The following is a 72,089-nucleotide window of genomic DNA, read 5'->3' on the forward strand; positions in this document are numbered from 1 at the left end:
TTGCATAGAGGAAGTTGTACAGGAGAATTCTACAAGACTTAATTGCCAAAATATGTTTTTATTTAAAAGCTATTCGTTATTGTTTATGAGAAAAGCATGTATTTTGTTATATGTCAACTGTGTTGTGGAATCATTTTTTTAATATTGGAGTTAGAAAAGTTTATAAGTAAAGATAAAAACCAGAGTGATGATTAATAGTTTTCCCACACAAATTATTTATATACTGTTCCAATGCTTAGTTATGTTTTAAAGATCATGCCTAGGTTTGAAAATTTGTAGGAAAAATCTCCAGTCACCTCTTACATCAGTCATTAATTTCTAGTTGCCACCCACACCTCACTATGTCGTGATTTCTCCACAAGTTCTGAGTTGTTTTTAAAAGAAAATCCTCAAAGGTTACCTTCAAGAAGTATGTTAGCATGAAACATAATAGCCGCCTGGAAGAAGTGGGAAAACGTTAAGTCAGATGTGTTATCAATTTTGATAGCAATAGAAATGGTTCATTTTTCTTGAATGCGATAGACCCATTGCCCACTGATTTGGATATTTTCTTTTAAATCTGAGGCTTCTGTTCCTAACATTGTGGCTATGAAAACCTGAGCTACTTTCAAATCCTAGCAGCCATAATAGCATGGTTAAGTCCTTAAGGCTGTCATTTAGTAAAGTTGGAATAAACTTAAATTTTGTATCAACTATTTGTTTCCTTTTAAAATAATTGTAGGCTAAAGAAACCTCTAAGGTGTATCCACAAGGAAAGAAAACAATATACTCCACATTTTCCTTATCTAGCTTTGATTTCACACCAGCTAGTTATAATTGTGTGCTTCATGTGTTGACGTCTGGTTTGATTTAGAGAACAAGTCCAGAATTGGTAAGTTGCTATTGTAGGATGACATTGTGTGAAAATAGATGTGTAATGTCTTTTGTTTGCAAGGAATAGATTTAACTAAGTTTAATTGGAGTGAGTAAAACTTGTTTAAATTGCTTGCCATGTTAAAAATTAGCAGGAGATCAGACTATTAATCTTGATTTAAAAATCAGTGTTGTAGTATTTATTTTCCACTTTTTGGTGAAACTTTTTCAAAACAGTAGGAAATAAAGTATAAGTTTTTATCTTTTATGTTTAAGTGATAAAAGTTAAGTGAAATTTTAATTTTGTATGCTTTCAAATAGTTTGGAAATTTTTAGTAAATATAACATTTGGAATTAGATGTCACTGTTGATTTAAAAATATTGTTTTGTTCTGATTTATTCTTGCTAAGTATTTATCTTCACGAGCATACTTGTATATAGATGATTTTCTCATAAATTACATACAGTACAAGAGTGAACAAAGAATGGGTGTTGAATGTGGATTTTAAAAGAGGAGGGTAGAAGTTGTTCATTCTAAAAATTTCTTGTTTTTTCTTCTCATTTTCTACCTGCCAGTCTTTTACATTATGCTGGTTTATGATGCTTGGCCAAGCTCAGTAAAAAATTTATGCATATGATTGAAATGCATTGGTTATTTTACATTGTTTTCCCTTTTCCACATTTGTGTGTATGTTTTTACTAGACATATGCATAATTATAAAGATCACATGGTTGCACCAGATACTTCTGGTCCAATTGTGTTGAGTTGTTAGCCTTCTCGTGCTAGGGTGGGGTAGTTCTTTTTAACTGGAGAACCTTGGGGAGCTAACCACTCCATGGTTGGGCGGTAAAAGCACCTGGACCACTCTTCCGTCTCATGATAGCAAATCAACAACATTCTGATGGCTTGGAGATAGGACTACATGCAGATGGGCTCTTAGGTTTGATGACATGTTAATTTTTGGTGTTTAAATTATCATACTTTTATATCATATGACGTACTCATAATTTTATGATCGATGTGCAGGTTGACATACTTTGATAGCTGTTATATGTAAACTTGTTAACTATTGTTAGCTTATGACATCAACATGTGGTCGACAATGTATTTCCAGATGTATTTAAAGATTATAGAGTTTACGTAACGATGACTTGGGATGACAATTTCTTTTCGACTAAATGTCATTATGTACAATTTTTCCTCTGTAATGTGGAAATGAATCAAGTAGTTATGTGAATAAAGTCGATATTTGAATTTTCAACTTAGACCTTCCACATTCTTTGGTTGTTATGCTTATTTGTCATCGTTAGTGGTTTTGGTTCTTACATTAGATCTATATAGATTTGATTGCACTTCTCACAAGGTATAGATCACTTCTAACATGGTGGAACCTCATAAAGGGTTATTGTAGCTCCTAACAAGACCAACTCATTTACTTCAATAGTAAGCTTGTGGGTATCATCCCTCATGGTTTTCACCCTCTAAAAAGGGTTCACATAATACCAAAATATTTGTGTTGTGTATGATGGTTTTGTGGTTGTTTGATATTGTTCTCTTTTATTTACTTACGTCTGACCTATATGCTTTGTAGTTTGAAATTTAATATTTAGTTAAGCAGACCAATGTTTGAATTTATACATTATTGTGAGAATTTGCCTAAGGGCAAAATTCACCCAAGAACTAAGAACTCAAACACAAGCAAAACTGTAGACCAAAAATGGAGAGAGTATGATTAGAATAACAATGTATTCAATAATTGGTTCATGAGTACACTAGGAGTGCCTGAATATAAAAGTCTCAAGAGAGCTTCTAGAATGCATAGAAGTTAGCACCATGAAGTGTCATACAACCAAGCACGTGTCCACCAGATATGGGTTATCCTCCATTAAGCACAGAAGTAAGTGCGGTGATGAGAGGATAAGTCTACAAGGGTGGGACACACAAAACAATGTTGTAGACACCATGTGCTCAAATAAAGTTGCATACTCCTATGTTGTCAACATGACAACTCAAAAGGTGTGCAAACTCCTAGGTGTCTCACAAATAAAAATAATAAAATAATGCAATATTTAATTAAATAATACATTAACCTAAGTAAACTTAAGTAAGTGTAAATAGTAAAGTACTTATTTACACCAACACCCCCCCTTAAGTGCAAGTTAGGGGAATTCTCTTAAGCTTACGAACTAGGATGAAGATGCATAATGGGTCCCGGCTACTAGGCCATGTAAGGTACCCAAGTACATAATGAAATGAAATCTCCCATAAAGCAGGGAAAGAGGGAAAACCTCATGGGAAAAACCCTCCCCCAAAAAGAGAGATAAGGAAGGATGCATCGATGGATGGAGTAATCAAGACCCCCCCATTACGACATACATCCAGTATATACATAAGAGAATAAAAGAAGGAAGAGAGACAGAATAGGCTCCCCCCCCCAAAAGAAGAATGCCAACAAGTGAAAGCTGCTCCGATGAAGAAGCTGGTCCAAGAATGCAAAATAGTGTTCCTCCCCTTAGGAAGAAACAAAGGCAAAGGTACAATCCTGAAGATGTATGGTGGCCCTAAAACCTGCTCAAGTATCCCTGTACTGGTGCTGAAGTTCACCCCTTCCAAATGTTTTGAAAAGAATGAGTGCAAATCTGTCAAAGATGTCTGTTGAACCTGTTCCATTGAACCATCTGTCTCCTCTACTGACAAAGAGACCTCCACAAATTGCTGCTCATAAGGATCCACAATCACACCAACCTGTTCAGATTGATCATGTAGAGAATGGACATGAGGGTCAGAGTGATCCCTCGCAACAACTGTAGAAGAATCATCATCAATGAGAAGATGGAAGTCCTCAAGTTTGTCTCCCAAGTTAACTGAAGCTGGAGCTGGAAGACGAGATGTACCATGTTGTGTTGGACCTTTCACTGTGGCAATATAAGCAGGTGGATTGGACTGATGTGACCTCTCACTGCAACTGTCGATAGAACCCCACGTGTCTGAACCTGTTGCAGCACTATTGCTGGTGTCACTATCAGTTTCCACTGTGTATGAAGTGTGGAGAGGAGTAGAGGACAAGCTAGGTGAACTTTCCTCAAAATGAACATCCTTCTCCACAAAAATCTCATGAGTCTCTGGATCCATAATGCTGTAAGCCTTTGCATTGTCTTCATAACCAATAAAGGTACAAGGCCTAGGTGTCGGTGCCTTGCAACTCCTAGAAGATAGGTTAGCCCATGCTGGACAACCGAAGACTCTAAGGTGACTCACAACCGATTTTTTGAGTCTTGCCATCTAAGGCTAGATGAGGAGATCTGTTAAGTATGTGAGTAGCACTGCTAATGGCTTCAACTTCTAATGTAGGATCGAGAGACTTGGCCTTTATCGTGCAACTTGCCATGGTCTTGAGAGTCCTAATCCTCATAGCTGCAACATCTGTCTTGTGCGGAGTGAATGCTGGTGAGTTCTGAAGATCAATCCCCTCAATTCTGCAAAAGTTCTTGAGCCTTCTGTCAACATATCTGTTCTCATTGTCCACCCTTAATACTTTGATGGCTTTCCTTGACTTGTGTTCAGCATGAGCCTTGAAGTCTTGAAGCTTACTAACTACATCATTCTTATGATGAAGGAAAAAGACCCAAGTGAATCTGGAAAAGTCATCAACAAATGTGAGTATGTAGCGGCCTTGGCTGACTAAAGTCACTGCAAACGGTCCTGCTAACACCATGTGAACTAGCTGAAGAGCAACTGGAGCTCGAGAAGACTTCTTGTTATCATACTTCTCCTTGAGATTTATATCCACTAAACAAAATGAACATTCTCCCTTAGAAAAACTGATATTAGGTAGACCTTTGACCATTTGTTTTGAGCAAAGTTGCTGAAGAGAGCGAAAGTCAAGGTGACCAAACCACTCATGCCATAAGTTGTTTGAAGTAGAATGAGTTAACAAGGCTTGAGAAGGACTCTTAGGCACAACGTGGGAGAAGGAGTATAACCTCTTGTCATCATTGACTTTCCCTACTGCTACCAATGAATCATCTTTGAGACTTCGCACCATTACTGAATCAGGAAGGAACTCAACTTTATGACCATCTCCAAGGTGAGTGATTTGGTAAACTGATAGTAGATTGGAGCTTAGATTTGGAACATAGAGAACATCTTTGAATTCCCCATCTTCCATTTCAACATGTCCTTTCCCTTCAACTTCCATTTTAGCATCATCTCCCACAAAGATGTGTGGTACCTTGGACTGCTTCAATGAAGAAAAGTCTTGCTTTGAAGAACCCATGTGGTAAGAGGCACCTAAGTCAAGTATCCATTCCAAAGAAGAACTTGTGTTGGCCATAAGTGCTTGACCTTTACCCTTTGAAGAGTTAGGAGTAGAATCCTTGGAAGTACCTGACACTTGAATCTTGTTCTTCTTGAGTAGATTTTCTAACTCATTGATTCTTTTTGTTTTGCAATGATGCTCATCATGATTTGGCTTTTTGCAGTATGCACAAAAGAGTTTTTCCTTCTTTTCATTACTTCCTTTCTTGTTTGAAGAACCGCCTTGTTGAGAGGAGTCATGTTGTGTCTCAGATTGTGTTTTTTGCTTCCACTACTTCTTCTTGTTGTTGCTTTTTCCCCCTTGACCAGATTTCTGAGCATCACGAGCTACTAAGGCTTTGGTCTTAGATGACTTGAGAAGGCCAAAATCCACCAAGTGAGATTGTTCAACAATCAACATGTCTGCAAATCCATCAAAGGAAGGTTTCTGGTAAGCAGATCCCATGGTCAACTTGTGAGTATTAAAACTCGAAACAAAGTTAGCGTACTCAGAAGGTAGCTTCTTCAGGATGTGATGTATCAACCTATCATCCTTCATGGAATTTCCACAATCTTTTAGAAGTGCCCTATACTCATTGACTTTAATGATATAATCCTAAATTGTGTCATAGTTCTTAGGATCCAAGAGAAGTAGATCATCCTCAATCTGAAATCCCTTTTCTTCATCCACTTTACCATACAACTGTTCAAGTTTGTCCCAAGCTTCCTTAGATTCTAAACAATTTTTAATGTGGAAGAGAAGATTGCTATGTACACAACTTCTTATAACACCTAAAGCCTATCAGTCTTGATTTGTCCAATCAATGAGTTCTTTAACATCAGAAGGTTTAGTAATAGTACCATCAACATATAAACTATATCCTTTTTCCATTAATCTACTCCATGCAATATCTTTCCAAGTAGAATAGTTGCGTGAAGTTAGAGGAGGACATTTAAAACCCATGATGTAGAAATAAAAGAGCACAAAATAGAGACACCAGAACACAATGCACCCCCCCCTTTTCACTCAATTAAAAGACCCCCCCAAAAAAGATGCTTTGACACTTTATAAGTAGTGCGTTTACAATGGGCCACTTGTCAAAATGAACTAAGTGGACTTTCTGATTTTGCTTTTACAACTGCCTTATAAGGCTTAAATCTGTCACTTAAGCACTGTAGCTCAGATTTACAACAATTTTGAAAAAGAACCAAAGCTATACAATGCCAAAGAAGGCCTAATTCTGAAAGTGAGAAATTTGTCCACACAACCCTAGAATCTGACTTCAGATCTGGAAAATAGACAAAAAAATACATACTTTCAAAAAAAATAAAACCTGAAAAAGTGACCAGATGTGCCCGTACAAAGCTTCTGAAGTTGCAAAACATAGGATTATGCAGGTACAGTCACCAAAAATTGCAATTTTTGCAAAATCTGTGCACCAAAACTAGAAAACAACACCACCATTGGAAAATTCAAGAAATTTTACCGGATGTCAAAAAAAATTGCACCTGAATCAGAGTCTGAATGTCCAAGATACGAGCTCGCAAAGTCAGGCTGCCAAACTGAAAAGCAAGTTGGAGAGGGGTCTGAGAGGAAAATTGAGTCTAAATTTGACAGGCGTCAAATTTAACCCATTAAAATGATGACAACAGCAGAAAAAGAACGCCATGGGCTGACATGGTTGTTGACTGTAAATTCTGTACTATATGGACAGACTGATGTGTCAGTCCGTACGATGACGTGGCAGATAATTATCCGGCTGTCCACGAGTGACGTGGCAATTTCAGAGTTGCTTGTCTATCCTGCGTGGCAGAGAGGTTTGAGTGGGCATCCATGTGTCCACGTGGCGGATGTTTATTAGATCCGCGTTGAAGTGGGCAGGAGTTTGGAAGCCACGCCAGAATTCTTAAAACCCTTTTCGAAATTCGCTGAGCCCATGCCGGGAAAGCTGTCGTCCGCTGGAAATAGGAGGCTTGGGAGGTTTAAAAAATGCTCGTCGAAATCATAGCAGCGAGCGTGCGCAGTGCCGAGAAGTCGGAGCTCGACTGCTGGAAAATTCACTATGCCAGAAAGCTACAAACAACCGAAAAATGAGCAAATGCTATCGAAAATGTTGAAAACCATTACGCGGGTGCCGAAGAAACAGTGGGCCGAAAAGTTTGTCGCTTGCCGGGATCAGTTGGATTGCTACCGAAAGGTTTAACAGGTGCCGAGAATATTTTAGCGGCGGGCGAGAACGCTGAAAACTCTTGCTGATCGCTGATACCGGAAGAGACTATAGTCGCCGTCGGGAGGCTTTCAACTGTGGGCGACAAATGACGTCGAAGATTCACCAAATAAACCAGAATGCCACCGAAAATCGCAGTGAGGGTGCGGGAGTTGGGATTTAATAATCCCACATTCACAGTGTGTTAGCGCTCTGCGCTATTTAAAAAGAGAAAGCCGCAAGATTTAAAACTGAATAAGGATGGCCGCCGGTTTGTGTAAAATCTTGGCGGTGGATGGGGTGGTGGTTGGTCGGAAATAATATATTGCCCCTTGTGCGAAATAAATATACTATTCTGCAGTAGGGCTCGATTTATGTGAAACCCTGCGTAAATATTAAATAAATCCACCAAATGACAGATCTGGGGTGTCGCTGCCCGGGTCTGTCATATAAAATTTTCTTTGCTGGTGCCTGTAGGGCCAAAAAAAAAAATCCGTGACTGACATGATGAAAATTAACGAAAATTATAGAGAGATGAAATGCAGATTTGAAATTAATCAAATAAATCTGCGAAAATGACCATATCCATACCGCAAATTGGGGCCTCCGGGTTTCGATTTGTAAATTTTTTTTTGCTTCACAGTCGACTTTGGGCCAAGGTAGGCTTGCTTATAGTCGATTTTCACCGTTCAACATTCCAGATGCAATGGAGAGGTTAGATCTAGTGCTAGACGCTCCCAATTTCTGCAGCACTTCAGATTCAGGCTGAGGTGATGAAGCAAGCAAGAGGTCTCGAACGACTTGTGATGAGAAAATCTCCAAGTTGCTCTGATACCATGTAAGAATTTGCCTAAGGGCAAAATTCACCCAAGAACTAAGAACTCAAACACAAGCACAACTGTAGACAAAAAATGGAGAGAGTATGATCAGAATAACAATGTATTCAATAATTGGTTCATGAGTATACTAAGAGTGCCTGAATATAAAGGCCTCAAGAGAGCTTCTAGAATGCATAGAAGTTAGCACCATGAAGTGTCATACAACCAAGCACATGTCCACCAGATATGGGTTATCCTCCATTAAGCACGAAAGTAAGTGCGGTGATGAGAGGATAACCCTACAAGGGCGGAACACGCAAAACAGTGTTGTAGACACCATGTGCTCAAATAAAGTTGTGTACTCCTGTGTTGTCAACATGACAACTCAAAAGGTGTGCAAACTCCTAAGTGTCTCACAAATAAAAATAATAAAATAATGCATTAACCTAAGTAAACTTAAGTAAGTGTAAATAGTAAAATACTTATTTACACCAACAATTATCTATTTGCATTATTAGTTCACCCCCCGCTCTCAAAGGAAGGGGAGTCCAAATCATCTGAGTGGCTTACATGAATAGAAAGCAAAGAAGAGCCTATTCGATATATAACCATTAAAAGATAAAAGGGAGTTCATCTTATTTACACTACTATGATGAAGTGGTCCTCATCATCCAATTTTTCCCATGCATCTACAAATTACGAAAAAAGGTATCCTCTCCATCTTTCCAACAATAACTCAAACTACGTGTGCTTTAAGAATATTGTGGGGCTTGGAGTGACATTACTCAACAAACCTTTCATTATATCTCGATCTTATTCTTGTTCCATGTTAGAATCCCTTTTCCTAATTCGACCATTTCCAACCCAAAAAAATATTTAAATAATAATAATAAAAAGGTGTTTTCGATTAATTCGACAATTTATTTCAAAAAATATAAACGCCAAGAACGTCGCTTTCCTCAATTTCGTCATTTCTGTTAATATGATAGAAGCAATGTATCTCGAAAGTTTGGTACAGGGATAAGAAATTCCCAAGAACATGCATTTATATAAATTTCCCACGTTCGCCTTTTTATGATTTTCCACGGTCCCCAGTGTTCTTTCTTTTCGCTGAGCGGCAATTACTTCATTCCATACCCAAACGCAACAGAACAAAATCCCAACAGTAAATTCTTCACCTTTGCCTGACTGCCGTTTGCTTGTAACTTCATTGTTGGTGGATCTCTTTCTGGATTACCTAATTTCTCGCAAAACCAATTTCCGTTATGTATTCGAAAGTGGTTTTCTGTCTGCAACACAAATTTTCTTCGGAAATCGAAACATAAGCACGCATTGACAATTCAAACATAAACATGTAAGAGCAGAAATTGCTCGTTTAACAAGGGTTGCATATTTGCTGCGGTTGCAGCTTAAAGGTGAGGGTTTTACTGGAAAACTTACAGTAATGAGGGATTTTCTGTTTTGGGGGGATTAGGGTTTTGAAATTGGGTTGGATTATGAGTACAGCGAATCATGTACAAGAACCAGCTGCAGGAACTTGCTCAGAGGAGCTGTTTCAATCTCCCGTCGTATTTTTGCATGCGAGAAGGCCCCGATCATGCCCCTCGATTTAAGGCTGTTGTCACTTTTAATGGTGAGACCTTCGAGAGCCCCAAATTTTACACTACATTACGACAGGCCGAGCATGCCGCTGCAGAAGTCGCTCTTAGTACGCTTTCTCGAAGAGGCCCTTCACAGTCTCTTGCCGCAAGAATCCTAGTAAGTAGACAAACCATTTCTTTCTTTTTCTAATTATTATGCGCGCTAGATTGAAATCGGGTGTCCAGCCCTTAAAACCCCAAATCTTTACTTCTAGTGGGAAACAAAATATTTCTGTAGGTGTTGTTTTTTGAAAATTCTAAAATCTTGTGTCATGGGATAAGCTTGTGGAATACCATTGAGGCTTTCATACTGGAGATCATTGTTCAAATCATCCGAGAGGTATCATGTACTAATTTAGACAAATGTTTGGAGTGCTGAAATCGTGTAGTCGACCACTTCCGAATTCGGGTGTGTGGACTCACTGGAGGAGGCCACCAATCTGATGGACCTCCAATTTGAGGTTATGCTTTGGATGTAGCCTATCCCAATCAACGAGGCCATGGATTTGATGGATAACCCAAGAATGGATAAGGCCATCAATTTGATAGACATGCCAAGAATGAACGAGGACTTGAATTTTACGGATATCCAATTCTGTGTTTATGTTTTGGATGTAGAGAACCTTAGTCAACGGGGCCATGAATTTGGTACACATCCAGTTCTCTGTGTGGTGTAGCTCCAGTGGACGAGGCTATCAATTTAATAATAGAGGTTCCCCTGGGTGGTTACATCTAAGCCGGAAAGCCTATGTTGAGAAAAAAAAAACTTACCAATTAAAGAACAAGAAGATTAAAAAACATATCCACTGATCAACATTGTCATAAAGAAAGCAGAAATTTAACATTTTCTGATTAGATATTAATGTCAAGTTCTTTGTTTGGAAGAGCCACCAATGATGTGGCAAGATTTGCTGCATAATGGAAAACTTGTGACTGTTATCCGTGCAGATAATTTAAATGCTGTATTAAATTTAATTAATAGAAAAAGTTGTATTGGAAGCATAAAGAAGACAATTGGATGTGAATCAAATTATAAGATTAGAGCAAATTTTAGTTTATTTAAAGAGAGAGGTTTGTTTGAAATCAACTAAGAAACAGAGCTGGTCAATGGGACTGGAAAGGTACGACTATCTTAGAACAGACAGCAAGTGTTTTCTTGTCATCTGTATAAAATGGTCTAATCTTCTCCAAAGAGTGATTGAATTGTCTCCAAAAAAAAATGAAGGAAAAGTTAAATTTAAACTTTTGCCCATAGCATGTGAGAAAAGCTAGCTGAAATTAAACATTGTATGTTCTCTTGCTTATCCTGATGATGGAGTGATCCGAAACATTGATGAAAAAATTTATACACAATCTAATCCAGAAACTATCAGAACAAATTCTTATGGATTGTGGAGATATAATAGATCTGAAATGTTGTATTTACAAAAAAAGGCATTTATTGATCTTTCAATTTGAAAGATGTCTCTAAGACAGAAGATTGGGGTGAGGTTTAAGTTTATTTGAAAAGCTAACAGTGGCATGGCCAGAGTTTGCACAATTTTGACTTGATGCACCAGGTGCTACAAGTTGAGTATTCGAGTCTTCATCTGGTTAAGCTATTTTCAAATGTGATGGAACATCAAATGAAAGTTAAATCAGTATTGGTATTTAAGTTTTTAACTTTTATGCTCTTCTCTTTAATAATTAGGAAAAATCAATTAAGCATAAGGCTTAGGCTCAAACTTAGTTTTGTTTGCCATATCCAGTCTTGTCATGGAGGAAAAGCAGGCACCTAGCATTTTAAGTGAGGCTTATGTTGCTTTGTAATTGACATAACTGTGTGATTTGGCATTTACCTGTATTGTATTTATTTGAGTTGGTGCTAGGGATTTGAAATTAGTCTGATGTTGCACGCAGAAGTGGAATCAGTGCACGAGAGTTGAATTAATGGACTTCTTTTAAACAGAAAATATGCTTGGATAGACATAACCCACCGCATCATGCATCTAAATTAGAAGTGTAGCTCTATTGGAAAAGCTACTGATGCAATGGCCAGAAATTGCCGTTTTCTCTGTAGAGCTCCATGGCCACAATTTGTAATGAATGTCAAAGTACGTGATAGCCAATCTGTACAGAACCATTGTAAGCAATATGAAATGTGGTGGAAATAGAAGTTTTGAAGTTGGGTTTTAACCTTTAACTGTTGTAGTTACATATGCAATCACCAGGGCACCTAATATCTCCAGTATTTTTTCTGGCATGGAGGTGAGGTGATGTTATGGCATTTGGGCTTGGGCATATGTTGCATCTGAAAGCATGATAGCTGCGCAGGAGTTGTTATTTGTCCTGCCTTTCAAGTGCTGGTGACTTGACACGAAAGAATTTGAAATTTTAAAGAGTTCTTAAGTTGAATGCACAATGGAATAACTGCAGCAGACTCAAGTTGGTGTTCAAGCTAGATTTTGTATAGGGATGAATTATCAATTGTACAATGCAGGCAGCCAATGAATTTGGAATTATTGCCTATGTTACCACTCGGGGGAAGTTGACAAGAACCAAAAGATAGAAAGTGGGGCAAAATGAAGCATGGAAAGGTTTCTTTGTGAGAAATAATTTGGGTTCTTTTTACCATAAAAATATAAATGATGTATAAAGGAAAAAACTGTTTCAAACTTTCATTACTTAATTGGTCATGGCCAATTGAAGACTAATATGTGTATAATGCATAAACTGCCTGAATAATTATAATATACAAATACATTATTGGTTTAGAATGGCATTGATCCCTAGTTTGTTGCTGATGATTGCAGCATACAATCTAGTATGAAGTTTGAGAAACTTCTGGTGTCCAATTGAGAAAGTTAATGTTTTAAAATAGATACAAATCACGATTGGGATCATAATAAATATAATCTGTGATGAAAAAGAAATTTGGTTTGTGTGTATTGACTCTTTTAATATCAGACTGATGCCATCATCATCCTCTAGAAGAAGTCCTCATGTTTCAGAGCAGGTGTGGAGTAAGATATGCGAAAAACAGCAGCACTGAGATCTCCAGTTGTGCTCCTGTTCAAGATTATGACCAAGGCTTAGTGACTTTTAATATTACTTACCATAGATTAAGCTAAGTTTGGTTAAGCTAGAGACATCTATCCCATGGTGATGAATGTAAAAATAAAGTAACTCTTTGATTCCTGTCATAGAATAAGGATGAAAATAGTTTTTGAGTATGATCACTTTCCTTGCATGTCTGCCCTTTTGTATTGTCGGAGCTGGGAAGAACTTCATATCTGATATAAAATTTAATTGAAATAAGACTTTGCAAATGGAGTTCAAGGAATCATTTCTGATGATCCTTATTTGACCAACAGGATGAAACTGGTGTTTGCAAGAATCTGTTACAGGAGATGGCTCAAAGGGCTGGGGTTCCTTTACCTGTATATACAACAACGAGGTCAGGACCAGGACATCTGCCAGTCTTTACATGTTCAGTGGAAGTAGCTGGAATGACCTTTTCAGGTGAAGCTGCAAAATCAAAAAAACAGGCTGAAAAAAATGCTGCTATGGTTGCTTGGTCTTCACTTAAACAGCGTAAGTTTCTATGTACAAGTGATTTCTGATTTCTACTGTCAAGTGATAGAGTTGACGTGTCTCACATCATTGCATATATTTTGGCCGGTTGTATTTGGTTTGCATGTAATTGTCTTTTCAGATTTGTTGGGCTGTTGATGCCATTTATAAACTTTTTCTGAATATTTTAGTACCATTCAATATCCTTGGGTTTGTATTGAAGCCTAAAATAAATCTGAAAGCTGCTTGCAATGTAGGGAACATCTTAGTGGGCAAATTTCCTCTTGTTTTTTGGTGGCCAGGGAAAGAAGAGCAATTTAACTTATGGAGGCTGCTAGTATCTTTGTTAGTTAGATTAGCTTAAGTCTCATCATTGGAGGAAATGGTATGCTAAGTGCCACTGCTTGAGCTTATCTTGTTGTACAAGTTTGTTCTTGGGTTTTGACGTCATGCAATTTAAATGCCTGAAGGATGATAGAGGGATGCATAAGGTTCCAAGGTAGATTGACTTGTAAAAGAAGTATTTGGTTTACATATGATAAATAATAGCATGTTCTTCTCTTAACAAAACATTTATTGGAGTGGAACATGGCTGTTCATCATGCCTGCATTCCTCATTAATGTAATAATTTGTGCTAATCCTATTTGGAAAGCTGATTACAACTTCCCTTCTTTTTAAAATGTTTTCCCTTAAAGCATGAGAGAATGGCATTTGATAATCTTTCTGCATAAATTATTTAAATAGAACAAATTTAAGAATAGGACATATCTGTATCAGTACCCAATTCAGTATTAGAGCTTTATATGGAGACATCTAAAATTGAGCATTGTCTAGTGCTTCAAGAGCAGAATTCTGTATAAGGAAGCCCTCCAGTCTATTTATCAAAACTAATTAAGGAACATTCTATGTCAACCTGTAATTGTAAAATTTAGATGTTTACAGACTTCTTTAATGTATTAGACTGACAACCCTGCATCTTGTTGCACCCATTTGGCATGAAATGTGAATATTTAGTCAGCTGAAACATCACAATAAATATGCAATGTATCCCCCATGATTTTTGCAACCTTCTGATCACCCTGTGGTATTCATGGGGACATAGAAAGCCGGGAATTTCAGTATTTTCCCTTTATCCTTTTGGCATTAAAACATCCTACTATGCCCTTCATGTGATCCTTACAAAAAGCTTTTATTTAGATCTTGAGGAAATGCTACTTTCTTTACAGATAGGAACTCAATGAGTACTTTGCTTTGAATGTGGGGTGCATGGCAAGCACATTCATTCCTTTTTACCAGAAAACTCAATTTTTCCATATGTACCACATGAATGTATACTTCTTCAAGTTTTTAAATTAATACCTCAAATCCTAATCATATATAATGTAGTTTTATGCCATATTTTAATTTCTCCATTTTCAAGTATGTGCAACCATCAGTATCAACTACTATATCTCTGACAGTGTCAAGCACTAAATTGCAGATTTTCTTTCTTACAAGAAATATAACCATTTTCCCTGATGATTCCCTTTATGAGGCAAACCTAAAGCATTTGACACTTGGAAGCCCCTTTCCAAATTTAATATGGGATGTATTTTATGGGGACAATCATTTTCTTTTATCTTCTTATAGGGAGAGTTGTCTGCAAGATGAAAAGATTGTTGTAATTGATCCTTGACTGCAAAGTTTGATTTTTGATGATATTAATTTAGATTTCAGTTTTTTGAGGACCGTATCTTTAAAGAGATAGAGATAATGTGTATTATGCATAGTTCCAAGAATCATGACGATTCACGCGATTTAGTGATTCGATTCAAGCCAAACGATTTTTTGTGAATCAGTGAATTGAATCAGTGATAAAGGGTTTATGAAATAAGTTTCTCACTAAATTTCAAAGGTTTTCTAAATTTGCTGATTCGTGGCTGATTCGATTTCGATTCATGGCCGATTCATGATTCGATTCGGCCTTGCCGATTCCGATCTGATTCCGATTCTTGTTACTTTGGTATTATGTGATCCTGTGTAATCATGCCAAACCAGTGCAATGTAAGGGGAGAAGGGCTGGCTTGAATGAACGACCCCTAAGGGGCAGCATAGGAGTTCTTAGCAGGAGAAGCAAGTACTTTGGGCATGTAGTAGGTGATTCTTAAGGACAGCCAAGTCAGTGGCAACCAGTTCGACTTCTTTTAATTGAATCTCTTGCATTCAGCTAACTGGTTATTTATAAAAGAGCAATCCAAGCCTGTTTGAGTGACGGTCATGGCAGTTTTATATACAAGAGTGCTTGGTTATAGTGTCTTAGGATCAGGAGGAATGGAAATGGGAACTTGGGGAGTTTTAGGAACAACTGGACAATTGGATTTTTATCTAAAGCTTAAAACTTCTATACCTGTAAGAACTTTGTTGTTTGAGGCAGAGATATAGATTGTGTCATGCTTATTAGGTACCTATCCATTGAGATCTTTGTGAGGGTTGAGATGAAACTTATTGTTACTAAAACAAGATTGCTTGGATAAGGCTTCATAGCCTTAGCTTCTCTATTTATGGAGGTCATGTAGGTTTTGAAGATTTTTTGATTGGCATAGGAGAAAATGAGGAGGCAGATCTAAAACGACAAAGAAAATTCCTGAGAGAAAGATGGAAACTTAAGAAAATTGTGGAAAAGACAAAGAAAATAGAGCTTTGAAGACCAACGTAAAACTACGTTGAAACAGGAGAAGATCCTAAGCATGTAACAAGAACTACTCTTATTTTGTCTATGCGCCATGCTAGAAAAAGAAAGTTTCTTCTACATCAACAGCCAAGAATTTTGATGGCCCTGTTTGAGCTCTAGGTGAGAGGAGGGCATTGTTTACCATAATGAAATTTCTTGAAAACTTGAGGGCTAGTGAAACACCTCCACTTTGTGAATCCGCAACACAACGAGAGTTTTTATTTAAAAAAGAAAAAGAAAAAAAAAAAGGTCAGCCCATTTACAATTTTTGGTTTTTTTGGGTCTAAACCCTAAAAACACCCCTTTTATTCATTATGCAAGTTCATTTGCCCTCTATTTTGCTCTCTGATTGTTGCTAGTTTGAAGTAAAGTGCTTGGATTCGAAGGGGATCGGTTGTGGAGTTGCAAATACCATGGAAGAAGTGTTCAAGGTATGCATTTCAACCATTTTATTTAGTTCTTTCATAGATTATTGATTTATTTCTAGTTTTTCAAATTAACAAGTTTTTGTATACGTGTTGAAGCATGGTTTTCTTTCATTTTTTTCTAGATTGCAAGAATAGAACAATAAGTAGTCAAGGTTTAGTGGATGGGGCTAGATCACCAAAATTCAAAATTGATAAGGGTTCTCCTTTATGGAGCCACACAACAAGAATCACACAATGTCCTGGGGGTGCATTATACATATGGAAATGTAATTATTATAATGTACAATATAGAAGCTCCTATTCCCGAGTGAAACTACATTTTTTGGGCCTTGCGGAGGAAGGTATTAACATGTGTGAGGGTAGTGGGGGAGATAAGAAGGGATTACTAGCTGCACAAATATCAATGTTAGCAAAAGAGCAAGAAGATCCTGATAGAGCAATTGCAAAAGGAAAACATAGTGCTTCCAAAAGAACAAATACAACAATACCACCATCCAATCAAACAGGCACAAGAACACATCCTTTTTTGCCTTTTCCATCTATAAAGGATGAAGCTATAGACCCATTTTCACTCATTCGCAAGCTAGGCCCACTAGATAGGGCATTCCAAAATGAATTGAGAGGCATTGCTGATCACAAAGTTGGACGTTGTTTAATCGCAAATGGTGTTTCATTCAATTTAGTGAAATCACCTTATTGAAGGGAGATGGTGCAAGCAATAAATAAAGCACCTTGTGGTTACAAAGCACCTAGTTATGAAAAGTCGCACACTAAGGAATGTAGAGGTTGAATTTAACCAATAAGAGATTGTTGGGTTCAATCGGGTGTGTCTACTATTTCAGATGGGTGGAAAGATTGTAGAAATTGTCCATTGATCAATGTTATTGCTGTATGCCCTAAGGGGGCAATGTTCTTGAAGGTAATTGATTGTGAAGGGCAAGTGAACGATTCAAAATTTATTTTTTGCATTCTCATTGATGCCATAGAGTTAGTGGAACTTGATAATGTTGTTCAAGTGGTCACGAACAATGCAAAAGTTTGCAAGGCTACAGGGATAATTATAGAGCCTAGATATGATCATATCTTTTGGACACCATGCACCATCCACTCTCTCAATTTGGTGATGAAATGAATTGGCACCCAAATAGATTGGATGGAAAAGATATATGAGGAGGTTGGAGAGATTCAAATGTTTGTGACAAATCACCACTTCTCACAAGCAATTTTTAGGAGTTTATCGGACTTGGAATTATTGAAGGTAAATTTGTCAATTTGTAAATTTAATTTATATATTATTGGATTGCATAATTTTTTTCTGGTTGTTTACATTCACATGTTTGAAATGTATTACTAACTTGAGTTTAACATGTTCTTAGGTTGCTGAAAACCACTTTGCCTCTCACGCAATCGTCTTGAGACGACTTGTGAAGGTAAAGGAAGCATTGAAACAAATGGTCATTAGCCCCCAATGGGGCATTTGGAATGAATGAATGCTTTTTAATGACGTCCACAAGATAAGAGCAGTCTAAGGGACTGAATAGCAACCACATTAGATAATTTCCGAATTCCTTTCCATTTCTAATCTTTTGATATGTATCTTATCCCCTTCAAATAAACTAGAAAGAATTCCAATACAACAAGGGCCATAAATGTGAGAAGAATGATACTAGATGAGGATTGGTGGGGATTTGTGACTTACGTGTTGGAATTCATTGATCCAATCATGGCAAGGCTTCGCTTTGCAGAAAATGATGAACCATGCCTGGGGGTATATTTACGATTCCATGGACATTATGTTGGAAAAGATTAAAATGGTAAGTTCTACATTCTTTTACAATTGTTTATTTGAGAGATATCTAGATTCTTAAGTTTAAATTGACATAATAACTAATTATAATTATTATTCATATATCATATCTTAGGTCATATAGAGGAGGGAGAATGATCCTCATTTTACCTTTTACAAAAAGGTAGAAGCAATTGTTCATCATCGATGGAACAAGATGACCACAACTTTGCACCTCCTCACATATGCTCTATCCCTGAGGCACTATAGTGCGTATCAAATGTTTGTGCTATTGATATTTGATAACGTTCAATTGTATTATGTTAGCCCTAGGCACTATAGTGCATATGTATTTTACCTTCTAGGTAGAGCGACACCATTTAAAGAAGCAGAGGTTGCAAATGGGTATAAGAGGGTACTAGCTAAAATATTCCAAGATCCAAAAATTGGGGCAATTGTGAGGAATGAATTTGATGCCTTCATTTCAGGAAATGATTTCCACCCTCTTGCTATAGCTTACCAGAGCAAGATGGATGACATTAAATGGTGGTACCTTTATGGTCAAGACTTCACGTACCTCCAACCTCTTGCCATAAAGATCCTACTCTGAGTAAGTTTGTAAAATTTAACACCTAAATTTAATTTCTTAAACTTAACACTCTTAATTCCTTGAATTTATCTTGATTGTTGTATTGATATTCTTTTAGTTTCTCTCTAGGTTGCCAACTCTTCTGCATTTGAGTGGAATTGGAGTACTTACTCCTTAATCCACTTGGTCAAATGCAACCGGTTGGCTGCAAAAAAAGCTGAAGACCTTGTGTTCATTCATATCAATTTGCGCTTGTTGTCATAGAAGGATCCTAAGTACAAGAAGGGGCCCAAAAAGCTCTCAATATAGCACCCAAGACTCCTGACTTAGATATGATCATCCAAGATCTTGCTAGATCCACTTTGGCTGATGTAGATGATGAGGAGGACGATTATGAGTTTACAATCCCCTCTAGTACTAGTGGAGCTGATTCTATGGCAGTTGTAACTCATTAATACCCCTCTAATGCGGATTTTCTTGAAATTTTTTTTGATAATTAAAATAAAAAACTTTAGTCTTGACTCTTGACTCTTTAATGAGTGAATCATGTAATAAACTTTAAGTTTAATGATCTAGATTTTGAATGTTACAAACTTTTAGTAATTCAATGTTGAATGTGTTGAGTTTCTTTATAATTGTGAAAATAGATCAATTTTCAAGTATACTAGATTCATAGATGCATACTAGAATCATAGATTCATACTATGAAATGATTTAGTTTTAGAATTATGTATATATAATGCATATATACATACATATATATACACACACACGAATCCTCCACGAATCATAATTTGGAAAAAAAATCCCGAATCCATGGATTCGATTCATGTGCCCAAATTAGACTTTTTTCACGAATCGACAACTAAGCTTGTTAACGTTAAGAACAATTTCTTTCTCTTTACAATTCAGATAAAGACGACACTAAGCCGATTATGATAGAGGTCACTTGAATTTCCAAATTTTTAGCATTTTGATTTGTCTAATTGGGACAAAGCCAAAATGGACTACTTGTGACATAGGACCTCTCTTCAAATTGGTATGGGAAACTTTCGTATTCAAAAACAAATTAAATTATCTACTCAATTTAATAGCTGTCTATTTTTTATTTGGGATTTTTGATAAACTGTGAAAAGTTTTTGAAGGCAAAAACAAGTTTTGAAGGGACCCAAAACCCTTTAACTTATGACATAGAGCATGAAAGAGCATAACAACTAGACACTACGTTGTTTAAAAAACAAACAGGGGCACCAGCAGCAAAAAGCCGTTGGAACACTAGAAACCGGAGAAAATCAATAAAACTAGGTTATATTCTTCAACATCTTAGCAACCTCTATCTCCAATTGTTTTGTATTTCGTGCTGCCTTCTTCAGATCTTGAATATCCTAGGAAGACACTTGACCTTCCTCTTCAAATTGGCTCGAGTTCTCTTACTAGGCCTTGTAGGATCTTCAAGTCCCTTATCGTTCTCTAAATCTAGCTCAACAACCATCCTTTCCTTATGCACATTCTCCAACTTGGTTACCATGGTGTATATGCTATCAGTTGTGGACTTGATTACCTTATGGCTCAGAGGCATAATGTTAATGAGAGACTCCTTAATGCTCTGTAGTTTGTCCGTAAATTACAAAACTTTCTTCTCATAGTCTTTCTTCAATTTTTCGATGGCATCAATAGTTTTAGTAAGGTAATCAGCAACAAAATTATTCTCTTCCTCAATCCATAGCTCTTTGACTTTGGCACCCTTGACATTAGGAAACTACAACTTACCTTATGATGGATTGTGGAAAATTGATGACTTTAAATTAGGAGCAATTCACACCTAAAAAGATCCTAAAAAATAAGAGCTTAATGAGCCCAAAAAAATTCATTGCCCTATGCCTAGCAGTTTCCAAAACACCTTTAGGGAGCCCTTGATCAGGAGTAAATTCATCAATACTAGGGTTTGTCCTTAGTGTCCCTGGGGGGCTGAGAAGAAAGGAAATCACCCGAGGATGAGGGGGAAATGGGAGTATCTTCCACAAGCCCTCTAGGGGAATCAACTGATACCACTTCCTTTCCCTTACTCTTGGGATTCACTTGGTACATCTTTTCCAACAATGTTTATTTACTAGGAACAAGGGAATGGGAAGCTAACTTTATCGGACTCTTCAATTTGCACTTCCCAATAGTTGAGGGTTTAATAGGCTATTTAGAAACCGTTTTAACCAAATTTGAAGGAACGAAATCCTCTTCTGTATCCATTCTCCAACCCTCATCATTAGAATTAGTAGTCCTTATATCATCATCATTTGAGACAAAGATGGGTGGGGGACTTGGGAACATGGGTCATGGAAGCAAAATGCTCATAAATTAAAGGGAGCTTCGTTTAACATAGGGTTTTTATGAGTATTCTCTCTATGTCCCAAAATATTGGTATTAAGGGAAGACAAGATAAAAGGGAGTGACACTCACACCTTATGTAGGAAATTATTAACCATGACAAAGTGATGCCTGAAGGCCCTTTGAAGTGGCCATCCATTGTGATATACTCTATTATCACCTTCAACAATTCTCGCCACACCAACTTAATACACTTCGTACCATGACAACTTTTATCACCCTTAACCAGCTCTTCCTTTCCTTATAAAATTTTGGATTTTTTTTTAAATTGTCGCGCTTCAAAATATTTCTTGTCTCTATAAAATTTGATGCCCTCATTGGATTAACCATTCACCTCAGCAATGAGATTCTTGGTGACCATGATTTATTTCCCAAATAGGTTCATCTTGCTCGCCTTCCATTGCGAAAATTTTGGTGACCTTAAGGTCCCAGCCATGTAGTCTCTCAATATATGGGGTGTTTTCCCTCTCCCTAGGAGTCTCCAAATAGTAGCATTCACTCTCAAATCATCACAATGAATAGGTTCAACATGGTGTCTATCGCCTCCCATCTCAACTCTAGTAGAGCCCTTCAACATAAAATTGTTCTTTAGAGTAAAAACCCTCGTAGAATGAACAGGCCAAAAAATTCCCCAAACCGTAGAAAAAGCTTGGGAGCAATAATGAGAGGCTCTTTCCCAAAAACCACTAGGGTGGAAACCATAAAAGATAATAATGACACATCTCATCATTGAAATCATTAAAGTGATGGGAAGCATACACATTTACCTTAAGCACAACTCTAACGTCATCGTCTAGGTTGTCTTCCTTTAGCCAAGTCATCATCCTTTTAGCAATAATCCTCTTATTGGCAAAATAATTTGCCACCCTATTAGTTTACCTATAGGAGTGACCTATGAAACAATTTTCAAAGCATTGAATTATTTCATTTGATTTCATTTGATAAACTTATCCATCCTTCTATAGTCCAAGAGGCATTGTTTATTCCTTTGAGACATTGAATAATGTTATTAGAGACTCCCTCAATTCATAATTTTTCGTAATTGCATTGATGGACTAAGGATAAGGCTCGATAGGCACCAATGGATTTACCAAGGTGGCTGGACTGAATATACCCATGGGGAGAGCCATTATCGCAATGAATTTTTCCACTTTCACCATTTATCACTCTCCCACACATAGTCACCGTGGATTTCCTCTGGCTGCCTCGTTAAAGTTGATTTTCACCCAACCCTTTGGAAGAAAGCTCTAACACACTCTGTCCCTGGGTTTCTTAACTGACCTTATAGCCTTAAAGACGACAATTTTGACTTTCCAATCCTTAGACACTGTGAAGTCATAGGCCCGACAAGATTGCTTTTGCCCATTCTTGAGATGAAAATCAAGAATATTGATATTCTTTACTATGGCTGGAAATATTTTACCAAAGACCTTCTTTGCCGAGAGAGTAGTTTTATGAAAAGTTCCTTTATTTTCCTCTTTCCAAATGCTCGTGCAACATGAGAAAAAATATATGATCACAACAATTTTACAATCTGGTTAGCAGAAGGAACTTTCCTTTGGTAGTAGAGATCCAAAATAGATTCATGAAAAACTCAACAAAGGTTCCATTGCTGCAAAACCTGATCTCAAATATCGGGAGCAAAGGAACAATGAAGGAAAAGATAAGAGCTTAGCCATTGCCAAACAAATATAGCACCTAGTATGTTACAACCCTATTTTTGCTTAAAAATAAAATGTTCTTTATAGTCGTTGAGGAGTTCATGTGAAGTGAGTTGATTTGGTTAAGTTAGTTAATCATTATGGTTCATGTAAAATGGAACTGTTGGCTGTTCATTATAAATTCATGGGATTTGGAATAATGGTTGATTGCTATGATGTTATATGAATTGGAAATGGATAGCTAATTTGAACACTTGTTATAGTAATTTTGATTTGATTAAATGATGAGAAATATGTTTTTACCATGGTAAATTTCTTTTGCAGGAACGCGACGAAGGGGGGGAAGCATTGCCAAAAAGGAAAGGCGCGAGGCACTACCTACTGTTGAGCTAATAGGTATGGGTCCTAAACCACCTTGGTCAAGGGAAAAACTGGACTAGGCAACAAGGGGATACCAAGCGATCACCATGAGCTAAATTGGTCTATGTATTTAGTAAGATGATAAAATAATTAAATGGAACAAAATTGTCACCTTTATATGTTGGTATGAACTTCAGAGCTTCCTGTGATAGCTAACATGTCTTAATATAACGATACCATGGTACCTATATATACTTGTACATGTATGTACACACGCGCGTAGACATACACATAAATATGTATATATGCATAAACTGAAATGAGACATACATGAGTGTATACACCCACTTAAATAAGACGTATACCTAAGATATGTAGGCTTAGAATATCACGTATATATATATACATATACTTGTGTACACAAATATACGAGTCAAGGCAGATATAGGATGGTAGCCTTATATTAACACTTGAGAGTGGAATTATTATTTCCAACCTTTGGCTATGTTTTAATAAAATTTCATGTCATCAACCCTCTTAATTATCTAGCGGCGTATTTAATATTTTCTTTAATTTTGAAATAGCCACATGTGTTATCAACCTTTTTCGGGGCTCTTGAATGTTACTCATGATGCTGCCACCTTTTTGCAAGGAAACTTGCAACAAAAAATATAACCGTGTTTACATAACCCATAATAGATATGAAATAAATATGCAATTGAAATCCACGTGCAAGAGACTAGACAACATACCCAAAAAAATGCGATACAAGATGTACCCTGGGAAACCCTTATTGAGGGAAAAAAAACGTAGCCTCCAAAAGCATCCATCACCATGTATTATTCAACAAAAACACCATTGCAATACAACCATGGAAGCTTTCAAAGCCATAGCCACAACTAAATAATCCATATGAACAAGCATGAATTCACACATCCCATGCCATACTTCCAACCTTCACAAATGCTTTCTTGGCTAACTTGTCAAGCCTTGTCCCGCTCAACTCTTCCCTTTTTCCGTTTATCCCTTGCCTCTACAACTACCCTTGTGGCTGCTTATATAGTAGCAAATTCCAACATAAACCATGTGCTACCTAACCCATTGACCCCACATTTAATATTGGATATTTAATTTTTCTCCAATATTTAATAATTACATCAAATATTATCACAATGCTACAATACAATTCATCAAGAATATTCTATGGGAATCTCTCCATGTTGCATATCCATCTAGGTGCAACATTACATAATAAAATAAAATACTAAAATATAACAATATTATGTGATGTGTTCACCACACATAATCTCAACACTTTCCTATCTTGCTCATAACCAAGCATGTTCGTGAGAGCAAGAAGACAATCTCTCTTTTATGGGATTTGTTATATATTAGTGGGGCGTTTGCATATGCTAGCCTTTATGCGATTTCTTTTATCTCAGAATTCATTTGTAGTTCCATGCTCCATATCTGCAATAGCATTTCATATTATTCTGTTGCGAAATTATACATGCAATGTCATGCACTATAATTGCAATAGCATTTTCATACTACTTAGCTCTACTGTGAATTGCACATTCAATGCCATGATTCTCATTGTTATTAGCATTCATTATTCATTTGCCTTTTTTGAGATTGCACGTACAGTGCCATGGGTTTGCACATGTGATTTCTTACATAATCAACATGCTCCTTAACTATGAAGCATTTGTACCGATGTTGCTAGAAGCTACAGGCAAGAAGTCATACCGGGTGATCCAATATTCATTTGTACTTGAGGGTGATAATGCCTCTATTAGGTCATGCTTTCTTTCTAAGTTTTTCTTACCATTTTGTTATATTAAAAGGCTCTGAAGGTTCTAGCTTGGAAGTTTGAAAGAAACATTGATATGTATTAGATAGAGCTAGATGGACTAGCTTTGAATTGAATGCCTTGTTTGCATAAGTTTATTGCATAAAGCATGCATAAGGATCACAGTTAATTATTGCATACTGTTATGTTCTTTCAGAACTTAAATCAGAACTGGAAGGATCTCTAACCTTGTGCAATACTTATACGTGGGCATCTTCAATATGCCTCTGGGATAAGAGGAAGCACTCTCAGTGAGTTAAGGAACCTGATAATAAATAACATGGAATCATTATGTAAATATCTAACATAAGTCTAGGCTAAGTCCAGGCTGGGCAGAAAGTAATTGATTGTGATAAACAATGATTGTTCAAGGATATAGATAGTCATACTGAGATTCATCAAGGATGACTAGCAAGGTCGAGATGAAGAGTGTGGGCTGCTAGTATATGAGCAATGAGTTATACCTGCAAGATAAAAGGAAGAAAGCTAAAATAAACAATTAATGAACTTAACAAGTATTGTAGACTAAGTTAGCTCATGGTGATCAAGGGGTACTAGTCTTGTTGTCAAGTGGAGTGGTGGGTGATCGAGCACATAGTGTTCGTTTAAAACACTGGCCAATGTAGGTTTAGCGGCATGCTTGTTGTTGTGATGACTAGAGGTCAGGATTGCTAGCTGTTGGATAGATGGATTGATGGGAAGGACTCCATAGCCTAGTTGGTTGCTTAGCGAACACTCTAACACCAAGATGCTTAGTTGTAGGACAAGGGTGTCCCATGCCTTATTTTGGGTAGGGAGGGTCTTTCTTAGTTGAGATTGTGTGGGGATACTGGAGGGTCTGCGGTTGAGAGGTTAAGCCCCTGACAATGCTTCTCCTCTCCACTAGAATCAAGACTTGCACAAGACAGAGATATGATCTACATTGTAGTTATCTTCTTTTAACGGGTACTTTACTTTTTTGTATTGCATTTGCAGTTGATATCATGGTTAATATTGTTGAATCAGTTACTCTTTTTCCATGGACTAGGATTTAGTTATTATGTTATAGCCGTTGATCCCTTTCATTTGATTGCGTAGAGTAGTTATTATAACTGTTTTCATGTGAATATGAAAGATATTGTTTATTTTGTTTATAATTAATTGTTTATATAAAAGTGCAAAAAATTAGTGTGGTACATAGTAGGTAACAAAAATCTGCTTTGCATAAATTATTAGTGGTTAAATTTATCTTGGAGAAGGATCCATAGAAAAATATTAACTTTAGGAACGAGATTCTTCACCTAGGCCTTAGCCCAAAGAGGTGAAGGAGAAGGGGACTAAGACAACAGAGACACCATAGAAGAATTTGAAAAGATCCCCGAGGGGGAGACCCTCCATTTTACACTAGGCTGAATGATAAAAGAGTATAAGGAGAGGGAAGGGGCAATAACTCCTCATGGACTTGGTTGAGGTCAACCCATCGATCCTCCTGCCAGTAGTCACTTACAAACTTGCCAAATCTGATCTTGCTTTCCTCCATAAAATTAACAAAAGCTGCATTGTTGCACACAAGCTCCTGGAAAAGCCAAACATCTCCCCAAAAAACAAAATCTTGTTACCATCACTAATTCACCATCTAGCACACATCACAGCTACCTCCTTAGCTTTACTAACATTGTTCCATTAGGTGGAGCCTTAGGGAAGTATTTGGGAATGAAGAAAATCCTTAAGGGTCTGTTTGGTTTGTGGATTTTAAAAAACCGGGATTTCTACAAACCTTGGTTTAGCCAAATCAAGGTTTTGCAAATCTTCATTCCGATTTTTGGGATTTTACTTGAACCATTTGTTTCACTTGGAAGATGCATGTTAAGACACATTTTTATGCGTAAGCTTGGAGTTGAAGGCAAATTTCAAAAAGTAGTCCAATCTATTGTTTTTACAGTCCTTAAAAAACATAACCAGGTTTTGAGTTTCAATTCCTACTCGCTAGTAGGAAGTTGGAAAACCTGGTTTTGAGGCAAAATTGGAAGTTTGGTATGTTAATTCCATTTTGTCAATTTTGAAACAAATGCAAAAATTTTCAAATCTAGATTTTGAAAAAGCCAATTCCTATCATCTTCCAGGAACCAAACAGACCCTAAAGGTACTAACACTATGCAAGTATTTAGTTTGACATTGAATTCCATTCTCTCTTTTCAGACAGTTCTCAACACTTGCTAAGCAAGAACGACATAATTGAATGTCTTGGTACTCCTAAGACTAAGGCCATCCAATTACTTTGGTCCACAAATTGAGTCCCGAGCATTAAGTGGGATCCTTTTCCTCTCTTGAACCCCAAACCATAAGAATTATTTTGAATCTTTTCAATGATATTTTCCCGCTCGTCTCAAAAGGGCAACTTTCCACTAGAAAGAATTTGGGGGTTTAGAAGGAGGAGTAAGGCCAAGATAAACAAAGGGAAGAACTCCAATCAAATGACCCAGAACGACACAAATTTCTTTTGACGATTGTTTGAGGTGTTGAAAAAAAAGAGAGAGCTCTTCCTCCAGTTCACATGTTTCCGGAAGCCTCTTCATATAGAACCAATATCTTTATGAAAGCCCTCGCTTCTCCAATAGTTGAACTTCCCATCATAATCATACCGTCAAAAAAATGTCGATGAGAACACACCACAGTCGACGAGGAAGGTCTAAGACCTTTCGAATTTTCATCTTGAACCATTTTGTGCATGAATCTGCCCAGACATCAGTCATAATTGTGAAGATGGTTGGTGAAATGGGGTCACCCTGTCTAAGGCCCTTGGTCACCTTAAAGAAGTGGGAGGGGGAACCATTGACAATAACAACAGTACTAGAGGTGGAAATAAGCTGCCTAATGAGCTTAGAGATCTCTCCTTGAACCCAAAAATCTCCAACACGTCCAATAAAACAATCTAGTCCAGTCTGTCATAGGCTTTTGTCATATTCAATTTCATCATGAACCCTTGCTTTTTGGAAACCTCTAAGGAATGGATCTTCTCATGTACTGTTATTAACTTATTATGGAGTCAAGTACAAAACCAATTTGCTGCTGAGAAATTAATGAAGGGAGATCTACTTATTATGGATCTTCTCATGTACTGTTATTAATGAAGGTATCAGCCCCAAATAATTTAGAGATGAGAACAATAAACGTGAAATTCAGCTCCATCAAGAGATTCCTTGACCCAAAGAATTCCTTAATCGCATTCACAACATCCTCAGCAACAATTTCCCAGAATACTTGAAAAAAGAACATGGAAAAACCATCTAGACCTGGGGCTTTACTGCCTTCAAAAGAAAACAATGTTTTCCTAACTTATGTCACCAAAGGGATCACCACTAGACAAAAGTTTTACTCTTCATTTAGGATGTTAGCAATGGAATTAATGAGTGTTTGTTGTGCTGAATCATTCAAGCTGACATTCACAAAGAGGAGGCTGCTAAAAAATTGGACAGATTCATATCTTATTTCCTCCTTATCAATCTTGACTCCATCTTAAAAGATCTGTGATATCCTGTTATCCTGTTCACCACCTTATGTTTAAGAGCCGTCACATGAAGGAATTTGCTGTTCTTATCTAAAGAAGACAGCTATAAGTATATAGACATATTGTTGAAAAGTTAACATGCAACACAAAATTTTGATTTTTGAATCCTTGATTGCACTAATGTTACAACAAAATCTAAAGTCAATTCAAAGGATTTTCTAATTTTTTGCAAATTCAAGCAAGCATACTCTAATATCTCAGTAGAATGCAAATAACAGAAATTATATACTCATAAACTATATAATGATTGTTAAAACAAAACTTGCTTTACCACATTTTATAAGTAAAAAAATACATATGGCAAAGCAGGAGCAAATGCCATGTAATAAGTGATAAATCTAGTCTGAAGTCTAAGGTGACCACTTATTTTTAAAGTTGAAAAACCTTGCACACAAGATACCAAACAAGGTCGAACAATGAAACTCATACCATAAAACATCCAGGGATGGATTGTTTTAGCTTTAGATTGTCTGTAAATTTTTTTGAGAAGAGTAATCATGCCCCTTAGATCTCTTTGAATTTGTCTAATCTCCTATTTGTAAGGAGTTTTCTCCCTTGCCTTTTCTTTGTGAGTCAATTTGCCGAAATCCACTTCTGACATGACTCCAAATCATTATCTCGATGCTTCTACTGGTCTCTCAGGGCAATTTGTTCTACAATTTCAAAATTTTGGATTCTGTGGAATTCTTCAGTGGCTTCTCATTGCTCAATGTTGCAAATAGTTTACTAACGAACTCACATCCCATGTTTCTTGATAAAAAGAGCTACAGGTAAGTAATAGTTCAAAACTTTGAGCAGATCAATCAAAGAAACTTTTTGTAGTAATTTGAACTTACAGAAGTTTTGGGCCACTGCCTTTAGATGTTATGATGCTTAGCAATGTTTAAATTTCAGTTTTTGCTAGGGAAAAGTGTCTTTTGTTTCCTATTTGCTTCTTCGGTATGCTCATATTACATATTTACCAAATGAACAGTAGCAGATAGTGCATCTTTTCATATGCTAAGTGTTGTATGTTATGGATTGGGAATGAATGAAAAATGAAGTTTTGTGAAGATTTTCTTTACCTATCTATTAGTTTTGCTTCTAGGGGAGTACTACTACACTATTACCAGAGATTATAATGATCAGCAATGGGCGTTCTCGCACGAGAGTACATTCCATGCAATGCTTGGAAGCTTCAAGCTTTGCAGTAGGTTTTATGTTATGTCTCCAATGTCCTTTAACTCTTTTCAACCAGCATTAAACATTCCTTATGCTTTAGGCTGGGGCCCCATGGAGAGGTTTCCTAAAATTTTCAGTGGGTATCACTGAGATTTTCTTGGATTATTTTACAGTTGATGATCCCATGTGAATTTTGTAGTATAGTTTAAGCTTGATTATTTAAGTTCTGAAATTTATGGAAGCTGGTTGTCTATTGAATTTTATATTTGATATTTTTCAGATCTTCAATTCATCAGACTAATAAATATAAAATAATAAATAAATTAGTTGGTTAAGTTTGGAAAACTTGAGATGATTGACAAGTGCTTTTTAAGTTACTGAGGTAATTTCAAGTCCTCCATTTTTTCCACCCGCTCAAATCTGCAGTCCTAAAACGTAGGCGCTGATATTTTTTAGGAAAAGATTCCAATTAGTTTTTTAGTAAATTTCTTTTTGCTTCATGGGACTTTCTATTCCTTAAAAGTAGATTTTAAAATATCCCCATGGGACCCCACCCTTAATACCTATAGAGCATGGAATCGTTTTCTAGCCATTTCTACCTGAAAATTGTTTGTTTTTTAAATGCCAAAAACATAAGATAACTTATTTTTATTATTAATTTATAGTGTAAAGGGACTGGCACAGATTTAATTTAGGACCCTCATTCATCATTAGTGTTGCTCAAGGGAAAGATGTTGTAGGAAGAAGGCAGTGGGGAAATGTTGATTTGAGTTTTGTTCCTCTATAACTTACAAATTTGAAGACTTAATATTGCAAGATGAAATACCAAATTTCCAACTCTCCCTAATGTGTCTGAATTGTGTGATCAAATGAGACAACCTCTATTACGATAATAGATAGTTTCTATCATCTCTATTTAGCATCTAATGGTTATCTATTGTAATCTTCTGTAAATATTAGAATGTTTTTAATAATTAGTTTCTTGTTTCTAGTTTAGAATGTTTCTATTCTTCAATTAGCTATAGATATCTGTTAGTTTTCTCTTAGCTAGAATAGAAAGTTTCTGTTTTTTACGATTGTTTCCTAAAGAAACATCGTTCAGTCTCTTGTATAAATTGATCTCTTGGTCACTATTAATAACAATCAAATATTTTCCAATTACTTCTTAATATGGTTCCTAAGGAAACACCGTTCAGTCTCTTGTATAAATTGATCTCTTGATCACCATTAATAACAATCGAATATTTTCCAATTACATCGTCATATGGTTCCTAAGGAAACATCGTTCAGTCCCTTGTATAAATTGATCTCTTGATCACTATTGATAACAATCAAATATTGTCCAATTACTTCGTAATATGGTGTCAAAGCCAACACTCTAAATTTTTTTGAAAATAATTATAATTTCATGGTTGAAATTATCTGCTTTTTATTTTTGAAATTATTTACATACATATTTGCTTCCAACTCTCTATAATCCGACTAGGGTTTCTGTTCTGAGAGATCTAAATCTGCCGACTTCTAGTTTGGTTCTGCAACCCATTCTGTCTAGATCCGTCTGTTTTGTTTTTGCACATTTCTGTCATTTTTTGTGGTTTTTCTGTAGTAGGGCCGTTTTTGTTCAAAACCCTAGTTTTCGGGTTCAAATTTTTTTCTAAGTCTAGATTCTTGGTGGGTTTTTCAAGAGCTCAATTGGGTTGTTGTTAGATTTTTTGGGGTGCCTCAATTTTCATGCCTCAATTTTTGAGCCAGCCGCCCCAAAAACTGACAACATATTCGTTTTGGGTTTTTTGAGCTCTCTTCTGGGTCACCTTTCAAATTTTCTGGGTCTCTACTCTTTAAGGGTTGCATGCGCTGCTTTACCATGCAAAGTCTCGTGTTTTGCCTCCCTTAAAGATTCTTGTGGGTTTTCATAATTTTTTCCCTAAAAAAAAAATTTCTAATGGGTTTTCAGATTTTTTCCCTATATATTTTTTATGGGTTTCTATAAATTTTCCCTTAAAAATTTCTGATTCGAAGTTGTGGGATTCCTTTGTGGGTTTGTAATTTTTCTTCAAAAATTATCTGTTGGGTTTTATAGTTTTTGCTAAAAAACAAAGCTTTGATTGTTAGATTTTGATTGATTTTTTACCTCAAAAATCATGTTGGGTTTTGATTGATTTTTCACCTGAAAATTCATGTTGGGTTTTGATTGATTTTCACCTTTAAAATCATGTTAAGTTTTCATTGATTTTTCACCTCAAAAATCATGTTGGGTTTTTTCTATTTTCTCCTAAAAATTATGACTTTTTGCGGTTTGTTTTGGAGCATTATGCTCATTTGCAAAGTGCTGGGCATTATCCTAAGTACCATCAATAGTCTTCTCAGTAGACATCCTCTATCCAGATTCAGAAGGCTTCTGAGAAGAAAAAACATTCATTGCAACTATTGCCACAAGTTTGGGCACATGAAGGTTGAATGTCGGAAGCGCTTAGTTGCCATATCTAAGAAATCTGGTTTGCCGCTCACAGCGAATAGTGTGGAGCACCTCGAGCAGACATAATTTGCCTTTTATGCTTTTTGACAGCTTCGTGCTCTAGATAGATTAATCATTAAGGGAGGGTATTATGATAATAGATAGTTTCTATTATCTTTGTTTAGTATTTAATGGTTATCAATTGTAATCTTCTGTAAATATTAGAATGTTTCTAATATTTAAGTTTTTGTTTCTAGAATAGAATTTTTCTAATATTTAGGTTTTTGTTTCTAGAATAGAATGTTTCTATTCTTTAGTTAGTTGTAGATATTTATTAGTTTTCTCTTAGCTAGAATAGAAATTTTCTATTCTTTACGATCATTTCCTAAGGAAACATCGTTTAGTCTCTTGTATAAATTGATCTCTTGATCACTATTAATAACAAGCAAATATTTTCGAATTACTTTATAATAACCTCAAGGTTCCTTCTTATTGTCGACTTGCACTCAGTTATAATGATGTGTCAGTTGTTACAAAGGGATTTATGCTATTCATTCAATGGATATCAACTTGACTTTAGCTCCTTTAGATCAATAAACTTCCAACGAAATAGCTTGCAAGGGATATAAAATCTATCTAACTCTAATTTTAAGAATGCGAGACAATGTTGATGATGGGGTGAGCATCTAACCAATCCTTGCTTGATCGTATCAAATAGGATAGAAGGGTGCTAGCCTTTAAAGATGCAAGAATGATTTTCACATTGTCAATATTTATCCAAATACCCTATGAAGGCACATTCTAAATGAATATCTCCAATATAAGTTAAAGACTTGCAATTTAGGCCCAGACTAACCTTGCATTATTACTTACAATCAACAAGTACCAAAAGGTATGAAAACTAGCTCCACCACTAATCACCATTCAACAATATCTTCCCTCCATCTACTTCTATTTAACATGAAATGAAATCCTAATCTAAGTGAGTGATGCAAAGAACCATGCAATGTTCCAAAATGATCATGTATATCCACCATGTAAGCACAACAATGAATAGAGAACAATCTTGGTAGTACTTTGGCAACAATCTCTAACATAACTCCCTTACAAATTATGTGACCAAGCCTTTATATAGGGGTTCAATTACAATGAATGACCAAGATCAATTTGAAATTAATGGCCAAGATTAAACCACAACGCCCAAATTAGGATTTCTATAAGCATAGCTATAAATACTAAATGCCCACCCAATTACAACTAATCACCACCATGTGGCCAATTAGAATATTCCCTTGCCTTAATGGGCCAATAAGAAAATAGATAAGGTTTAGCCACCAGATAAGATGCACCAACAAAGGGCAAATAAAAAATTCCCAATGTTTTGTAGGCCAATAGGGACAAAGGTTTGGTAGAAGCTTGTCAAAGAAGAAACTTTTAGACAAACCCAACAGTTTACATGGTTATGGGAGACTCGTCTCCCCCGAAAAATCGCGTCTTGGAGACCGAGATGCATCCGAGAGGCTTTTCATGTCTCTGGAGACCTCAAAAAAGGTAGGAGACTTCATGACGAAGTCTCCTGAAGTCTTCCAATCTCCTAATCCAAAAATTGAAGTCTCTCCGAAGTCTCCTGATTAAATATAAATGTAAAATATAATATTAAATAATTTTATATATTTTAGCCCTAATTTTAATGTTTTTAATGCAAAAATTAAGACCAATGAGATACAATATTGTGATTATGTGAGTTTTGAAATATTTGACTCTATATTAATGTGACATTACTATTATTATTTACTTTAGTCTTTTAGTTTTACAATATTACTATTTTCAGATTTTGTATTTAGTATTAGACTCTTTAAACTACAAATTTTTTTTTTGCCGTCTCCAAGTCCTTGTCTCCTATTTTTGAAAAATTGTTGTACCGGTACTAGTACCAGTACTAGGGACCTCTCTCGATGACCTTGCCATTTAATGAACCAATAAGATGAGACCACTTGTATTTACACCAAGCCATCTCTATGTGTTACATTCCAATTTTTAACCTAATTTGAAATATAGCCGTTGAGGTTCGCATGAAGCCAGTTCGCAGTGTAATTTGTTATAATCTGGCGAAATGGTAAGATAGTTAGTCATTATGATTTAAAGTGAAGATGACATGTTAGTTGATTGTTAATCACGAATTCATGGAATTGAGATGAAGGTTAACTGTAATGATTATTTATGATTAAATAATTTATAATTTAATTACAGAGAAATTCCTTGCAGGAAGCATGTCGAAGGGGTGGAAGCATTGTCAGAAAAGAATTAGGTAGGAGCATCACCATCATTGGGCAGATGGGTAGAAGATCTAGCGACTTGAAACAGGATACATCTCTGGAACTGCATGAGTTATTAATAATTAATTTAATTAAAATAATTGAGTTAAAATATAAACATATCTCAAAGGATTTTAATATATCTTTCATCATATTATTTTAATTAATATTTATAAACATTCATATTTATAAATAATTTGGCACCATTATAATTTAATAATTAATAAAGTAATGTTGCTTGTACATATAAGATTTTAATAACGTTCAAATTATAATAACATTTCAATTATTATAATTCTCGAATTATAACTTTCCAACTATATTCTTTCCAATTTAATATTCTTTGCTTTTTAACAATAACACTTGGCATGGAGATCGATTTGAATTGTATAATTATTTTCAACTTTATTTTTCTTTTTAAAAATTCAATTTGTTTTGCATTCGAAGTTTTCTTGTAACGGATGGAAGCCATAGAGTCGGCTCTTTATTATTTATTAGACCCCTGTAATCGTTTGGAAGGGGCAATCATTTTCTTTCAGTTATTCAAACCATTGCCGCGGGTAATCCTATAAACAGAGCTCAAGAACTCGAGATTATATTTGTCGAAAACATTCTTATCATTTGCCGCGGATCACAGATATGAAAGCAAGGATTTGCTCAAGATGCAAGCCTTCCATAATCACTAAAGGAGTCACGTAAGGCTGATGTCATGCCCTGTTTCACTTCCTTTATTTGCCAAGTCAAACCAAGATTCTTTAAAAGCTCTAAGTCCGCTGGTCCAGTTTAACTCTTTTCTATTTTATTTTTATTGCAACAGCAGTAAGAAAATTGTGAAACCGTTTCCATAAGTTTCATTTAAGTGCAAAGAATGTTAGGTAGGGAATATATGCATATACATAGTTGTATTTTGCTTCATATATTGGAAACCATGCTATGTAATCAGACAAATAAGTTTGAATCCAAATACTTCCAATTATATAACATAATCTTATTCATTTTGCTATGTTGATTGTAAGCTTGTTGATTTATATGTAACCGAATATGTGAAATGATAAAATAGAAATTCTTTAAATAAATATGCAACTCAAGGCATAGATGTTATCATTCCAAATGGAATCAATCTCATCCTGATACATATAAATATATTTCACTGAGAATGAGATATTGAAACTAGAACACCAAGGAATTCACCAGGCGAAGACACCAGTATGTGAAGAAGAAGGTGTAAAGTATCATTGTGATCTTTAATTTGATAACACCTAGGAATCACCGGCTTGGAGGCCTGAATAAGGTGAGAAGGTGAAGAGAACCGGCAAAATGAGATTGACATCAGTATTCATAAAAATAATACATAAAACATTGTTGTAGCTCATGCATGTTTCACTCATGAAGAATGTTGTCAATTTTGAGATCTTTAATGAAACATAATCATGTAGCCACAGAGGGAGAAAATGTTGGATGCATGTAATCTTCTTGTATAATGGACAAAACCAGTTGTTTTGAGGATTCCAAACACCTGGGACTTGCTTGGTTGTGTAGCCAAGAAAATGGGTGATGAGGTGAGAGAAAGGAAATTTGCAGCAACATGAAACATTAATCAGTTATGACATTTCATTGTTATCAATTTAATATGAATTAATTAATAGTTCATGCATAATCCTGTGACTGTAATCTCCTGCTGCCAAGTCGTATGGTGAGTTAATTACCAGGAAGCCCAGTGGATGGCAAGATGTCCCCTGTCTGTTTCGGGTAGGGAGGGCCTTTCTCATTAGAGATCGTGAGGGGATAAGATTTGGTCCAAAGTTAGGTGGTCAAGCCCCTAGCAATGTTTCACCTCTCCCAAAGATGTCTGTCATGAGTCAGACGGAGAAAAGTTTTATAATCAATTGTTTAACGGAAAACAGGTAATATCACCTTTATTTATGAGGAGGTAAGATTAAATTGTGTTATTTTATTGTTGTTCTTATTTTACACCTAGATATAAGAGATAGAATCATGGATTGCTTTTCATTTATATGAATATCAAATATAAGCATATTTCTAATATTGAGATATTGTCACAGTTTAGTAATTGGAAGGAAAGGAATCTGAAGCCCTAATTGATTGAGAGATTACTGGAATCCTAAATGATGTAGTGGTATTAGAAGCCCTAATTGAATCCGTGGTAGTGGAAGCCCTAATTGAAACAGTGGTTTCGGAAGCCCTAATTGGATCAGTGGTATCAGAAGCCCTAATTGAATTCGTGGTATCGAAAGCCCTAAGTGATAGAGCGGTATCGGAAGCCCTAAATGAACAGATGGTGAATGATGCCCTAATTGACACAATGGTATGTGATGCCCTATTTTAAAATATAGTGGTATTTAATTGTAATTATCATTTGACTTTGAGATTGCAGTTTTTAGATGTTAGTCATCATGTGAAATTGTTATAGTGTATTTGTGGACTAACTCGAGTGGTTGCAGAAGCATCCCTAGTTTGATTTCGAACTCAGTTTTCTGAGGTATGTGGTTTTCAATTTTTGTAGTAATTTCATTTGATGGTATTTCAAGTTTTTAGTTAAGAAATTTTTGTCTAACTAATTTTAATGGTAAATCTTATTCATATGAACATGAATGATATAACTGTCTTCTTAAGAAACAAATTAGAAACTATATATCTTTGAGTCTGTTAGATGTTAATTTAGACCCGGGAAAATCGAATGTTACACTATGAATTTTCTTTTCTATATCCCATTTCTCACTTGTCAGATTCAATGAATTTAGACACTATGATGAATTTCTTCCATTAGAACACTTGGCACATTCTTATTGGTTGAGGATATGGCTGCCACCTCATCATTTCTTAACTTGCAAGGAAAACCACCACTTGTAATTAATTGTGAAATTTTAAATGATAATTTCAACATATCTAGTTAGTAAGACTTAGAAAATCATCACATACTTGCTATATTAATTTTCAAAATTTAATTGGGTAATGCAAATTGAAATGTCCTCTCTCATTTTCAAATTGATTTGCAACCAGTAATAATCAACATCATTTAAACCAAAATAACATTCTCCATGTTTAAAATTGATACTATTTATTAAAATTTGACAACTCTTTGATTAAATCAATATGAATTGGCTCCCCTTTGTCTGAAATTGATTGAGGACCTTGAAATAATTCATTCAATGCATGGCCCATTTACAACTCCAAGTTGATTGGAAAATATTTAATTTATTGCCATTTACGATTTATTTTCCATTAATTTCAATTGCCCATTTGTTAAAATTGATGCCATTTGTATGAATTAATTAATTGATATTCAAACTCCGTTCATTTTATGCAAAATTGAGGTAAATTTATTCTCTTCTGAAATTAAAATGGTTTTTCATTTTGTAAAATCAATGCAAATTATGTCATATTATATTTGAAATTAATTTTCAACCCAATTAACACCATTAAAATTGATCTGCCCTTTGGTTAATTCATTGAAATTGAGTTGCTTCCTTCTTTGAATAAGACTTAATTCCTTCCTTCTGCATTATCCTTTTCTTTCTTTATCCAACTTGAGATGAAGAGATGCTTCCACTACCCCAACTTGATATGAAGAAGTGCGTACTCCACCCCAACTTAGACATCGTTGGTGCAAGATTTTACTCCAATCTTCAGACTTAGCCAAATTTTCAATTTTTTGGCACCCAGCAAAACATTGCCATTTTGGCCAAATTTTCAATTTTTTGGCACCCAGCAAAACATTGCCATTTTGGTCAACTTTCATGTTTGATGTTCTAAGAAGGCTTGCAAAACTCTGAATTGTTGCCAAACTTGCTCTACCACCTAATCCTATCAACAAAAGAGGGGGTCCCCATTTGCAATGGGGCGATGGTGTTTAAACCTCACAACAAGAAATGTCGACAGTGGAATATGTGCTCGCTTATTTATTAGTGGGAGAGAAAGTTACATAGTTGTAAAATGTAATTTAATTATAACCATTTGTAATTCATTACAACATTATAAACATTGATATTCTTTGTGGTACTTGAAAACAATTTGAAGATGGGTAGTAGTCTATATGAGCTTTTGAAGATGCAAGGCTTCAAAACATGGCTATTTTGCGATAGGAAGAGATGACATCAAGAGGAACTTGAAGACTGTTAAGAATAGGACTCTTGCTTCCTTAGACTGCTGGTCTCACGAATGTCTTTAAATTCCTTCATTTATTCACACCTTATGTCTAATAGTGGAGTATTATGGCCTTAGGACACTTGCCGAGGAAGAGGATCTTTATTCCTTTGTTCTCTATTTATATGTGAAGGCAGTGAGCCCTTATGTGTAAATATATATTGTTTCTCCAAGTTGATTGTATCAGAATGAAGGAGAGTGCAAAATACATGGCTGGTCAGACATTCACACAATCTAACAAGTGATAGTCCCAAGCTTGTTGGGTCCTTGGTTTCGTCAATTCCATCCTCATAATGGGAAGATAAATATTGCCAATAGAAGCTAGGTTTTTTATTATTTTTCAACTAGGGAGCGTGTCTGCTAATGAAGAGAAGGCTCAGTGATTTAATTTCTTTCCCTTTAGGGGATGTGTAACAAGCTATTTGTCCTAACCTTAACAACAATTAATAAAACAATGATTTTGTTACTTTCCATGTTCACATTCATGAAAGATAGTTATAACAGTTACATTATACATAATGAAAGAGATTAACGGTTATAACAAATTAACTGAATTCTAGATAATTGCTTTTATGAAGGAAAGATTAATTTCATTACTTAATTAACTGCTTGAAAACATAAAAAAAATTAACAACTAACTAAACATATTTCAATCGAACTCGAAAAATATACATAAGAAAATACCCGATAAATGAAGGAGCCATAGGTGTAGATCTATTATGTGTTGAGCAAGTCCTGGCACCAGGTGGAGAGCATAAGCATTATCAGAGGCTTAACCTCCCAAATACGACCCTTAGTAATTCCCACACAATCTCAACTGAGAAAGGTCCTCCTTGCACGGGAACACCCCTGTCCTGCCACTGAGCATCTTGGTGTTAGAGTCTCAACTTCACAGTCGGCTAGGCAGTGAACTCCTTTCAACAACCTATCCATCCGATTACAAGCTATCCAGACCTCTAGTGATCATAGCAGCATTATGAGCCACTAACCTACCTTGGCCAGGGATTTACAAGGACACTATGTGCCTGATCACTCACTGCCCAAGCCTTTGACCACCATGAGTTGACTCAATTTAACATGTTTGCTTATATTCATTTACTGTTTAGTTTTGTACTGATACTCCACTCTTTTGTCCTGTAGGTTATTTTTCAAGTCAATGTTATCAGCGTACACCCTTCATCTCAACCTTGCTGATCATCCTTGATGAATCTCGGTGTCTTTCATGATTCTTGTTTAAACTTTGTTAATTTCAGATAAGAATTCTCTGCCCAACCTGGGCTTATAACATATATATATATATATGAAAAAGTTCTTGGCATTTCATAAACAATATCATTAACTCTCTGATGATGCCTCATCTTATCTTAGAGGCATATGGATTATACCCATGTGTAAAAATTGCATAGAGTTGACATTCTTGCCCAAGTGTTTTAAGTTCTGGAAAGAAAATCATTATAATCTACAACAGATATATCGGACCGATTGCATCTACATAAGCAATTAAAATTGTTTACTTTAACTTATGTAAACAAATCATTCAAACACAGATCCTAGTCTGCCCAGCTCCATTCATAATGTAAAGAAAATAATTCATTCTTTCTACTAGCTTAAATCTTAGAGTTTTCAATCATAATAAATGGAAAAAAAAGAAATGTAGATAGACACATGGCTTGTAAACCAGAGGTATGTCACCTCCTTCTGTTAGAAACTTGCAAATGCCTAGCATGACTCCTTGACTATATTTGTCAATCTTCCAGCAATGGCTATGATCGTTGGTAATAGATGAGATAGAAGGAAGCTTGGAAGGACTTATTGTTGCTGGAGGAATATATCGTAGGTATAGAAAAAGATAGAGAGTTGAGATGGCAGGCTGCTGCTCCAAAAAGAAAGAAATGGCATGAAGAAAAACTAATTGCAGATATGAAAATGGCTTACTGATCTTTTGCATGCCTTAAGCATGCTTATTTCCCCAAGTTATATCTCTGGAATGGAGTTACAAGCAAGATAACTAAAAGGTGGCGAATCTAAGTTACATTTCTTGATTTGAATATTCGAAGACACAAATAAAAGGCGATGGAAACTAATATTAAAAGGGCCAATGGGAATAATAATAAAAACATTGGCATAAGATGGATATAATAAATTGCTTCTAATGCTTTAGTATAATGACACCATCTATATCTACATATATTTGTATATGTATGTATGCATATACATACGTATATGTAGTATTCTAAATATATGTATTTTGTAGTATTCTAAATATATGTATTTTTGTGTATATGTCATATTTGAAGTAAACACATACATTCATGTACTCACATTTGAATATACATATATATGTATGTACATGTACAAGTACATGGAAGTACCATGGTATCATTATACTAGAACATGTCTGACATAATGTGGAAGCCTTGAAGTCTCCTTTTATCATAAAGTTAACAATTGTTCTTAGTTGTTCGTTTCATTATCTTATTTGTGTCAACCCAATTAGCTAATGGTGATCACTTGGTATACTCTTGCTTGCCTAGTCTGTTTTCTTTTGGCCATGGTGGTTTAGGACACACACATGTTTGCTCAATGGTAGGTTGGTGCCCTCATGCCCATTTTCCGCTCTGACAATGCTTCCTCCCCACTTCGTTGCATTCCTGCAAAAGGGAAATTTACCAAGGTAATAACATATTCCAAATCATTTAATCAAAATCAGATAATCAGTTAGCTAAACCATTTTCCATTTATGTATTATCATAATGATAAACAATATTTCTAATTCTCATGAATCATAACGAATAACCAACACTTACAATTCACATGAAACCGTAGCGAATAACTAATTTAACCATTCAACTCAATGACTATATAGAATTATTTTAAATTAAGCAAAATGTGGGGTGTAATAGGATGTTCCTTTGAGTTTGGTTGAAGAGTTCCCAAAACTATAAACTGACAAAAGGAAGGTGGGATTGGCAACAAAGCTCTGGTCTATAGATGTTGGGAAAGAGTCCCTCTTGAACAATTAATTCATTCGAAAATATATGTTTGGTATAATATTGCTGATCCATTTATATTTGGTGGAAGAAGTTTTTTTTTTAATTACTTTAGTTTTTGTGTAAATTAGTGGGGAGGAGACTTTTATGAAGAATTAATTCAATGGAGTAAAATTGTTTGGTGCAATATTGATGATACCTCTGTCTTTTCTGGAGAAAGGTTTTTAACTAATTCAATTTTGTATTGCTGGGGATTGTGATTTTGAGTGGAAAAATGGTACTTGGTTTTATGGAGGCATGGTGTTTTTGGTGTCATTTGACCCCTTTTCTTGATTCAGCATTTGCGCCTATTACAATAGTTCTGGTGTAGGTTTGTATGTAACTTTCTACAAACTTTTGTAGGTTATGAGAAATCCTAGCTTGGTTAAGCGGTTGGTAGAATAAAGTCGGTGATTTGATAAGATTTTCTAAAGAGATTGTGGATTTATCTGAGCCTATTTACTGTTTTATTTAAGATCTTAGCTTCTCATGCTTCCTGGATTCAATTGACTTTATTATCAAGGGTCTTCCATTTAGACGCTTCCAGTGAAATCGAGGCACAAGTTGCTATTTTGTCCCTCTAATAGTCCTTTAGGTTCTTGCACTGTTTGGTTGCAGAATTTAACTTAGAAAGCTAGCCAGTCTGGATACATATTTTGCTAGGTGAAACAATGGGAGGTTTTGTAGTGACTGTCTTCCCCTTCCTTTAGTTAAGATGGCACTTGGCATGAGAGAAGTACCTTGATGATTGATTGCACGGATCAGAATGAAGTCTCAAGTCTTGTGGCAAGTGGAGCTCATTTATTTAAGGAGTCTGAGGGAGTTGAGTTGCAGGATCAAAGAGTTCTGGAGGATTTGAAGGTTGCAGCATCTCAAGAGGAAGGGGAAGATCATTTTGCTTGTGTGGATATTCTAATTATCTCTCTATTGGGAACCAAGAAGACCAAAGCTAAGCGTGGGTCCATAGTTATGTGTAATGGGAATAAGTCAAAAGGAAAAAAAGATTGTGAGCTAATGCCATGAACACAACTAGTGGAAACCAAGAAGACCAAAGCTAACTGTGGGTCCATAGTTATATGTAATGGAAGTCAAAAGAACCAAAGATTGTGAGCTCATGAACACAACTAGTGAAGGTTCTAAATGAACTATAGAGTCTCTTGGATCCCAAAAGGGAATGGGGATGCTCTTAGTACATGGATGACATGCAGTACCTCTTTAATAAGGCATTGTTAGGGGTTTGTGTTGGTTTCCTTCCAGGCATTTGTTTAGTTGTAATTTGTAGTTCAAGCAAATTTTGAACAAGGTGACTAATGGCATAATGTTCAATAAACATTATTCTCTTAACATTGCATTAATCACACTACAACTGAAACCTCAAAACGCAAAAGCATACACAGATAATTACACCTTAAAATTAGCCTTCCGTTTTCTTTGAAAAACTTACAAGTTAACCTCCACATATGATACAACTCAATTACATTGAAATGCTTTGTACTCAGTATGTTACAATCCTATCTTGCTCCAAATTTTATACCAATTTAGCTAAAATTGATCTTCCAAATAGTCAGTTTTTTTTAGCAAAAGCATCCTTCTAAGAATGAGATGGAAGATATTTCTAATCTACTCTTTAATTAGAGTTATGTAGCTAAATAAAAGACTTACATACTAAACATGTGCAAAAGTTACTAACCAAGCTAAAAACTCAAACCTCCTCTTAGCGAGGAAGGATTCTGCACCAATCCATCAGCTACCGGTTGATCTATTGCTTTTTGAAAATTGGAAGGCTCTATGATGCTGCTCATCAATGATATGTAGTTCGGAAACTTCTTCAGAGGCCCGCCTTCTTTGAATGTGGTCCTAAGACCCTCAATGTTCTCTTGAGCATCCCTCAATGTCTGTACGAACCATCAAGGTCTTCTGATAGAACTAGATCTCATTTTAAAGTTATTGTCCTGAATTAAGGCACTGGTGTCTTTGAAGGCCCGGGACCAAACTTTGGAGTTTCTTTCTTCTCATCTTCTATCATTGGAAACTCTCATGATCTTTCCTAGATGCAAAGTTCTTATCAAACTTAACATCTTTACTGACTACAACTTTTCTGTACTACATAATAAAGATCCTGTAGACCTTTGAAGTCTCACTATGGTCCACAAATAAACCCTTCCTGTTGCAATGCTCAAATTTGATGCTTTGCTCTACAGGTATATGGATCTTAGCTAATTAACCCAAGATACACAAATGTGTCACCTTTGGCATTGCATTATTTAATGCCTCATATGGTGTCTTGTCCCACAAAATCTTATAAGAACACCTGTTCTAAATATACCCGGTTGTAAGACACACCTAAATCATGAATCATGGCCTTAGCGACCCCTATAATGAATTGATTCTTTCACTCTGCAACCCCATTTTATTTTGCAACCCCATTTTATTTTGGATTGTATAGAATATAAACTCCCTTGTTATCCCTGCACTCCTGCAGAAGATATCAAACTCTTTGGTGGTATACTCTTTCCCTTATTTAAGATGTTGATCGTCTTCCCTATCTGATTTTCCACTAGATCTTTGAACTCTTGAAACTAATTTAATACCTCGCCCTTAGTCTTTGAGAAGTAGATCCATGTCTTGAAAGAGAAGTCATCAGTGAAGGAAATGTAACATTTGCTTCCCATAATTATTCTACTAACAGGAATCCACATAAATTTGAATGTACTAAGTCTAGAATTTCCTTATACCTATTCTGGCTGATTGGGAAAGAAGGCTTGACATGCTTACCAGGTGTTCGTTCTCTATATATTCCCTACTGAAACTTCAAAATGCAGAAGTATTCTCAGATCAATCTTTATTCCTTCTTGAAACTTAGAAGGCAACCTCCACAACTGAAACAACTCACAGTTGCAGGGAAATTCACTTTACTTGGTATGTTACAATCTTTTTATCTTGCACCTATCTTTCTGCTAATCTAGCTAAAAATCCATCTTCTGAAAAATTGGCTCTACTTACAAAAGCATTGTAGGGGATAATAAAGCAATAATATGTTCAAAGATAGATAGTTTTGGGTTTGGGTAGTTAGGTAGCGAGGGGATGTGTCGGTTGGTCTCCCTAACCAACTGACCTCTATTTAAGAACATTGGAACATGGATGATGTACTGGTTGTTTTTGGTAATCAATAAAGAATACTGGTTTCCCTCGCCAATATTGGTTTGCTTATCATTGGTAGTAAATGTTTATGTTGATACTGGTAAAGTGAATACATGTTTTAATATTCTGTCTGGTAACCATTCTACAAGCATCCTTGTCACCTATAAGTTCTGTCACAAGGTTTGCCATATTTTCAACTTGAGGTTCAAATTTTGGTGAATTTATAAAACCCACATGAAATTCGTAAAAATTTGCGGTCAATTTCATATGGAAAACAGGCAAGGTTTTTAAATAAAAATACATGTTCAAAAAACATTTGTATGCCAGGGTTTTAGATTTTTTCTATTAAATATACCTGATCCGGGTGTAAAAGATGGCCACACGGTCCCACACCACAATAATGTTGATGTCAAGCAGAAAGGAGCAACCCTACAAGATTTTGAAGACAAGTTGTGAGCCAAGGTGAGGAGTTGGGAGTAGTGGTGTTCAGTGAACCTTTTGATACAGCTTCATGTCAATTTGCAAAAGTGCAGGGCAATTCCACCTTTCATTTCATTTTTTTAAATTTAGATGTTTCTATCTGTTATGTTGTTTTATCAAATTTATAATTTATAATTGATTTTTATTAAAAATCTTCATATTAAATATATTTATCTATTTCATATAATTCTACATTATTTAATTGTTCTATTTTTAAGTTAACAAAAAAAATTAAAACTGAAATATTTTAGAATGCTTGATTTAGATATTTAATTATTAATATATAAAATTTAAATTACATTTTCAAATAAAATAAAATAAATGTAATACTACTTGTTTTGATAAATTTGTGGATATATTAGTTATATTTGAAAAAGATCAAATTTATATAAAACAAATGTTATGACAATTTTTTTTTTTCTCAAATATTTCCTCCCAATTTCATTCCGTATTTCATTGCCACTGAACATGAAGTTGAAACTTGTGACATAGCTTATAAGGATGAGATGGAAATTAGCTTAAATGTTTGGCTGACTTTCCATTATCACTCCAAAAGTGAAATGCAAAATAGAATAATGTGCATCACTTGATCTTTTTCTCGCACATGCACACTGGGCTTGTGCCGAAGTTCCTGTCGGAGAAAAACTCAACAATAACAGGATGATTCTTCGTACTTAGCTTTTTAGGATTTTGGGCACCTTTGCAAGGTTGAGTTTCGTTCCTTCCTGTGTATTTTTATTTATTCGGAAGAGTGGTCCAATAGATGCTCACTTACAGATTAAAATTTTAAAAGGGGAGAAATTTAATTATGTCAAAAGTAAACATAATTATATAATCAAAATAACTAAAATCAAAATTTTAAGTTAATAATAATAAAAGATATATTTAAAAAAAAAAGTTAAGACATGAAATTATAGATGGCCAATTTAAAATTTAAAATAACAAAAATTAACATCCTAAATAGTAAGATAAATTCTATGACATCCATTTTAGAATGGTTTAAATTTTGGGCTTTTTCCATGCCTTGTCTGCAGAATGGATACCCTTTGCAGGGAGTTTTAGTCACTTCACTTGCTCAGGAAGTTCTTGGTTTTTGGAATCCACCATTGACTTAAGGGTTTCCTCAGAATTTTTTCACCCTGTAGTCTGTTCCCCGAGGGCATGGAACTTTGCAAGATGTTAAAAAGTTAGGCTTTAAAATCCAACTTCTGATCAGAATGATGTGTGCTTGGAGAAGGACATATTTTGGAGAGGCAAGTTAATATCCATTTTAACTTGTATCTTTAGATCTAATGTTTTGGATTGGGTGGCTATTACAGTGTCAATGGATTCCCCTTTTGAATTCTATACTTTATTTGTTTGAACTTTGAACAGACTATCATTCCAACTCTGGATTGAAGTGCCATGTTCAATATCTTATGTACAAGCTAGTAGTCTAGAAGAGTCTTGAGCCATTAGTGAACACTAAATTATGGTCTTCCTTAGAGGCAAAAGTTGCTAAAATGGATCTTTATTGAAGATCTACTTTAATCACATTCCAACTCTGGGTTGAAATGTCATGTTCAATATCTTATTTACAAGCTAGCATTCTAAAAGAACCTTGGTCTATCAGTGAATACTAAATCATGGTCTTCCTTAGAGGCTAAAATTGCCAAAATGGATCCTTATTGAAGATCTACTTTAATCTTAATCTGCTCTACTATTTGGCTTTACCCACAACTGATGGCAAGTTCCATTTAATTTAGCTTACAAATTAGTGCAGCTACCTTAAATCTTGTGATGTCATAATCAATCATGCAGAATTCCAAATCTATAACTGAATAGGATTTTCTAATGCTGCATGAAGATATCAATTGATTCTATCTGAAGGAAACCTTACCTTTCAGATTTCTTTGGCCTTATCCGAACCACAAACAAGCCACAATTTTGTGTTTTTGGTCCAATATCAACATTTATCAGGTTCAAATTTGAAAGCTGATTCACCTAGGCTACTGTGATAGTCTTTTACTAACAGATCTGCTGATGATCAAATACTTCTTCAAATGGGTGGGATCATCTGCTTTGCATGAATTTCTGGATTATGCAGCATTGCACAATATTTTATTTGTGGTAGATATGGCTTGCTCTTTTTCAGTCCTTAAACATTTAGAGATCCTTGTGCTCTTTGTAGTGAGGCATGTGATGTTTTCTGAAGTGGTCTGTCTCATTAAGGTTCAGTTTCCTTTAAATTGCTTGATTTGGATTATACAGATTTGCAGACTTTTGTCTGATCTATTTATAGATGATTCTGGAAAATTATCAGCGATTACATAGATGTTAGTTGCCTCATTCTTGACTGCACATATTTTTGATAAATGTTCCTATGATGGAATTGTTGGAGGATTAGGTGAACTCACTTAACTTCTAGGATTAGAGGGAATAATGATTTTGTCACACATATATTCTGTCTAAATTTGATTGAATTCTGGAAATTTGATTTGATTTGCTTAATAGAATCTGTACTCTCAACTGTTCAAAGTTAAATCAACTAAATAGGATGGGTTTTGCATATTTTTTTCCAGTTTCCTTCTATTTTTGAAAAGTAGAGACAAAATATAAAATTACAGTGTGTTTTACTCTAGAAGCTGCTCCTGTATTAGTCCAAATGCATTTATTTTTTCACCAATCTGAAAAACAAATTTCTTTTTACATTTACCTGATGTTTGACTTTGTATGGAACCAATAATTGATTGGACTGTATTTCTCACTCTCAGCTTATCCCTCCCTTAGTCACTTCAGCACTATCTATACTCCACCAATCATTATCATATTTTCACTAAGTTTCATGTAATGATTGGCACAATGTTAGTTGTTGGAAACGCTTTAATTGAGCTTCTATCTCTCATTTGTACAGCCTTGTCCCTGTTATTTGGTTTAGATGAAATCACGGGATCCATGGGTGACTCTGTTTAAAAGATCAAAACTGGAATACTAAATCTAGCATTTCTTAATCTAATTTAATAGGCAGATCTTTCATGTCTGTGTACCTATTTATATTGTAATGGATTTAGAAAAATGTCTGTCATGATGTTTCCTTTTGCAGTTGGAAGTCAAGCTGGCTCAACATCACGAAGTTCCGAAAACGAAGGAAGTGATGAACAAGAGCAGAATGCGATAGCTCGTATTTTAACGGCTAGGCACATGGAAGAACAGTGTAGAATTGTTTCTCATAGCCATGTACAGCGAGTTCCATCAAACACAACTAGAATCAGAGTCGGCCCCAACTGCAATGGTTTGGGACAACCTGTTTGTGATATGAATTCCCCCTATAATACAAAGGCCTGGGTTGCAGTTGAATTCAATGGTGATGCCAGTCAACCTCAAAGGTTTGTTGCTACACAGCATAATCCTTCAAGATGCAGGCCGTTTTATCTTCCATACACACTGCATGATGGTCAAACTTCAGTGGCTGGTTGCGGACAATCGCTTGAGCTTGTACCTTCAAACAGGTTAATTCCTAGCAATTCAAGGAAATTATTTCCAGTGCAGCTTGGTAATACTCATATGGTTTCTCAGAGCAGACAAGATGTCCCTCTTACATTGGATGAACACCAGCGAGATGAAGAAGAATGGTTTAGAAGCTCAGGTTTAAGTATGATGTTGAGGCCTGGAGCAATTCGACCAAGTATCCCAGTTCGGCCGACATCTACAAATACACTATACAACCCTTCTAGTTGGTCTCCTTCTGCACAATGGTTGAACATGCAGCCTACATCTGCTGTCATTGCACGTCCTTATGGTCCACCAATTTCTTTAGCACCTCCTGTTAGAGTTCGTTCTGCAGTTGCTGTTAGTTCTGCACCACCTCGGGTATCTAGGTCAGAGGAACATCAAAACAAATCCACCGAGGAACAAGCTGCAACATGTCAAGTTTTAAACGAGATGAAATCTTTGAAACTGGAGTAGCACTCATGATTGTCAGTACGGCTTAGCCAGATTTATCTTTGGAAGGAGCCTTCCTTTCTTTTCTGCAATTATATTTAAAATGTATTGTTTCTATTTGTTATATGTATCATGTAGCGTGTTTTGTCATATTTATCTTTTGAGCACTGCTTTCTCTCTTACACTATCGTCATATCCATAAAGGTGGAAGTGTCTGTCTACTTCAATTCAATTTATGTCCGATTATCCATATGCTTGAATCCCTTGTAGCATATCCTTTTTGACATTTAACGTTATTTATAATTTCTTGACTCATTGGATTATTCTAATAAACAGTATATGCAAGACATTTGGGCCTGCTGGATTTTTATTATTTGCCTGCTACAGAGGCTGCTGCACTGAAAAACTTCGACAACTTTGTTTAGAGGGAGAGTATGCTTTTACTCTTTCAGAGGATTTTTTTTGGATCTAAACGGTTATTTGGAATTAAATAAAAGCAATTTACCTCTTACAATGGGGCCAATGCGATATGTTTCTTATAGTTTTATCATTCAGCCTTTTTGCTGCATTTGTAAATTCTGGATTGATGATTTCACTCGAACTTGAGATTTTAAATTTGAAACTGCGAGAATAGATACTTCGAGTGTTTTAGCAAATAGTATGCTATTGGACAAAGATACTAACATGTAATATTTAGAGTATGTCGGAATTGAGATTTCCACATTTATAGTTGAGATTACCAAATAAATATGTGTGTCTGAACATTCGGAATATTTGTTTTCTGTATACTTGCTTAGAGGACATATGCATTTGTCGAGATCATATTGTATTTTCTGTAGATGCACTTTTACTGATATTTTTTTCAGATGTTATATTTTTGGTTATAAGATAATTGCTGCTAGTCTTTAATTGTATATACTGAGAGCATTATCCACTTCAGAGAACATGGATATGGACGCTATCTGTTCAAGTCCCTTTTGTACCAACCAATTAAAAGTATGAGTACTTTATGGGATCTGTCAATGATCTGGAAGAACATTAGGAGTGAAGTTATCCATCAAATAATCATAACTTATTTATGATTGTTTTACTAAATAGGTTCAACCATAATTACACCACCCTAGGGGACTGGGGGATGGGGAACGGGGGAAGAAGTTTCTGGGATGGGTACAAAGGGGCCTTAATTTGGGGATGGTGGAGGGACAGTATTGGGCGATTGGGGGTTGTATAAATTATACATATGCTACTTAAAATGCTAGTTACGAAAAGATTTATTGAAATATAGGATATAAAGATATAAAAGAGTAAATACTTGAACATTGCATTGAATTAGAGCATCAAACATTGAACATAAGTAGTCAAATCAGCAAATAGTTAACACTGGGACATCCTCCATCGCCGACGGAGGTGGTGGAATTTGGTGGCACCACTGGGGATGGGGGATTAGAGTCCCCCAAGTCCTTGGTGCGTCCAAGTCCTCGTTGTGTGGGGCAAAAACAAGGGGGATGCGTCCTTGTGTTACAATGGTTTATGGTTTCAACTTAACCTTCTCGCAGAGCCACGAATCGGATCATGGCTGGATGGAAGGCTGCAAGTCTTATAACATAAGAATAATATATTATTGATTTGCCTATACACCTAAGGCTTGAGTTTGTTTCCCATCTAGCATACACCGATCATATTTTATTAGTTTGTGTTTAAAAGTTGGATTTATGTGCTTTGTAGCCATACAATTTTATTTTTGTTAATCTTTGAATATTTATCACTTTTAGCTTGAATTTACATTTTCCATTTTGGCACATACTGTTTGGTTGCAGGCATAGGAATGGAGAATAGGGATCCATTTTGGGAATATGAATGACTTTTTCAATGACTATTTTTTGGAATGGGTATAAGCTCATTTTAGAGGCAAAATAAGAATATGTATTCCTATTCCCTATTCCAACTGACGAACCAAATGGAAAATAGAAAATGTATTCCAAATTTTCTATTTCTATTCTAGCAACCAAACAAGCCCATTATGTATGTTGCAGAGTATGTGTCCGGTTCCGATTCAAATTTTGTTTGTTTTAATCTATAATCTTTATATGAAAGGTAAAATTATTGATTTTTTCCATTTATTCTTCCATAATCCCCATTAATAAAGGTTAACTATTAGGCTTTGACAAAATGACATTATAAGACAATATAGGGTCTTTATTTTGCCAAGTCTTTATGGATTTGTCTCTAAACTAGGTGCATGTAATTGGAATTGAAGAGGAACTTGATATGCCTTTATAGATTGATTGGTATTAATGTTATATTTTTTTACATTGGATTTTATGGATTGTCCCAAAGAGATATCAAGAATGATCATGTCTTTAGACTGTTTGGTATTAATGCTATATTTGTACATTGCGTTTTATTGATTTGTCTTTAAACTTACATTAGTAAGTTTGGACTTATTTTTTGACGTTTTGTGGTTGAAAGTTCGATGCTTCCATGTCGAAAAAAAAGTCACTAGAATTTCATTGAAAGTTCCACACTCCACGACTCTTGATTTATCAACGGGATACTCTGTCAAAAATTATCCCCATCTGTGCAACATGGCGGTGTTAGACTACTAGTTTGAAACATCGAAATATCGATGACATCTAGAGATGATTTGACGGGTTTGTCATATCGTTGATGGCGGGCTACGTCAAAATATTGACTCATGCTAGAGAATATTCGACGGGTTTGTCATGCAGTCAACGACAGGGCGTGTCAAAATATCGACGACGCCTAGAGATGATTCGACGGTCTTCTCAAACCCTTGACGACAGGTTGCGTCGAAATATCGACAACAATCATAGTTTTAAAAAAAAAGAAGAAAAGTTTGCATCCCTATTCATAGCCTTTTCATGGCTCAATCTACTACAACTAGGGCATTGGGTGCCCCTATTCAGGCAGTTTGGCCTTCAATATGAATGTTGGCTTTGCTAATTGCGAAAATTTGCCTCTAGTGTCAACCTTCCCTAAAAAAACAAAGTTGCAAAGGTTTAAGTTGCATATAAATACAACTCCCCATCTCATTTCAAAGTCCTATCCACTATTAGCTCCTACAAGAAAATCCAATTAAGCATATCCAAATCAATTGAGCACAAATCTACAATCAAGGAGTAATCAATTCAAGCATACAATTTTGTTGCAACACTCATGACCAATCATAATGTGTTTCTCTGTCATGAGAATATACAACATCAAGACTTGTCTGAGTCTTCATGCCCGAGGTTTTATACTTGAGGTCATATTCAATATTTCCACTATTGTTTAGCCTCTAACCCTCTTTGCGACAAGGCCTATTTTACATCACGATTAGCTATTGTAGAGGTTGAAATACCAACATAGAGTTTGAATTAGGCAAGCCAACCCTTATAGAACACATCCCTCCTTCCCCTTTCTTCATGTGTGTGAGTTTAGATCTGAGAGTGGAAGAGTTAAAGGTGCATAGAGCAGACTATTAAATGTAACAAGGACTTCTGAAAAGGAAAAAGAAACCTAGACTAGGGCACCTAGCATTCATGATCGGGTATTTTGGCTATATTTCCAAGAGTCAGGCCTACAAGACCTCTCGATTGTAGTTGTTTCTCCTTTTGTCATTCACAGGCACCTCAGACTAGGACACCCAACACATCAGTCAAATTAAACAATTTCAACTTCAATTTGCATATCTAGACATTCTGTCTCATTTCCAAATATGGCCTACTGTGTATTCTATTTGTTTCTTATCCTTCTCCGCTGGCTTTGCAACCATTACCTAATTGAGAAAATCAATGAAGTAGTATCTCCCAAACAATGGTTGAATAACCACATAACTATATCAGTGAATGAAGCTAATGAGAATTTTAATGGATTTTATAATCCATATTTTGATATCAGGTCAACACTACAAACATAGGAGCTTTAAAATAGAAACAAAACTATCATATACAAACAATAAAAGTGATATTCAATGGAAGGATGCACAAGAACAAAATTATTTGAATGGCAATTTTGAAAATAACCTGTATCTTGAACTTAGGAACTTTATCAGGACCATCAATAGTTTTGCCATCAAGTTCTTTGATTGCTTTATCAAGGTCATATGTCCTGTTACAAAATAGATGATACTCATTCAACAACGAACCATTCAGAAGAAAAGGCTTGGCAAAATATGGGAGATTTGTTGAGCTTCATTACCTTTGCTAGAAGGACTTCAAGTTCCTACATGTTTATTGTCCCAACTGAATATATTCACATTTTCCTCAGCACCCAACATATGGCCATTTACTTGAATGTAGTTCAGTTAAGATTCATTTGCAGTGGCTCTCTGCAATCATGTTGCTCCCAAAGTAATTTGTCCTGCATAAATTTAATGAATATATATTAGGCATATTCCAATTTTTTTGCTATTAGTTAATTTAGAAGGTTTATGGCAAGATATACTTACATGATATCTAGAATAAGAGCAATAAAATAGGCAATCATCAGACTGTAATGAATCACTATATGTGCCTCTGTATTTGTTAGCAAAACTCGAAAACTTGGCCACCCACATAGACCATCCCATTGTCACAATTAAACCTAAGAGAATCAATCAGTATTGAGATGGTTTCTTTAGAAATCAACTGTATATAATTTATTATAGGACATTTTTATGTGGACAAGTATTCTATATAATGGTTGTTGTAACAAAATATAAAGAAAAAATATATTAAAAAAAAACCAGAGTACAAAGAAAAGTCGCTTTAATAATCATATCTATCACCATACACAAATTCGTCTTAATAAAAATGATAGTATTATGGGTGTTTCCTATCGCACTCAATATAATCATTAGAATGTGGCCAACGTGCAAAATATTGATTGAAACCTTGATCGAAAGACATGAAACATGTCATTGATTTAAAAGATGATCTCTTGAATAACAACACAAAAGATTATGAAGAACAACTAGTTGGACTTCATCATCACAAATGTACATTGTATGAACATATGTTGAAAGCATACAATTTGTAGATAATAATGTATACAATTATGATTTTTTGTTTATGTTTATGGGTAAGATTGTGTATGATTTTTAATGCTGTTGATCATACTCAATGATCCATCATTAGAATGAGAGAGTTAAAAATACGGAGAGTTATAATTTCTCTACCTGAATCAAGGTTGGGAGGAGCTGAGAATAAGGGTGGTTTGTCAACTTGAAAACCATGGAGGCCACGATGAGAGCCACAACAGTTTCAAAAGCATCATTAGAGCCCAGATTCTGAGAATCCACTTTGTACACACTGTGAGGGGTGTCCATCTCCTTCGGTCTCTCCCAACATTTGTGATCCAAGTTTGGGTCCCCAACCTAAAACCCATTATAAGTAACAACATTATCACTGAAATCCAAGTAAAAAAAATATTCAAAACTTAAAACTTAACACTAGAATACTTGTACATAAATAGTCTCTGGGTAAGTATTGTCTTTGAGCATGTAATCAGTCGCCCAATGAATGGCATTCCTCGCATGTGGGAGATCGTCGCCCATTCGTCCTCCAAAATCCAAAACCTCCATGACAGCATTGTGGTGGTGAATGTGATTAGCAACCCAAATTTCACATTGTCTCTTGCGTTGTATATCCTCCTGTCAAATCCACTTGTCACAAAAACAATGACAATAAACTATGTAAAAAACATCAAAACTACTTTTTTTTTAATAGAATAGAGCACCTCGAGCTAAAGAGACAAGTTATTGGATATAGTATTAGATCACTATCACTTAAAAGGCTTACCCACTTCATTATTATTGAACAAAAACTATCAAAACTTAGTATACATAAGCTTTCAGAGAATTTTAATGTACCTTTTCAACATACCCATTAGAAAGGCCAGAATCTCCTCGCCATCTCATTCTCTGATCAGCTGGAAGTTTCCTAGAATGTTGGCCTTCGAAGAAAAGAAGAGATTTAGTGAGAGCATCTCTGTAGTTATGAGACAAAGAAGAGCCTTGATTGGCATATGCATAACTCATATTATTGTAATAGTTGGCTTCTGCTATGATAGCGAAAACGAAGAACATTATAACCACAATGCAACTCTCACTTTCCATTGTAATCCCCATTTGTTTTGACACAATGGATTGGTGGTGGAATCCCTGAGTCACAACGTGGTCATTTATAGAAAAATTAGTGAAGATAAAAGTTAACACAAAGCAAAAAATGTTTAGTTCACTTTTAGCCCAGTCCACAATAGGATGCTACTTGCCTCCAAGCTTAAAACCAAGTTTGCTCCCAACTCGATAGGTTTAGTTTGAGCTTCACTTGGTTTCAAGAATTCTTTCATATTCTCTATTTAACAAGGCCAACCACGTTAAGGTGGAAGCTCATTTGGCCTCCCCCCCCCCCCCCCATAATCACTCTAAATTCCCCATTACCAACTAAGTAAATATTTCATTTATTTATTTTAGAAGTATATCATTGAATCATTATAATCACATAACATTCATTAACACAACATTCAATTAAATAATACATATAAACATTCATCAATAATTTGTGAACACATCAATCATTATATTCACATAACATTCATTAACACAACATATAATTCATTAATACCTATAAAGATTCATCAATAATTCGTGAACACATCAATCATTATAATCACATTACAATATTCAATAACATTACATAAAATTCATTAACATTCCATACAATTAATTAATATGTATAAACATTCATCAATAATTTGTGAACACATCAATCATTATATTCACATAACATCCATTAACATGACATATAATTCATTAATACCTATAAAAATTTATCAATGATTTGTGAACACGTCAATCATTATATTCACATAACAATATTCAATAATATGACATTAAATTCATTAATAAGCAACATTTATAAAAATTCATCAACACATTCATCATGAAATAAGGGTTTAACATTCATTTCTTCTTTTGTTTTTCACTTGTTGAGGATAAAGGTTAATAGGCACATCATGGCTATCTTCGACATTCTCCTGCGGCTCTTGTGGTTCCGATCTTATGACATGAGGCTTCCTCTTCTCTTTTTGAGGATAAGGTTGATGCACCCCTGCAATAAGAAATAAATGGGTTTAATTCTATAACATTTTTTTTAATGTTATAAGTATTTCATTAATTCTAAACATCATTGCAAATTATGACCAATTTTTTTTTATCACGCCTTTCATCCAATATTTCCCATAGTGTCTCTATTACATTCTTTCCAATATGCATAACATCAAACATATGCATGATTAGGAGGTGCTCGTAGTATGACAACCTACTAAATTGTCTAAGATAGCTTTTAAGTCCTTTTGAAAGTTTCTCATCAATGCCTTGACGACCTTTATGAACATCAATTATATCATTAACAAACAAAAGGCAATATCCAAATTTAAATTTCATACGAAAACTTGCATTAGATGGAATGACATTACCTCGACAATTCATTCTATTATATTTCAACTTCCACATGTGAGGTGTCATTCTTAATGGCTTTGATGTTGTCTCTTCTTTCCCATTGAAAAGATGTTTTTCGGACGATACTTATGTTCTTTTTGGAGAAAGTTTCTATGCTCATCGAAAACCTTCTTTCCTAAACTTTTTGAATGACAAGATTTCATCTTTGGACAACAAATTGGATAGGCAATTTTTTCCTTTGTCTGAAGACCTATAAGATCATGTATAATTGGATAAGATGTGTACTATAAGATTCATATTTACAATTATCACACACAACTTAAACATACAACGAAAATGTGTTAGCACTATTACATACCAAAAATATGCGTTATCAGTTTTACATACCACAAAAATGTGTTAGTCCAGGGGCATCATGTATTGTCCATACAAGCATTGCACGAAATTGAAATTGCCTTTCACCAATTGGTCTAGAGATGTCATACATAGTGACCCCATTCCATAATTCCAACAACTCATCAATCAAAGGCTCAATATATACATTCATATCTTTCACTTGGTACTTACCTAGTTGAATGAACATAAACAAAACATAATTATTACAACCATTTTGATACTGTGTGTATAAATTAATTTAGATAACTATTAAATGGAAAAATACCTCGTACACTCACTGCTAACATTATGTGCTCCCTCTTTATGGACATCCAGGGAAGAATGTTATTGCTAATAACAAATACAAGCCAGATCGAGTAAATAGATCTCATCTCTCCAAATGGATTGACACTGTCTACTACCAATGAAAGCTTTAGATTATGAGGTTCTTCTTTAAATACTGGCCACCTATTTTTTATGTCCTTAAATGCAAAACCATCCATAGGCATCCACATAATTTCATCTTGACTTTTATTGCTACATTGGATATACCATTCATAACCTTGAAGTTTACCAGCAACAATATAGTGGAGAGAAGTGTTGTTTGGGAGCCTTGGTATAGGGGCTCGTATGCCTCTTCAATTACAGGTATATCAAGGTTCTCATCATCATCATAGATACATATACATATACATACATACATACATATCTACACACATACATATACATAGATACACACACATACATATACATACATATACATACATATATACATAGATACATACATAAATATAGAAATACAGACACACACACACACACACACACACACACACACACACACACACACACACAGGTGCACACACACACACACACACACACACACACACACACATTCATACATCTGCATATGCAATTTAATCACCTTGGAAGGCATTGGAAGGAATTTGATTAGAAATATGCAAAAATTTGCAAAAAATGACAAAAAGTTGTCATGCAACAAATATTGTTGCTGAACAACTTTTTTTGCAAATTTGGAAGGTCAACAATCAAAGTTTTGTTTTGATCGAACAAGTAGGAATGTATATGTAAGGTCAAGAGATATAGCCTATAAATGAATGTTCTTCAACCTAGGAAAGGATTGGAGTTGATATGTATGGATTTGAATCAATAAGAAAGAAATTTTAGTGGGAAAATATGTGCAGACAACAAGTACAATTTTAAGATCTTGCAGTTTTATAGTAGGTACATGCTTATATTATGAAAAGTTGTGTTTTTGCTTCCTAGAAAAGGTGCTAACAATTGTGTGAATGAAAACATGTCTTATATCTTGTGAGGAAGGGAGTGATACTTAACTAACCACAAAGAAAGCCTATAAATCTTCCCTAACTCCATACAATGAGAACATGCAGCCATTGTGATACTTCACCCCAAAAATACATATAGTTTATTGTCTAACCAGTGGGTAAAGAGAACTTAGACAAATAACCAATGAACTTAGGTACACATGTAGCATTAACATTGATTGCAGACTTCATTCAACTTGGTAAAAAGATTTTGAGCTATTACATCCAAGAGGCAAGGGAGAAAGTACCAAGACTGCATTCAAATACCAAATACACCAACATATTTGACAAAAGAAACTGATATTATTACCACACCATACTCTTCCTCTCTCCTCTCTACTTTCCATCCCCATCTACATGAGATTTCCTTCTTTATGTAGTAGAATGACCTTTTAACTCCCCAAAGAGATTATACAAGATGGTTGACCTTCCATCTTCAAAAAACTATCATTTTACAAGAAATGTTGATAGCAACATTTTTTGACAACTTTACATTTTTTACACATTTTTGACAATTTGCCTCTTTTGCTAACTCATGCTTGTTTGACACCATATATAGGTCCAAAAGGCTTACAAATTACATCTTTAATTTATTTGTGACTTTGCATGACATTTTAATGCCCCTCAAGGCCTTTGATCTCCACAATCCACAAGATCTCTCTCTATATATACATACACACATACATACATATATACATCTGCACATACAATCTTATCACCTTGGAAGGCATTTGATTAGAAATATGGAAAAGTTGTGAAAATTGACAAAAAGTCATCATGCAACAAATATAAATATAAATTGAACTTACAAAAAATTACCTTATTTAACTAACTTTACTTTCAAATAAAAAATTAGGAAGTAAAATATTTAGGTACATTTTTGAAAAGCAACTAAATTTTTAAGTGGATAAAAATATGATATTTTCGTTCATATGGATAATTAATATATTTTAATTTTTTTTGGAAGGATATTCATATTTTGTTTACAATTATTTTCATTTTCAATAAGTAGTTGTTTTCAGTTGATGAGATACATATTCATATGGGTGATTGCTCTCTTAACTTTTTGCTTTGCTACCATAAAATTTGCATAATACTTTATACCTAAATGGTCCAGTAGTTGTACACTTTTGAATATTATATTATTGGTTATGAACATAAGAGTCAAAAGTAGCTATTTTGAGTTGATGTACTTATATATATTCATATTTCCTATTAAATTTTTGCTTTGCTACCATAAAATTTGTACAACAATTTCTACCTAAATGATCTAATAGTGTAATACTAACTTATTGTCCAACTACTTGAAAAAATATTATATTGGGATTTCCATTGACTCCTTTCTCACCAAATTGCCAAATTACTAAAATTAATGAAACCCAAAAAAACTAAAAACTCTAATAAAAATGTATCAATTGAAACCTACTCATATTCCTACTGAAGAATGACTTTTTTGATCCTTTGCGTACCTGGTCTTACAGTGTGTATTACTACTTATAAATCAGAATAATAAATAATGAGAAGAGACAATAGGCTGAATGATGCATTACTCTTGCTGTCATGTTTATATCTATATTGTTGTTGCCTTTCATTTTTCATAAATAGATATGTTATATAAGCTACAACTATGAAGATTATGTGATAACGAGCCAATATTTATTATCTCTCTATTTATAAACTTTTGCACTATTTAAAAAAAAATTTAAATCATCAAAAGTCAACTGATGTGTTCCTTAAGAGCTGAGAATATCAAAATTAGCTATAAAATGTGCTAAAACATTTCCCCATAATCCCATCTATATGCAAAAGGGCCCCCAAAAAATATTGTTTAGGTATGAACTTATAATTAGGAAAACATAGTCGAATAGTAATTAAACAATTAACTAAACTTTTTGAAGGAAAATAACAATTTAACAAAGGGATGCTTTTTTCAGTTCTTGCCATTTCTTTAGTTATCTATGGGAAGATGGAAATCAACCCTCGTATACTATATTTCCACTCTCAACATCAATGAATTTAAATGTAATAGATTGAAGACAACTTTAGATTCATTAATTAATTTTAGATTAAAAGAAAATTGGGGGTTGTAACTTTAGATTCATTGAGGGTTTTTAATGCCTGTAAAAAATCTATTTGGCTTTATGACAAAATCTGGCGGAGAATGAACACCCACATCATCTCCTGCCTATCCAAAATGCTTGTCGAGAAAATTAGAGAGGGTTTTTTCCAGTGTGGGTTGAGGCAAGGATTTGAAAGCTCATGTAGCGATAGAAAAATTATAGTAGAGAGGAAAATCAACATAGAGCTTTGGGTCAAAACTAGAGGAGCCTAATGTTTGCAATGTAGATTGGTGCAATTATTGTAAAAAAGACAACATAGCAGAGGGATTTTCCATCGGGTCATTTTTAGCTATGCAACTGCCCTTTCCTCCTCTTGGATTGAAATTAAGTGCCAAAACAACAATTATGGTAATGCATTTGGCGGAAATGAAAGTTAATCCATGAACCCTTACCTTGAAAGCAAGTTCCAAATAGAAGAGGATGACAATGAAAGTTAATTCATGAACCCTTACCTTGAAAGCAAGTTCCAAATAGAAGAGGACGAGAATGAAAATTAATCCATCAAGCTTTCCTTTATGACACTGAAAAGATCTTGGTCATGCCTAAAGCCTCCTACCCACACTTTGCCACATGAATAAATGAAGCTTCACCTTTCATTTTTTTGTTTATATCCCCGACAACGTCAAAATTTTGACGACAAACTTAACTGTCATCAAAATTTTGACGATAAACCTAACTATTGTGGAGATTTTGATGTTACCAGGATCATATTTAAAAAAAAAAAGAATTTGACAAGCCAAATTGGCCTACCATCAAAAATGACCCCCAAATGCACTAGTGTTAGTACATCTAATTGAAAGAAAAGAGGAGATATCAAGAATGATCACATCTTTAGATTGATTGGTATTGATCTTAATTTTACATTCTATTTCATCTCTATTAGTTAACAGTTTGTCTTCCTTAATTCTTTGGTTTATACCTTGGCTCTTAACATACCCAATAGCTGGTGGAAAACAAAGAAGTTAACAATAGAATGGGTCAGTGTAGTAAACTATCAAAGACCCTTGAATTTAAAGGTACAACTCCCTTTTTAGAAGCAATATTTGCAATGATTTTTTTTTAAGGGTATGCTCTTAACCAGAGAGAAGAAGAGGCCAACAACCAAATTGTTTAACACCTCAAATAACCTAGGAAATATTTAAAAAGGATACTAACATCTAATATGCAATCTACTCTAACTTGAATGCAAGGATGGAAATATGTGATGCTAGCTATGACAACAAGAGAGGGAAGGAATGACCAAATAAGTAATTTCCAGATTGATGAATTCACTAAGATTAGACAACACCAAGATTGTCCACTTTTTAGTTGCCTCATTAATCAAATTCCAGACTTCTCATACATTCAACTAAACACACATGAACTATAGTGCACAATACAAGGAAAAGAATGATTCTTATCCCAAGGAAAGTAAAGATTACAATCCACTGAGATGAAGGAACTAAAACCAAGTTTACTTGTGATCATTCAATTTTCAATTGCAACACATTCATTCCAAACATTATATAGTAACTAAATGAACAAAAAAATCAACATGTAGACTTAGAGTCATACACAGTAGTCCCAACTACAGGGGTTCGCCCACAAATAATCTTACTGATCGAATTAACTTCTCAAAAAGTTACATATGTAGGCCTCTTCAAAATGATCAGTTACATTTGATGATTGCAAAATAGAGCATCTCTGAATGGAATAAGCTAAAAATAGGACTTGACAAAGTTATTGTCCATTACAGAGTCTAAAATTACTGAGGAAATGCCAAAAATGGCTACAAAAAGAGAGACAAGAGAGAATACACAGAATGACAGATGCCTAAGAGAATATCAGAGCATCATACTTTCTTTGGAGTCATTGCCTTAACTCTATAAGCCTTCATTGCATTTGTTACCTTATCTAGCTCATCAACACCTAGGATTATGACATTGTTAGATCGAATCATCCAATATTCATTCATCTCTATCAACTTGTCCACTTTGATGACCTTTGATTGGAATTTTTTTGATGCCCATCTTAAGATGGAGTCTGCTGATGAAAGCTCTTGGATCTTTGACATCTAGAAATTGAGTGGATTAGTGGCCTCATCAACAAATGCTAGGAACTTGGTCTTCATCCACTCAATGTCTACCAATTGGTCATTTCTAGATACATATGACTTTGTGTGCAACACTTTCAAGTATTCAAAGAGCTTCTCTATGATGTATTGCACTAGGTTGTGTACATCTTTAAGCTCATTTGTAGATCTCATAGAGCTTTCCACTATGAACTCCAAGGATTGTTTCCAATGAAACAATTGCTCTTGGCCTATTTTGAGGATCCTGTGGGAGATGGCAACATTGGTCTTCATATTGATCACCTCCTGCAACAATGCCAGTTGCTTAGTCAATCTATTTGATGTATTCTACATAGTAGTATGATGACTAGAAGTTGGCCCCCTCAACTTGTTAGAATCTAATAGTAGGCTTCCCAAATTTTCAATGAGTGGAGGACCTTGTTCTTTCATCTAATCAATCCATGATCAACCAAACTGACCAAATTTCCTTTCTTGTTGTAGCTTCAAAAGCAAGTTCTTGATCTCTTCTGCATTTTTATTAAAAGTGCTAGATGAATTGAATCCAAGTGTAGTTCTGATGTAGTCCATCAGTTCTTTGTTTGAGGCCTTGAGCACCTCTTTCTCCACCCTTAGCTCCTCTATCCTGTCCTCTATCCTTTCATTGGCATACTTCCATATATTTACCATGAAATCATGAACAAGGATACCAATACCCATCGTTCTGATTTGAAAGTCATTGGTAGTGAGCTCATGGAACTTGCCCTCCTTTGAGGCTTTGCTATCTCCATTAACATGTGGCCAATAGAGGGATCAATGGCCAATGCTACTATGGACTTTTGATTCTTTGTCTTCTTCAATTGTGGCTAAGAAGAGGTTGGATGTGTGATAAGGTCCTTGGATGGGGCAACTTCTTCATATTTCCACTTCTTTCGATTAATGGTCTCCTCCCACCATGACTCGATTGAGGACATTGATCACTACTTGCAAGATAGTAGGATCAAATACCTTCCTTGCCACTGGGGGAGTCTATTTTCTCTAAGAAATAGTGGAGAAAGTAGTGACTTTGGTTACTAAGAGGGCCAAAGTATCCCCCTACTGTGATGTATCTTGTTCTTGACCTTCCATGGGGTTAGTGTCACCATATAGATTGATGAATTGGATAGGGAAGACAAGCTTAGCTACTAATTTTTATTGCTCCTACTCTTTTTTCTTGTCCTTTTCCTTCTCCTTCTCCCCAAATTTTCTTCTATCTAGAAGGAATCCTCCTCCACAAGTAGTGGTGATGGGAACATTTTTCTTTAGAGGTTGATCTCAACCTTGGCTAATGGACATGGTTGGGCTCGTAGATGTTGAAGTGGTAGCAGTGGTTGAGGCCGTGATAGTAGACTAAGAAGCTTTGGAAGCCACTCAACCAGTAGAGCATGTGCTCCCTATTCTTTTCTTTCTCACTCAAGTCCATTCCACCCATTTTTCCATCCTTTTAATGATCCTGTGCATTAGGACCTCCACAGTATCGATGATAGGACCTGTACACGGGGTAAACATAATGGGAGTGCCTTTAATCTACTCATAAGACAAAGGATGCATATAGGAGCCATCATCTACAAGATCAAAATCATCAACAGAGTTATTATATAATTTTACATCACCAATTGTCAGCCAAGACCAAAACATCTCCCAGGTTTAATATTCATTAAGACATCCAACCCAAAGACCTTCAATATATGGAATGTGTCTATGGGAATATCTCAACTTCAATTGATCTCTCATGAAGTTGATAGGGTCATACTAAGGCTTGTAAACCTCATAATAGATCAATTGATCTCACTCTCAAAAATTTGGACTATATTCTGAGCATAAGATCCAGAGGTGCAAGAATTGGGTCCAACCATAATGGAGAAGGAAATCCTAGTTATCTTCTTTACATTTGAACACAAGGTGTTCACTTCAATTATTTCTCAACACAAATCAACAAGAACAACCTTTTCCTTTGGGTACCTAAGAATTATTTTGGGAAAACCATCAAAAGCACCGATCTGTAGGTATGAGAAACTCGAGAATTGGATGAAAAAGCACTTGAACTAGCTGATAGCCAAAATTTCTTCTGGTGAAAATCTTTGCTCAGGGAAACCTTACAATTCTCAACATAATCTCATATTGAAGACATTATTTACTTTCACGTACTCGTCAAAGCTGCTCTATAGCTAAAGGTGTGGGTAGAACTCATATACCATTGTATTATTGTCATAGTCTTCAATACTGGGAAGACCCAACCATAGGTGGTGTGTAGCTAGGGCATATATTAAATATGAAGACATGTAGAATTTCTTGAATGCTTTGGCTGAATTTAACCACGAGGCAAGCTCATCGCATATAATTTGGGCCTAGTGAATCTACAGACCTTCGATACATATGTATTGCACTAGGAAGAAGTGATGCTCAAGGAATTCCAAAATTTCTTCCTTTCCCTTTAATCTCAGTAGTAGTGCCAGGATGTCAACAATCTCCCTTTTCAAATTGGTCTTGAAAAGGGTTTTTGACATTTCTCTCTTCTTTGATCAAGGATTTTGGAACTAGGTCCTCTGTATATCTTCCCTTCTTAAAGTATTCTACTCATTAAACATAGATGCAGAAGACCCAAAATCAATATCACAGTATTCTTCCTTCACTGGCACACCAAATATAGATTGCATTAATGTCTTGTTTATTGAGAGCAAAATGGACTGATTAGGAAGCAAGATTTTCTTTGTCTCAAGATCATATATTTCAATTCATTCTCTAACTAGCTCTGGAGCTTGCACAACCATGGAAAATTTGAAGGATTCCACCAATCCACTCTCTTTCAACTTTTGGGTAATTGGGAGGATGGGCTGAGAATTAAACTTGCTACGAAGATCACCTAAGTCATAGAACTTGAATGAAGTATCAATTAGATATTTTAACTCACTTTCTAGGTCTATAAGTTTATCATAACCTATTCTTTGATTGCCATTTTCTATGATTTTAAAAGGATGCAATTCTCGATAAATAACCATTTAAAATAATGAGGAAATAAATTTGAGGCAATTATGATGAAATAGATGCATAAATCCAAATGTTAGTGCCACATGAATGAAATTAAACACAATAATGATTACAATGTTAGGATTTGCAATAAATTTTATAATCAATGAGTATTTAAAAGTTTCCATTTTCATGCACATAAGGATTTGTAAATCCAAAAGCTGTTTCACTTAAAATGATTTTAGTATCATGAAATTCTACTTACCCTACCAAGGGTTTTTATTTTAATGGAAAGCCCCTTTTTTACTTCAAAATCAAGAATGATAACTCATTATATATGAAGGGGAGATTATAGATGTATCTTTATGTAAGCTCATCTTTCCTTTGATTTAGAATCATAGTGTAGGGAATGATCCTTCAATACCTTAGGTACTTCATTTTCTTACTTTCCACCTTGAGCATGAAACACTTGATTTTCTTTCTATTGGGGTTGCATCTTTATAGCTAACTTTATCAAAAGTGTCTTTTGGGCATTTCCATAGAATATTCACATATTATAGTCACTTAGCTTTTTATTTTTCAAGTCTTCGAAAAGTAGCACTTTTTGGAGGAAGAAAAACTCTACAATATTTTCCATTTTCTTTGATTTGATAGCTTGAGATGTGATTTCGAGCATGAATCCTTCATTATTGGTTCATATTAATTCCTTTTAGCATCATGTCTAGGTCTTATTTATAAAGACTTAGAATTGGGCACAAGCCATGCTTTCTTAGGAAACAAAACATAATGCCTTCATTTCCACCAGTGAGAAGTTGGAAAGCCACATAACTATCTTTCTTCATAAAAATGAATTTTACCTATGAACTTTGACTTGAAACCTTCATAGTTTTGATTTTTAGTTTCCTAGATTTTTCCATCATAAGACAATCAAGTGTACATCTTGTTAATACAATCATGACTTTGTTCCTTAGGTACATACTTCATGAGCTTCGGCAAGGGGAGAGCTAGCTAAATTATTTTAGAATCTAGAGGTAATGAGAATACTAATGTAAGGTAGAAGTTACAGAAACAAGGAGAACACACTTCTCCTTGGGAAAACACTTAAAACACATCCCAACCAAACCTAAATCACCTAAACCCTGAATGTATTAAAATGACAAGAAACTTACATGGAGGAATAGGAAATGGTAAAACAAGGGAGAACCGAAAAAGATGCAGAGTGAGACCCTTGGGAATTTGATGAGAAGTAAGTCACCTAAAGGCTACTTTGACATGCAAAATTGAATAGAATCTCAACAAATACCAACAAATAAAAATGCAGAAGGGAAAAATTGAAAGTTGGCAAAAACTGGCTTTGACTTGGAACTTAGACATTGCAAATGTCTAAGAAGGGGCCCACCATCTCTGGTTTCACATAACTGGAATGAAAAAATACAATGGGAAAAACTCAATTAAGAACACACCGAAAGGAAACACTAACCTAGGAAAGTAGGAAAATGAAGATAAGAGGAAGCAAAAACAAAAGCCTACCTAGACTAACACTAATTGTAGGTGCTACCTGCTTTCAATTGTGAACTTGAAATAGATTTAGATCCTAGCCATCTTAAGACAATGGAAAAATCTCTCCATTGGGATAGGCCAAAATGAAAGAGTTATTATGGTTTACTCGCATGATTTTGAAAGGGCCTTTCCAAAGAGAGTCAAACTTATGATGCATACCTTTAGGTTCATGCCTCTTATCCCATACCGAAACTAGATCACCTTCCATGAAATTCCTTGGCCTAGCCTTCTTGTCATAGAAGGTTTTCATGTGCTTTTGATGTTCTATAATGTGGTTGACCATTTTCTCATGTTCTTCTTCCAGCTTAGTGAGGTAAATGATTCGCTTCTCCAAACCGCTGTGGAATACTTGGTCTTCAATTGTTTGTTGCACCTTGTAGATGGATAGTTCCAGCGGAAAGGGTGTTGAGATAAAGGGTGTTGCACACATTGCATAATATTGTTATATTGTATTATTTTATTTTATTATGTAATGTGGCACCTAGATGGACATGCAACATGTAAAGATTCCAATGTGATATATTTGATGAGTTGTATTGTAAAATTGTGATAATATCTGATGTAATTATTTAATATTGGGGAAAAGAATTAAATTTCCAAAATTAAATGTGGGGTCAATGGGTTAGGTAGCAATGGTTTATGTAATACCACTTGGTGGTTTTGTGGGACTTGCTACTATAAGTAGCCACAAGGGTAGTTGTAGAGACAAGATAGAAGGTAAAAAGGGAAAGAGTCAAGTGAGACAAGGCTTGAAAAGTTAGCCAAGGGAGCATTTTTGAAGGTTGGAAGCATGACATGGGATGTGTGGATTCATGCTTGTTCACATGGATTTATTGGTTGTGGCTATGGCATTGAAGGTTTCCATGGTTGTATTGTAATTGTGTTTATGTTGAATAATTAAAGGTGATCGATGCTTTTGGAGGCTAGGTTCTCAGGGTATATCTTGTGTCACAATTTTTGTGGATATGTTGTCTATTCTCTTGCATGTGGATTTCAATTGCATGTTTATTTCAGATCAATTATGGGTTATGTGGAAATGGTTATATTCTTTGTTGCAAGTTTCCTTACAAGGGGAAGGCTAGCTTCGACACTATAATATACCAACTCAAATGGAGAAATGTCATTGGCCTTCTTAGGTGTCACTCTATCTACCCAAAGAGATTCTTGTAGTCTTTTTTGCCAGTCCTTCTAATTCTTAGAGACCAATTTCTTCATGATGTTAATCAAGTTTTTATTGCTTGATTCTGCTTGACCATTCCCTTGAGGAAAGTTGGCAGAAGAATGACTAAGGTGGATGCTACCATCATAACAAAACTCTACAATCTTTGTATAAGAAAAATAAGTAGAATTATCCATGATAATCTTTAATGGCACCCCAAATTTCACCAAGATGTTCTATTTGACAAACTAATAGACAATTTCAGAGGTGGTTCTCTTGGTGGGCTTTGCTTCCACCTATTTGGTGAAATAGTTTGTAGCAATGATAATGTATAATTGGCCAACAAAAGGAGGATTAATTGGTCCAATGAAGTCAGTTCCTCACTACTAAAATGGACCTTCTATTACTACTGGCTTTAGTGACAAGGTAGCTAGCAAAGGTTTGCTAGTAAACATCCTACATTTATCACATTTGGCTGCCCACTTATAAGCATCTTTGAACATACCAGGCCAATAGTAGCACTACCTAAAAATCTTGTAGGCTATAACTAAAGAGTAGAAATGTCCACCACAGGCCTCACTGTGGAATGTCTAAAGCATCCTTTCTTGTTGAGGCTTATCCACACATCTTAAGAAAGTTCCATCAATCTCTCTCTTGTACAATTGATCATCATAGATGACATACTTCATTTAGTTCTAAGGTCTCTTTTCTACTTGTATGTTAGTCCATCAGGGCAATCTCCACAAGTGAGGAAATGGGCAATATTTGAAAAATAGGATCTTGGAGACTAACCATTAGTGCTCTTGAGGATCATTCTTCCTGACCAGGATCCTAATTTTCTACAATTACTCAACATAGGTCATTTTCTCGTACCAAATTTATTGGTTTCAAATCGATATCATATTCTTGAACTTTGGCTATCCATGCTCCTCTAGTATTACATCTTATTTCTTGCTGGGTTAATATGCCATTGATAGCCAGGTCGGGTATATACACAACAAAATGTGAGTGTAAGAAGTAAAAAATAAAATTCTTGAGTTCTCTTACCACTACATATGCATGCTTTTCCATCTAAGAATACCTTAACTCATGCTCTCCTTTACATGAGTACTCATGAAAGAAATTGGTGCTTGAGTGCCTTCCTTGTTTTCTTGCATGAGTATCATGGATAATGTGTGAGCTGATGCATAACAATACAATATGAATTCTTTGGTATAATTTGGGTGGACCAAGATAAGAGATTTAACTATAGCATCCTTGAATTGATCAAAATATTTTCTCCCAGAATCATTCCATTTGAATACTTGGTTGTCCTTCATCATTTCAACTATGCACTGGTGATTTTGGAGAAATTAGGGACAAAGCATCTAAAAAAATTCACCTATCCAAAGAAGGACTTGAATTCAAATTTTCTTGCCAAAAAATTCAATTGTTGGATAGCTTAGACATGCTTAGGTTTAGTTTTAATGCCTTCTTGAGACTATGTGACCAAGAAATCTTCCTTCGGTAACACAAAAGACAAACTTCTTGGGATTAAGTGAATCCATGTTCCCTACATCTTCTTAGTACTTTCTTTAGGTCCTTCAAATGAATTTCTCTTTTCTTGGAGAAGACTGCTAGATCATCTAGGTATATGAAAATAATCACATCCTTGAGGTCAACAAAGGATGAATTCATGGCTCTTTGAAAGGTTGCTCTAGTATTAATTAACCCAAAAGGCATTCTATTATAGGTGAACATTCCCCAAGGGGTAGTGAATGATGTTTTAAATTGATCTCTTGGGTCCACTTCAATTTTTTTGAAGCCTAAAAATGCATCTAACATGGACATAATCTATGAGCCGACCACTATTTGTATTAGGCAATCCATGTTAGATAGGGCATAATTTTCTTTCTGAGAGGCCTGGTTTAAATTTTTGAAGTCCACACAAATTCTAGTTTCTCCACTCTTTTTTTGGATAGGGACAATGTTAGCTATCTAAGTTGAATGGTGTATTGGATAGATAATCCTCGCTTCTAGCACCTTATGGATGTCTCTAAAGATTGCATCTGAGATCATTAGGTTATAATTGCATTGATTTTGTGTGAAAGGAGTTGCTTTAGACTTGAGGGGGAGCTTGTGGTTAAACTCACCATTTCTGATGGTTTTTGGATCCTCATATCCCCAAGAAAATATGTCTTGGTATTTAGAAAGAAATCCTTTGGCCCTAGTCTTTTCTTCATTTGAGCAACTACTCTCGATATTAATAATCTTATTTTTATATTCAGTACCAATATTAATCCCCTCAAATTCACTAGAGATTCCACATTTCCTACCTCTCTCCCATTTGATAAATGCATCATGCCTATCAAACAAGTTTTCAAGAGAAATAAGTTGTCTAGGAATTTTATTACCTTCAAGTTTTTTAGCACCAAGCTCCAAATTCTTCTTGCTATCAGGGGAAAACTCTGGGCTAGCATTTTTTTTTCCTTCAAAGTATTGGTCACTAAAAGGTTTAGACCCCTCTAGGAAGCATTGGATTTGTTTATCATTTTTGAAGACTTTTTGTGATTCAACATTGCCAGGCACATTGGGTCTGAATATGATTTCAACCTTGTATTGGTTATCTTTGAATTTTGAATGTGGAAGTAGAAGAGAAGAGGAGGGAGATAACATATCTTCCCTCACATTCAATTCTCTAGGAATAACTAGTATTGAGAAGGCATCTAGGTCCTCTGTTTCATCCCAGACCCTATTTCTATAGTTTTGAAGCCTTGTGTTCTTCACAGTATATTATCCTTAGACTTGCTTCACTATAAGCTCTACATCTCCTTGGGCTCTTAGGATTTTCACCCCTTTTTGCTTTACAACAGTGATACCTAACAACAATTCTTCATACTTTGTTGTATTATTAGTGTTCTTGAATTGTAGCTTATATGCAAGCTATGTGATATCTCCATCGACGGAAACAAGCACCATGCTAGCTTCAAATCCAAAAGTAGCACAACTACCTTCAAAATCTAAGGTCCAAGTCTTTTGATAATTAGGAGGATCTAGTTGTTCTTCTGAATTGTTAAAGTGAGAGAACAACATGTAGTTCCCAAATTCCATTTCTTCATACAAAATTTAAGCCTTGGGATCATCAGATTTCATGACAGTGGGTTTATCCTTTTCCTCAAGTTCTAGCTTAATCTTTTTATTGCCAAAAGGAATTATCGTGACCAATCTAGTTTGATTTTCCCTCCCATATCTCTACAGAAGCTCCTACTCAATAACATACCATAGCTAGCCATAATATCTGCTACCAAGATGGTTAATTGCATTCTCTTTAGTGTGTGGCTAGGGCTACTTGTGCATCTTTAACTTGGCTTAAAATGGGGACCTATTTTGTATCCATGGAATAATAGCATCCAAAGTAATGGTCAAAGTTATTCCTAGAGCACAAATAATAGTAGAAGGCATGACATTGTCATAGGCTCTAGAGTTAATTATACAATGACTCATTTTGTGACCATTTATGTATAAGGACACATAAAGTGTATCAGGTTTGACAAAGGGAGGTAGGCAAGACTAAGGACTCTTCTTCTTTGAAAAGCATAGGAAAGAAAGGTTCTTCATCAATGGTGAGCCATTACTCATTTGAGGTTGGTCATTGCTAATAGTAGTGTTGACATTAGTATGAGTTTTATAATTAGCTTCACCTTTTCAGTA

The 72,089-nt window shown here is 35.3% G+C and overlaps 1 protein-coding gene and 1 pseudogene across 2 annotated transcripts; one reads left to right on the top strand and one right to left on the bottom strand.

Annotated features, from left to right (window-relative positions):
• The first annotated feature begins 9,146 nt into the window (after positions 1-9,146).
• On the top strand, positions 9,147-49,705 carry LOC149553844 (double-stranded RNA-binding protein 3-like). Of its 2 annotated transcripts, XM_089789194.1 has the most exons (4): positions 9,193-9,932; positions 13,168-13,387; positions 23,248-23,319; positions 48,510-49,705. In XM_089789194.1, the coding sequence occupies exons 1-4, from the start codon at positions 9,687-9,689 to the stop codon at positions 49,370-49,372; spliced, it is 1,401 nt and encodes a 466-aa protein (XP_089645320.1). In that variant the 5' UTR covers positions 9,193-9,686; the 3' UTR covers positions 49,373-49,705. The 2 variants fall into 2 exon arrangements, with proteins under 2 accessions (XP_089645321.1, XP_089645320.1); XM_089789195.1 differs by lacking the exon at positions 23,248-23,319 and having other exon boundaries at positions 9,147-9,932.
• Positions 49,706-53,564: 3,859 nt separating this feature from the next.
• Positions 53,565-55,445, bottom strand: LOC149553845 (endoglucanase 1-like; annotated as a pseudogene).
• Positions 55,446-72,089: the final 16,644 nt, after the last annotated feature.

Source organism: Cupressus sempervirens, chromosome 6, assembly GCF_028749045.1.
Source record: "Cupressus sempervirens isolate cs-2001-9-10 chromosome 6, ASM2874904v1, whole genome shotgun sequence".
NCBI lineage: Eukaryota > Viridiplantae > Streptophyta > Pinopsida > Cupressales > Cupressaceae > Cupressus > Cupressus sempervirens.

Bases quoted from the DNA above. Each gene is read 5' to 3' on its own strand.
- LOC149553844 (XM_089789194.1), top strand. From the start codon at position 9,687: ATGTACAAGAACCAGCTGCAGGAACTTGCTCAGAGGAGCTGTTTCAAT. The intron at 9,933-13,167 runs GTAAGTAGACAA...TTTGACCAACAG, and splicing joins CTCTTGCCGCAAGAATCCTA to GATGAAACTGGTGTTTGCAA. The intron at 13,388-23,247 runs GTAAGTTTCTAT...TTTCTTTTGCAG, and splicing joins TTGGTCTTCACTTAAACAGC to GAACGCGACGAAGGGGGGGA.